Source organism: Amia ocellicauda, chromosome 6 (assembly GCF_036373705.1).
Source record: "Amia ocellicauda isolate fAmiCal2 chromosome 6, fAmiCal2.hap1, whole genome shotgun sequence".
Classification (NCBI taxonomy): domain Eukaryota; kingdom Metazoa; phylum Chordata; class Actinopteri; order Amiiformes; family Amiidae; genus Amia; species Amia ocellicauda.
The window spans coordinates 50,151,033-50,218,817 of record NC_089855.1 but is presented as its reverse complement, the minus strand read 5'-3'; the positions used below and the strand labels follow the sequence as shown (position 1 = coordinate 50,218,817).

At 40.3% G+C, this 67,785-nt stretch overlaps 1 non-coding gene across 1 annotated transcript; it reads left to right on the top strand.

The window, feature by feature from the left end:
• The first annotated feature begins 34,182 nt into the window (after positions 1 to 34,182).
• trnaq-cug (transfer RNA glutamine (anticodon CUG)) lies at positions 34,183 to 34,254 on the top strand. Its single transcript has one exon. It is a non-coding gene; the product is annotated as a tRNA-Gln (tRNA).
• Positions 34,255 to 67,785: the final 33,531 nt, after the last annotated feature.

The window sequence follows — 67,785 nt, the reverse complement described above, 5'->3', positions numbered from 1 at the left end:
TTTCCAAACATTCCCCTTACTTTTAAGATGTATTCTTGTACATACAAACTTCACATCATTCAATTACACCACATCTCATCCCACTGAATTACCTTAACAAAACAGACTATAGAACGAATACTTTCGGATGCATCTTTTAAGGACACAACAATAGCCTCAACACCTGTGAGTGCCAGTGCACTTGAGGATGTCAGAGGAACCAAAGGTTTGATTCACCTGACAACCTCAATAACCTATTTTTTTAAACCTAACCAGCCAGTGCCACCAGGTTAGGCTACATGATAAGTCAACAAAATTCAAGAAATGTACAAATGATTGATACAGAAGAATTATACAGTTTGTTTCCTTTTGCAGATTATATTAAGATCAGGAGGTCAATTACACCTTTAAAAAGGGAATTAAAAAAGACCAAAGCACTATGGGTACTTCATTTATTCAAAGGAGCAAATCCCATAGTGCATTATGAAGACCTAAAACTGCAGGATAATAACTGCAAATCACCAATATACTCACCTTCTATTACGGGAATTATATAGCACTTGAAAAAGCCTAACAATTGGCGAAACGTCGTGCAAATTCACCAAAAGATCAGGAGAAGAAGATCAACTTCAACCAACCCGGGTTGGAGAACAGTGGCTGGAGCGCTACGGCCACCAACACATTCATACTGTTATTTTCTGCAAACTCGGATACAGAACGGACAACACACCGGATACCAGGACTTGGAAGACTTTCAACGGAATTACAAGGGTAGGAATTGGACTTATTTACTCTTGCTTTTAAACCCAAAACCGGAAAAAAGTCATCCTACCTATGTACGATATATTGATGCATTTTGTATGACTTTTCTTTTATCTGTATTACTCCTGTATATTTTTGTTTTAAAAGACTGTTTTATGCTCTGTTTTTAGGATATTTTAAGCACATCATACTGAGGTTTCTTAAAGAACAACAATAGCAGAGCCTTTGTTTTTACTAGCTGGAGCAATTTGTTAATGCTAACTACAACATTATTATTTCCTTTTTTTTAAAACCATTAATAAATAAATTGTCATACTATATAGTATTGTATCCTATCTACAAACACTATGGACAGAACACAAATGGTTAAACATTTCTACAAAATTATACAGATTAGTCATCACCTAACAATAACAAATAGTGCTATTTATCAAGACAAATTACCAATAGCCTTCCAAAGACGAACTAAAATACTAGGACAGTACATCAAACCTGCTATCCCTACATTTGATACTTTAGAACTACTGACAGCTAACGCAATTAATTGGATGCACACAAATTTACAGATATTGCAAGTACATTATGAAAATGCATTAAACACATTACTAGAAGACATTCTACAATACAAAGGAACGAACTGGAAAGATAAACTGGACCAAGCTATGACATGGGCAAAACGAAATTATGGAAATAGATTAAAGCCAGAAATTCTACATAAAACCAAGCACCGAATTGAAATCCTCCTAACTAATCAAACACAAATCGCATCAACAAACGGATTAATAGACACACAGAATGTTAATTCACAACTAAGTAATCAGTTTGCTCCTTTAGCCACACTAGAACCCAACCTATCTACACAGAGACCCAAAACTGCTAGATTCTACAGTAATGTGGTAGTTTCGGATTCACAAGGCATTCACTCGTCCCCTATAGAAGAAACTCCTATCCCTACAAGACTATCATATTCAAGTCCCTTGCTCCCACACAATATACCCAAACCAAGACCAACCATAATATCAACCCCAATAGAAGAAAACCCCAGCCTCCCTAGACTACCATATACTAGCCCCTTACCTCCCCGAACCATAGCCAAACCTAGACAAACCACAATACCAGCCCAGATACACCACTCTACAACAAATATGATTCCACTGGACAGCCCCATAATAGACACAAGTAATATTGACGCAGATCAGGATAATACTGATGGAACAGATTCACAATTCGAAAACAATGATAGCCTCAATACAACACCACCTCATGAAAATACACGATATACGGTTCATAGACACCCAAACACAGAGAGAAAACTAACAGATTGGCATTTAATTACAACAAAACCGATAGTAATCATAGGGGATTCCAATTTGGATACCATAGGGCAACATAATAATTCACATATACAAATCGATAGCTACCCAGGAGCCAAATTTATACATGCTGCCAGTATTCTAGAACGCACAGCCCTCAATAAGGAAGTACAACATCTAATCCTTTCATTTGGAATCAATAACAGGGACCAAAAAGTAAAAGAAACCGCAATTAAGCAATTACAGAAAATGGTTCGAACAGCAGAAATAAAATTTCCTCGGGCACAGATACATATCCCTATGATCAACTTTTCAACTCATCTGGAGGAACATACACAAAACAACATTAGAGAAATAAACTCATACATAATGAACAATTACAATAATATCACGTCAATAGACCCAACAACATATAGAACTCTCTCCGATGACATCCACTGGACTACCCAAACAGCACAAACAATCCTATACCACTGGATAAGGCATTTAAACTTATAAATCCTGTGAGCACAAACATTTCAGTGAACAGGAACACTACAGAATTAATACAACAGGACACACCTAACATATTGAACTTATCCAGAATATTCAGATTAAATATGGAACAGAGGAATCTCTTAAACAAAGGGCTTTCCTTTGTCCCGACCCCCGACCTTATTTTTTCTACACAGCTTAAAGCAGACATACAAACATATCATCGTAGATTAAAATTAGCAGATTTCTTTAAGGATACACAACATTCACCTAGACCTTTTATTCCCAAATCAACTTGGGAACCAAAAAATAATCAAATACATCCACATATAAGACAACTAATAACAACAGACCAAAATTACAGCTACAATATACAATACAATCAAGATAACCGCTTGGATAACCTAACACAGGGGGAAAGGAGAGCTTTACAACAATTACAAAAAAATAAGAACATTATTATAAAACCAGCGGATAAAGGGGGCAGAATAGTAATTATGGACAAAACACAATATCTAACAGAAGCATATAGACAACTAGACAATACAGAACATTATCAACAATTAACAGAACCCATTTACTTACAAAATCAAATATACATACGGGACATATTACAGACCCTTAGACATACACAATACATCAATAACAAACAGGAACAATATTTAAGAGGGACCAATGCACCCAGACCAAGACAATTTTATCTACTTCCAAAAATTCACAAACACCCTTCCACATGGACCATTCCCTATCAAATCCCCACTGGTAGACCCATAGTATCAGATTGTAACAGCGAAACATACCACATTGCGGAATACATTGACCATTTCCTTAACCCCATCTCGCAAAAACACCCCAGTTATATAAAAGACACCTATGACTTCATCAACAAAATAAAATGCATAATAGTACCACATAATGCCTGGCTCTTCTCCATTGATGTCACAAATCTCTACACTAACATAGATACAATAACAGGTTTAAACACAGTCTCAAAATGGTTCAAACTTTATCCAGACATCAACAGACCAGACAACCAAATCCTACAATTATTACAAATTAGCCTAGAAAGAAATGACTTTGAATTCAATAACAAACACTTTTTACAAATAAAGGGCACAGCTATGGGAAAAAGGTTTGCACCAGCATATGCTAATATCTATATGGCTGACTGGGAACAGACGATACTAGAACAATGTACACTGCTACCTACCCACTACTACAGATTTTTAGATGACATTTGGGGAATCTGGCCCCATCCTTTAACAGAATTCAACACTTTTATACAGAAACTCAATCACCATCACCCTCACATTAAAGTAACGAGCACCATTCACAAGACCGAAATTAATTTTCTGGACACTTGCACTTATAAAGGTCCACAATTTTTGAGCACCAACACTTTAGACACAAAAGTTTTTTTTTAAAGAAACCGATACACATACACTACTACATAGACACAGTTTCCATCCAAAGCACACCTTTAAAGGTCTTATCAAATCACAGTTATTAAGATTTCACCGCATCTGCACAGAAGACACAGAATTCAAGAAGGCCACCAATACACTATTTACAGCACTCTACAAGAGAGGGTACAGTAGAACCTTCCTCAGGAACATTAAAAAAACATTTTTGCAACCTAAAATTAAAGACAATAAAACTATTATACCTCTAATCACTACTTATTCCCAATATACAGTTCAAATCAACAACTCCATTAAACTAAACTTTCAAAAACAACAATCCAGACACCAGATACTCCCAAATCACAAAATAATATCTGCATATCGGAAAAACAAAAGTCTACATAACCTACTAGTCCATAGTAAATGCCAAAACACCAACCGAAAACCCAAGTCTAAACCAACCTACTTCCGTCAGCTGGCCTATATCACCAATACAAGCAATAAAACTACATTCAAGTTACAGTCAGGCATCACACATAAAACAAAAAATGCAATATACCTCATTCAATGTAAAACTTGCAATTTAAAATACATCGGAGAGACTAAAAACCAGATTAGTACTAGAATAGGTCAACACATTTATAATATTAACAAACAAAAGGATAGACACACACATTTAGTGCAACACTTCATAGAACATCACACACAACAAATGACAGTTACAGGTCTAGAAACTAATCATAATTGGAATACAATGCAACGACAAATAAGAGAGAGACACTGGATTCACAAACTAAATACAATTTACCCATTAGGACTCAATTAGGACCCCTTAATGTAGTCCCAAAATTTAATCTAAAACTTAAAAACAGCCCCAAAACCCAACCCTAACCCTAACCCTAACCCTAACCCTAACCCAAAACCCAACCCTAACCTAACCTCAGACCCAACCCCAAAAACCCAACAAGGCCATCAAACTTAATCTCCAACCCAAATTTTAGACCCAATCCCTAAACTTTATCACCTAATTCAATCTCACAATTTAATTAGGCCCTCAAACTTAACCCCAAAATTTAACTCCTAAAACTCAACCCAAAAATACAATTAGACTAATTAAACTCAACACCTAACCTTAACTTAAGACTCAAACCCCAAACTTAACCCTTAAACTCAACCCTAAAATACAATTACCCCACAATTTAACTAGGCACTCAAACCTACCCCTAAACCCAATCCCTAAACCCAATCCCTAAACCCAATCCCTAAACCCAATCCCTAAACCTAACCCTTAAACTCAACCCCTAACCCCAACCCCAACCCTAACCCTAACCCCAACCCTAACCCCAACCCTAACCCCAAATTTAACCCCTAAATTTAACCTCAAATATGAATAACCCATAATTTAATTAGGCCTTCAAGCTTAAACCTACCCCTGAACCTAAACCCTAAACCTATCCCTTAAACTTAACCCTTAAACTCAACCCTAAAATAACCCCAACCCTAACCCTATCCCTTAAACTTAACCCTTAAACTCAACCCTAAAATAACCCCAACCCTAACCCTAAAATATAATTAGCCCACAATTTAACTAGGCACTCAAACCAACCTCTAAACCCAATCCCTAAACCTAACCATTATTCAAATGTAACCCTCAATCCTATCCCCAATACTCAATTTCACAACTTATCCTTAAATTTATTCCCCATAACTTATTCCCCCCAAAACAAAACCCAGACTCCCTTAAAAACTTAGGTAATAGACTTCCAGACTCCATAATTAAATTTTAATCCCAATTCCAAACATTCCCCTTACTTTTAAGACGTATTCTTGTACATACAAACTTCACATCATTCAATTACACCACAACTCATCCCACTGAATTACCTTAACAAAACAGACTATAGAACGAATACTTTCGGATGCATCTTTTAAGGACGCAACAATAGCCTCAACACCTGTGAGTGCCAGTGCACTTGAGGATGTCAGAGGAACCAAAGGTTTGATTCACCTGACAACCTCAATAACCTATTTTTTTAACCCTAATCCTAATCCTGACCCTGACCCTAACCCTAACCCTAACCCTAACCCTAACCCTGAACCGCTAACCGCTAACCCCTAACCCTAACCCTAACCCTAACCCTAACCCTAACCCTAACCCAACCCAACCCAAACCTAACCCTAACCCTAACCCTAAACCCTAACCCTAACCCTAAACCAATCCCTTAATCTTAACCCTTAAACTCAACCCTAAAATAACCCCAACCCTAACCCTATCCCTTAAACTTAACCCTTAAACTCAACCCTAAAATAACCCCAACCCTAACCCTAAAATATAATTAGCCCACAATTTAACTAGGCACTCAAACCAACCTCTAAACCCAATACCTAAACCTAACCATTATTCAAATGTAACCCTCAATCCTATCCCCAATAATCAATTTCACAACTTATCCTTAAATTTATTCCCCATAACTTATTCCCCCCCAAAACAAAACCCAGACTCCCTTAAAAACCTAGGTAATAGACTTCCAGACTCCATAATTAAATTTTAATCTCAATTCCAAACATTCCCCTTACTTTTAAGATGTATTCTTGTACATACAAACTTCACATCATTCAATTACACCACATCTCATCCCACTGAATTACCTTAACAAAACAGACTATAGAACGAATACTTTCGGATGCATCTTTTAAGGACACAACAATAGCCTCAACACCTGTGAGTGCCAGTGCACTTGAGGATGTCAGAGGAACCAAAGGTTTGATTCACCTGACAACCTCAATAACCTATTTTTTAAACCTAACCCTAACCCTAACCCTAACCCTAACCCTAACCCTAAACCCTAAACCCTAAACCCTAACCCTAACCCTAACCCTAACCCTAACCCTAACCCTAAACCCTAAACCCTAACCCTAACCCTAACCCTAACCCTAAACCCTAAACCCTAACCCTAACCCTAACCCTAACCCTAACCCTAACCCTAGCCCTAGCCCTAGCCCTAGCCCTAGCCCTAACCCTAACCCTAACCCTAACCCTAACCCTAACCCTAGCCCTAGCCCTAGCCCTAGCCCTAGCCCTAACCGTAACCCTAACCCTAACCCTAACCCTAACCCTAACCCTAAACCCTAACCCTAACCCATAATTTAATTAGGCCTTCAAGCTTAAACCTACCCCTGAACCTAAACCCTAAACCTATCCCTTAAACTTAACCCTTAAACTCAACCCTAAAATAACCCCAACCCTAACCCTAAAATATAATTAGCCCACAATTTAACTAGGCACTCAAACCAACCTCTAAACCCAATACCTAAACCTAACCATTATTCAAATGTAACCCTCAATCCTATCCCCAATAATCAATTTCACAACTTATCCTTAAATTTATTCCCCATAACTTATTCCCCCCCAAAACAAAACCCAGACTCCCTTAAAAACCTAGGTAATAGACTTCCAGACTCCATAATTAAATTTTAATCTCATTTCCAAACATTCCCCTTACTTTTAAGATGTATTCTTGTACATACAAACTTCACATCATTCAATTACACCACATCTCATCCCACTGAATTACCTTAACAAAACAGACTATAGAACGAATACTTTCGGATGCATCTTTTAAGGACACAACAATAGCCTCAACACCTGTGAGTGCCAGTGCACTTGAGGATGTCAGAGGAACCAAAGGTTTGATTCACCTGACAACCTCAATAACCTATTTTTTTAAACCTAACCAGCCAGTGCCACCAGGTTAGGCTACATGATAAGTCAACAAAATTCAAGAAATGTACAAATGATTGATACAGAAGAATTATACAGTTTGTTTCCTTTTGCAGATTATATTAAGATCAGGAGGTCAATTACACCTTTAAAAAGGGAATTAAAAAAGACCAAAGCACTATGGGTACTTCATTTATTCAAAGGAGCAAATCCCATAGTGCATTATGAAGACCTAAAACTGCAGGATAATAACTGCAAATCACCAATATACTCACCTTCTATTACGGGAATTATATAGCACTTGAAAAAGCCTAACAATTGGCGAAACGTCGTGCAAATTCACCAAAAGATCAGGAGAAGAAGATCAACTTCAACCAACCCGGGTTGGAGAACAGTGGCTGGAGCGCTACGGCCACCAACACATTCATACTGTTATTTTCTGCAAACTCGGATACAGAACGGACAACACACCGGATACCAGGACTTGGAAGACTTTCAACGGAATTACAAGGGTAGGAATTGGACTTATTTACTCTTGCTTTTAAACCCAAAACCGGAAAAAAGTCATCCTACCTATGTACGATATATTGATGCATTTTGTATGACTTTTCTTTTATCTGTATTACTCCTGTATATTTTTGTTTTAAAAGACTGTTTTATGCTCTGTTTTTAGGATATTTTAAGCACATCATACTGAGGTTTCTTAAAGAACAACAATAGCAGAGCCTTTGTTTTTACTAGCTGGAGCAATTTGTTAATGCTAACTACAACATTATTATTTCCTTTTTTTTAAAACCATTAATAAATAAATTGTCATACTATATAGTATTGTATCCTATCTACAAACACTATGGACAGAACACAAATGGTTAAACATTTCTACAAAATTATACAGATTAGTCATCACCTAACAATAACAAATAGTGCTATTTATCAAGACAAATTACCAATAGCCTTCCAAAGACGAACTAAAATACTAGGACAGTACATCAAACCTGCTATCCCTACATTTGATACTTTAGAACTACTGACAGCTAACGCAATTAATTGGATGCACACAAATTTACAGATATTGCAAGTACATTATGAAAATGCATTAAACACATTACTAGAAGACATTCTACAATACAAAGGAACGAACTGGAAAGATAAACTGGACCAAGCTATGACATGGGCAAAACGAAATTATGGAAATAGATTAAAGCCAGAAATTCTACATAAAACCAAGCACCGAATTGAAATCCTCCTAACTAATCAAACACAAATCGCATCAACAAACGGATTAATAGACACACAGAATGTTAATTCACAACTAAGTAATCAGTTTGCTCCTTTAGCCACACTAGAACCCAACCTATCTACACAGAGACCCAAAACTGCTAGATTCTACAGTAATGTGGTAGTTTCGGATTCACAAGGCATTCACTCGTCCCCTATAGAAGAAACTCCTATCCCTACAAGACTATCATATTCAAGTCCCTTGCTCCCACACAATATACCCAAACCAAGACCAACCATAATATCAACCCCAATAGAAGAAAACCCCAGCCTCCCTAGACTACCATATACTAGCCCCTTACCTCCCCGAACCATAGCCAAACCTAGACAAACCACAATACCAGCCCAGATACACCACTCTACAACAAATATGATTCCACTGGACAGCCCCATAATAGACACAAGTAATATTGACGCAGATCAGGATAATACTGATGGAACAGATTCACAATTCGAAAACAATGATAGCCTCAATACAACACCACCTCATGAAAATACACGATATACGGTTCATAGACACCCAAACACAGAGAGAAAACTAACAGATTGGCATTTAATTACAACAAAACCGATAGTAATCATAGGGGATTCCAATTTGGATACCATAGGGCAACATAATAATTCACATATACAAATCGATAGCTACCCAGGAGCCAAATTTATACATGCTGCCAGTATTCTAGAACGCACAGCCCTCAATAAGGAAGTACAACATCTAATCCTTTCATTTGGAATCAATAACAGGGACCAAAAAGTAAAAGAAACCGCAATTAAGCAATTACAGAAAATGGTTCGAACAGCAGAAATAAAATTTCCTCGGGCACAGATACATATCCCTATGATCAACTTTTCAACTCATCTGGAGGAACATACACAAAACAACATTAGAGAAATAAACTCATACATAATGAACAATTACAATAATATCACGTCAATAGACCCAACAACATATAGAACTCTCTCCGATGACATCCACTGGACTACCCAAACAGCACAAACAATCCTATACCACTGGATAAGGCATTTAAACTTATAAATCCTGTGAGCACAAACATTTCAGTGAACAGGAACACTACAGAATTAATACAACAGGACACACCTAACATATTGAACTTATCCAGAATATTCAGATTAAATATGGAACAGAGGAATCTCTTAAACAAAGGGCTTTCCTTTGTCCCGACCCCCGACCTTATTTTTTCTACACAGCTTAAAGCAGACATACAAACATATCATCGTAGATTAAAATTAGCAGATTTCTTTAAGGATACACAACATTCACCTAGACCTTTTATTCCCAAATCAACTTGGGAACCAAAAAATAATCAAATACATCCACATATAAGACAACTAATAACAACAGACCAAAATTACAGCTACAATATACAATACAATCAAGATAACCGCTTGGATAACCTAACACAGGGGGAAAGGAGAGCTTTACAACAATTACAAAAAAATAAGAACATTATTATAAAACCAGCGGATAAAGGGGGCAGAATAGTAATTATGGACAAAACACAATATCTAACAGAAGCATATAGACAACTAGACAATACAGAACATTATCAACAATTAACAGAACCCATTTACTTACAAAATCAAATATACATACGGGACATATTACAGACCCTTAGACATACACAATACATCAATAACAAACAGGAACAATATTTAAGAGGGACCAATGCACCCAGACCAAGACAATTTTATCTACTTCCAAAAATTCACAAACACCCTTCCACATGGACCATTCCCTATCAAATCCCCACTGGTAGACCCATAGTATCAGATTGTAACAGCGAAACATACCACATTGCGGAATACATTGACCATTTCCTTAACCCCATCTCGCAAAAACACCCCAGTTATATAAAAGACACCTATGACTTCATCAACAAAATAAAATGCATAATAGTACCACATAATGCCTGGCTCTTCTCCATTGATGTCACAAATCTCTACACTAACATAGATACAATAACAGGTTTAAACACAGTCTCAAAATGGTTCAAACTTTATCCAGACATCAACAGACCAGACAACCAAATCCTACAATTATTACAAATTAGCCTAGAAAGAAATGACTTTGAATTCAATAACAAACACTTTTTACAAATAAAGGGCACAGCTATGGGAAAAAGGTTTGCACCAGCATATGCTAATATCTATATGGCTGACTGGGAACAGACGATACTAGAACAATGTACACTGCTACCTACCCACTACTACAGATTTTTAGATGACATTTGGGGAATCTGGCCCCATCCTTTAACAGAATTCAACACTTTTATACAGAAACTCAATCACCATCACCCTCACATTAAAGTAACGAGCACCATTCACAAGACCGAAATTAATTTTCTGGACACTTGCACTTATAAAGGTCCACAATTTTTGAGCACCAACACTTTAGACACAAAAGTTTTTTTTTAAAGAAACCGATACACATACACTACTACATAGACACAGTTTCCATCCAAAGCACACCTTTAAAGGTCTTATCAAATCACAGTTATTAAGATTTCACCGCATCTGCACAGAAGACACAGAATTCAAGAAGGCCACCAATACACTATTTACAGCACTCTACAAGAGAGGGTACAGTAGAACCTTCCTCAGGAACATTAAAAAAACATTTTTGCAACCTAAAATTAAAGACAATAAAACTATTATACCTCTAATCACTACTTATTCCCAATATACAGTTCAAATCAACAACTCCATTAAACTAAACTTTCAAAAACAACAATCCAGACACCAGATACTCCCAAATCACAAAATAATATCTGCATATCGGAAAAACAAAAGTCTACATAACCTACTAGTCCATAGTAAATGCCAAAACACCAACCGAAAACCCAAGTCTAAACCAACCTACTTCCGTCAGCTGGCCTATATCACCAATACAAGCAATAAAACTACATTCAAGTTACAGTCAGGCATCACACATAAAACAAAAAATGCAATATACCTCATTCAATGTAAAACTTGCAATTTAAAATACATCGGAGAGACTAAAAACCAGATTAGTACTAGAATAGGTCAACACATTTATAATATTAACAAACAAAAGGATAGACACACACATTTAGTGCAACACTTCATAGAACATCACACACAACAAATGACAGTTACAGGTCTAGAAACTAATCATAATTGGAATACAATGCAACGACAAATAAGAGAGAGACACTGGATTCACAAACTAAATACAATTTACCCATTAGGACTCAATTAGGACCCCTTAATGTAGTCCCAAAATTTAATCTAAAACTTAAAAACAGCCCCAAAACCCAACCCTAACCCTAACCCTAACCCTAACCCTAACCCAAAACCCAACCCTAACCTAACCTCAGACCCAACCCCAAAAACCCAACAAGGCCATCAAACTTAATCTCCAACCCAAATTTTAGACCCAATCCCTAAACTTTATCACCTAATTCAATCTCACAATTTAATTAGGCCCTCAAACTTAACCCCAAAATTTAACTCCTAAAACTCAACCCAAAAATACAATTAGACTAATTAAACTCAACACCTAACCTTAACTTAAGACTCAAACCCCAAACTTAACCCTTAAACTCAACCCTAAAATACAATTACCCCACAATTTAACTAGGCACTCAAACCTACCCCTAAACCCAATCCCTAAACCCAATCCCTAAACCCAATCCCTAAACCCAATCCCTAAACCTAACCCTTAAACTCAACCCCTAACCCCAACCCCAACCCTAACCCTAACCCCAACCCTAACCCCAACCCTAACCCCAAATTTAACCCCTAAATTTAACCTCAAATATGAATAACCCATAATTTAATTAGGCCTTCAAGCTTAAACCTACCCCTGAACCTAAACCCTAAACCTATCCCTTAAACTTAACCCTTAAACTCAACCCTAAAATAACCCCAACCCTAACCCTATCCCTTAAACTTAACCCTTAAACTCAACCCTAAAATAACCCCAACCCTAACCCTAAAATATAATTAGCCCACAATTTAACTAGGCACTCAAACCAACCTCTAAACCCAATCCCTAAACCTAACCATTATTCAAATGTAACCCTCAATCCTATCCCCAATACTCAATTTCACAACTTATCCTTAAATTTATTCCCCATAACTTATTCCCCCCAAAACAAAACCCAGACTCCCTTAAAAACTTAGGTAATAGACTTCCAGACTCCATAATTAAATTTTAATCCCAATTCCAAACATTCCCCTTACTTTTAAGACGTATTCTTGTACATACAAACTTCACATCATTCAATTACACCACAACTCATCCCACTGAATTACCTTAACAAAACAGACTATAGAACGAATACTTTCGGATGCATCTTTTAAGGACGCAACAATAGCCTCAACACCTGTGAGTGCCAGTGCACTTGAGGATGTCAGAGGAACCAAAGGTTTGATTCACCTGACAACCTCAATAACCTATTTTTTTAACCCTAATCCTAATCCTGACCCTGACCCTAACCCTAACCCTAACCCTAACCCTAACCCTGAACCGCTAACCGCTAACCCCTAACCCTAACCCTAACCCTAACCCTAACCCTAACCCAACCCAACCCAAACCTAACCCTAACCCTAACCCTAAACCCTAACCCTAACCCTAAACCAATCCCTTAATCTTAACCCTTAAACTCAACCCTAAAATAACCCCAACCCTAACCCTATCCCTTAAACTTAACCCTTAAACTCAACCCTAAAATAACCCCAACCCTAACCCTAAAATATAATTAGCCCACAATTTAACTAGGCACTCAAACCAACCTCTAAACCCAATACCTAAACCTAACCATTATTCAAATGTAACCCTCAATCCTATCCCCAATAATCAATTTCACAACTTATCCTTAAATTTATTCCCCATAACTTATTCCCCCCCAAAACAAAACCCAGACTCCCTTAAAAACCTAGGTAATAGACTTCCAGACTCCATAATTAAATTTTAATCTCAATTCCAAACATTCCCCTTACTTTTAAGATGTATTCTTGTACATACAAACTTCACATCATTCAATTACACCACATCTCATCCCACTGAATTACCTTAACAAAACAGACTATAGAACGAATACTTTCGGATGCATCTTTTAAGGACACAACAATAGCCTCAACACCTGTGAGTGCCAGTGCACTTGAGGATGTCAGAGGAACCAAAGGTTTGATTCACCTGACAACCTCAATAACCTATTTTTTTAACCCTAATCCTAATCCTAATCCTAACCCTAGCCCTAACCCTAGCCCTAACCCTAACCCTAACCCCTAACCCTAACCCTAACCCTAACCCCGTAATAAGAGGCGGGCGGGTAGGACCCTCGATAATTTTGAGTGTCCTTGGTATTTAAAAAAAATGGCAGAACCAACCTTTCTTCTGAGCCTCAAAACCCAGAGCTTTAGGCAAAGCACTCAATTTCATGGGGAGGAAATTTAACGAGTCTATGTAACGTTGGTTGAAAGCTTCGTCAGTGAAACACATGATCTTGCTCCCCTAAGCTATTATTTTTGGGGTCACCCCATTTTCCACTAGATACTTCATCAAAATGTAAGAATCATAACCCTTAGCATTGTGTGCAATAAATGTGTAATTGAGGTATTTTGGACCGCGATACCGTGTAAAGAAATCCCTGACACAACTCTCACCGCTGGCTGACCACTCACAATCCAACATATCAATACAGTGGATATAATTATCAATGTGGACCCCGTTTTCTTGCCGACACTCAAAATCTAAAAAGACATACCAGTTGTGCGCCGACTACGTTTTAACCGGCTGAATAAAGCACAGGTGTTCGGACCCCGGGGTTAAATCAGCATTACAGATCCTGGATCTCAGCTCCAGACATTTGTGTGGTTTAACCTCATGAAAACGGTACTGGAGGCAACACTGCGGGCAATATTTAGTTTGATCACAATAACTCCATTTTTTAACCCCCTCAGCAGCTGCCCTCTGTACCTTATGCTCGGAAAAACAGAACGCCGAGAGACAAATCCTTAAGCAATCTTTACAGCGGATGGTGGGTGCCAAACCCTTACGACATTGCGGATTGAAACAGACGTTACAGTAACCATCACAGCGGTGCTTAAGCTTATCATTGAAGGCCTTATAACACCAAGGACAAATGTACGAACAACCCAAAAAAGCCGTCAAACTCTTTATTCCAAAGTAATGACTATTACTTAGGAAGAGAAACAGAGTCTGTGTATGGGTTTCAGGATGTGTCTGAAATTTCACAAATACTTCCTTTACCTCACAACGGTACCACACCACAATTTTTAAAGACAACAACTCCTCAAACTTGGTAATGTCTGAAAAGGCAACCATCTGTTGAGAGTTTAAGCCGGTACTCTGATGAAGCATTAAAGCCTCTTGCAGAGCTTGGGGTTCAGGCATGTCGGGGGTGAGTAGTTTTATTAAACTGTAAGCAAAACAGAGCGTATTGTCCCCACGGGAACTCACCACTAATTGCCTGAGCTTGGTCCTAATTATGTTGTTCTTCAAGCATTTCGACAGTCTTCTAAGCGCCACACCCTCAGGGTTACGAACCACATTCATTACCAGAGACAGACTTTCATCAGCTAAGATGGCCACGTTACTTTGCAACAACGCTTCGATTTTAGCCAGAAATTCATCAACATCTAAATTATCACCACTCAGCATTACAGACAGGTTGCTAAACAAATCATCCCCTCTGAGTTCTAACTGTACAACATCTCGAGGTCTGACCCTTTCAGCAACCTGTTCAAGCATGTATTGCAAGGCCTCGTGTATTTCGTAAATATTTCCACATAATTGTCACAATTTAAAAGTTCTGCAAAATTAAAACGCTGAATAATTTCAAAATTGTTATAGGCCGGTCTATCTATAATCACGGGATCACTGGAACTCTTGGACACATCATCATTTTGAACAAAACCGTCACCCCCCACATTCTCACAGAGCATGTCCTCCACAGCCTTATCAGTCTCAGAACCCTCCACATCCCGAACACCACCACCGCCGCCATCTACAAAACCCCCCTTTTGAGGAGTCTCATTTAAAGCCTGTAAAAACCCTTCAAAGATATCCAACCAGTTAATGTCAAGATCCTCCTCAATAGAGACGGTGGCTTCTGCCAACATCCTGTGTTCTAATTGACTCAAATCATTTATAACAGGGGCAGAATTTGGTCGGGGTAGCTCCTCCAAAGCCTCCACCATTTCAAACAAATTGGGGTGAACTAGGGGGAGATCCTCTATAGGCGCTACCGGTGGGAGGTGGTGATTTAGATCATTGACCATCTGTAACAGATCGGGGTTCACCGGTAAGTCTGTTAATTCACGTTGGCTCGGAGGGTTTAATTTTATCAGGGGTAGTTGGGGGTTATTTAAATAACTTATAATTTGTAATAGTTCCATGTTCATTGGAACATCAGAGGAGTTCACAACAGGGCCGGGGACATTCTCTTGGAAAGGTATTTTTGGGGCCCTAGCTTGTTCATAATCCTTTAGTTCGTGAGTTCTTTTACCAAGTCCGGACATTTTTAAATTTATTTTTAATTTTTCCAACAACCCACAATAGTAAGGCGTTTTGTGGCTATTAAAACATTAAATATGGTTCAATTCGTTAGTAAGGGTATTAATAAGTGTGTTTTGGCTCTCTATCACCAGGTTTTGCCCCACTAACACAAGTCATTGATTTTGTAACAAAGTATGTAGCAACTCATGCCGACCTACAGGAAGTAGCTCCGGGGGCTGGTGGCCTGGCTCGGCTTCAAAGGATGGTCGCTCCGGTAAATCTCGGTCGAAGAAGGCAGGGAGCGAGCAATCGGCCATTTCTAAACACGTTTCCCAGAAACAAGCTTAGACATGTCCGGATTTCTACAGGTCTTTCCCAGAACCCCCCACCCTACAGGAAACAGGCACACATCGCTTAAATATTAACCCTCAACGGGCAAACAAATCCCTTTTATAAACATTAAAGTTTGAAAGATCTTACTTACCTCCACAGAATAATCCTTTCTTATGTTTCTTGGATGGTTTAGCTCTAATAGCTTTTACAGTGATTGTTTTTTTTTTTTTTTTACTAGCTATGCTTTGTTTGGTATTAAACAAGTCACAAACTACTCAGAACAGCGTTTATCACCGCAAAATAGATAGATATATATTTTTTTTACAAAGCTTATAAATTATATAGGTTAAAAGTATTATGAATGTTTTGATATCACATGCCATACCTATTGTTGTCTGATCCCACCCCCCTACCCTGCGGTGTGAGTGATTTAGCCTTGAGTGATGTGAGCTATTTAGTATTGAGTGATCAGTTGTTTTTATTTTTTAAACGATTCCTTATCATTAGGTATTGAGACAGCTAAAATACCTTAAAAGCATATCATTATCTTAAGTCTAACTCTTACGAGCTTTAAGACCCTAGAATTTATTTAAGTAAAACGAATGAACACATTATGTGAGAGAGATAATATAAAATAAAATATAACCGCAGCTTTTTTTTTTTTCAAAAACAATTAACCTATACAGACACACACACACACGCTTTTTTAATTTTATTTTTTAATTAAATTTGTCTAATTCTTAAACAAACTGAACATCCTCAGATGTTTCCAGAGATTGGTGGGGAGAGACAGAGACAGAGACAGTGTGGATAACATAAGTACCCTATGCAAAACAGGCATTGTTAGGACCTGGGACCGTTACAGACAACAGAACTTGTTGATCTTATAATGGTTTAAATTTCCTAAACCATTACATGTATATTTAAAAAAGACCCCCAACCACTACAGGAGGATCTGACCCATTCACACTCTGCAGTTGACCAACAAGAACAACAAGAACAACAGGTTATGGGTGGCCTTGTTGTTCAGGGTTTTATGGGTGTAAACTTTCTGACGGATATGACGTAGGAATAATTAAGGAAATAACTCTACCTAAAATCACGCCCCCTAATTATGACATAGGAATATTAAAAAGGTTAGGTCATACGTCATAACAAAATAGACCACGCCCATAGGACCCTACTATCTATTCTGTTTTTTGTTGATCATTTTAGAAATAAAATCTGTCAACGCCGAGAAATATCTTTTCATTCCTGTTTAACTTTTTAGTCTGAAATTGACACTCGTTAATAGACATTAGATTATTGGTGGCCCTGCCTATCCTTAATCATTGAATAATAATCAGTTAAGGGAAATTGTGGTAACAAGTAATGATAGGATCTTTCTCGGCACCTAAACGTGAATGAGACTGATATATATGTAACGAGAAGTTACCTGACATAAATACTAACCTGCGTAGTTATTTAATGTCTGACTAATAATACTAACGAGAGACTCACCTTCGTCTTACTAACCGGTATTGTAGTCAATGTGTTTATAACCTTTTTTTGTTTAACGATTTGTGTGATATCATATGCAATCCCATGGTCTTTGATTTGGTCACGGAAGTGATTTGTCTTTGATTTGTTGATCTAGAGTTGAATATTAATTAGTTTTTCCCTTTTGTATAATTAGTGTAGTGCTACATTTAGTCTTTGTTTTGAATACATTTGACAATTTATATCTTTGGAATTGGTGTCTGCGTCCAATTATTACGGAAATTGAGTTCTACAAGATTCCAGGATTCGTGATAAGGTGATACTATAAATTCACTTGTCCCTTACGCTATATAATTGGTGCCCCGTGTGAGGAATCAGACTGAAAATAACTAATTTCTGTAATGGTTATTGGATAGCTTGTCCAGAAATCCAGATTCCAAAGTTTTGAAACAAGAAAACTTTTGTAGGCATGACATAGAGCTACGAACCCGGGCCAATCAGCATTTCCAAAAGATGGCATGGATTGACATCAGTCATAAAGTCTTTGCCGGCAACAGAAGAGTTAAACTGGGAGAAGGAGATTGAGCCGTACGAATAATTATTTTAAAGAACTTTATTAAATAAGGAACTTTACAGACTGCGCATGCCCACCTGTACCTACCTGATCAGTGGAGTTTTACAGCTGGACAATTGACAAGTCGACTGAATACGAAAGTGTCAGTCATTTAAATAGCTATTGAGTCTTAAGAAACTTGACCCTTGGAAACGAACAGGGCCCTGCTTTCCTCAAAGACTTTGTCTTCAAGTAACTATGGTGGAAACCCTGCTTACAAAGAAGATTTTTTGAACTCTGTATTTGAAGGTTCAAAAATGGTCTTTTGAAGATTTGGAAAATCAGAATTGTTTCTCACACTTGTATTAGAAGAGTCACTTATTTGCAAAAATGGTTTAAAACCATAAAAATTAAAACTTAAAGTCAGACACCCAGATAAGAACTTCATAGAATTTATACAGAATATCATTTAGAGATGTCACTGAATTATGTTACTCAGACACGGTAGAAGTGCCTGACTGCTGGATTTGTACAGGATTTCTGGTGATTTCTGGAAATGTACGGTATCGTGAGCAGTAGATTATGTTGATTATATTGTTTATTTCTCTTTCAATTTCTGGTCACCCATGTTTTACAACATCTCTTGGGGAGAAGACCGCTTCTAAAACAATCGAGATCTCTGGACATTTCTCATTATTACTAAGTAGTGCCGTGTGAAGAAATTACTTATTTAATACAGTTTCTCTTTTATTTCATTCTTTGTTTCTTTCTTTCTTTTTCATGCTTTATAGATGTTATTTCTTATTATTTTAACAAGATGTTCCTAATACAATCTGTTTGGGGAAAATTACTTGTGCCTTTCAAACTACCAACAGAAGTATTTACAAGTTGCCACAGAGAGAGACAGGAGAGTACAGGTGAGAGGTAGCCATCTTGTTTGACTAGTTTCAGAATAGTCTTAGCATTGTTCATTTTGTTTTAAGTTTGCCTTAAATTGACGTTAGCATTGTCTGTAGTTTGCCTAAATTGAAGTCAATTCAGTTCAGCTGCTGAGTTGGTGAAAGTAAACAGGTTGTAGAAGGGAGTTTCTGTCTAGGACTCGCAGGAATTCTGTTGCAGGAGGAGTCAGGTGGGGCCAGTTAGGTGTGAATTGGGGATATGTAGACAAAAGCTACTTAAAGCAGCTGTTGAGAAAGAGCTGTGCTGTTTCTCGCTGACAAAAGTTAAACAGTTGACTAGCAGCAGGAACCAAGAGAAGTATAAAGAGACAATAAAAAAAAGTAACATCTAGAAGCATGTGGCCACTACAGTGTCAGGTTTGCAGAATGATTGCCTTCCTGGATGAACTCATTCAAGAAGGCTTCATTTGTGAACGTTGTCGGCAGGTTGAAATCCTAGAGATCAAGGTTCGTGATCTTGAGGCTCAGCTTGTCGATCTGCGCTGTATTAGGGATATAGAAGAATTGGTCAATCAGCCCATGGGAGAGATGGTGTGCATGCCAAAACCTAGGAGAGTTGAGAACTTAGAGCAGGACAGCATAGAGAACTGCTTGGTTACAGTAGCTCGTAACCACAGAAAAGGGTGTGTACAACCTCTAGAGACACCCCAAGAGCTTGAATTGCCCAACAGGTTCCAACTGCTGGACACCGATTTGGACAGTGACAGCTCAGAGGGTGATGGGGGGGGCAGTTGAGCACCAGAGCACCATGGTGCCCACTCCCCCCCAGAAGAAGGAGGTAGTTATAGTAGGAGACTCAATTCTTAGAGGTGTAGATCACACAGTGTGTTCTAGTGACAAGGAGACCCGCATGATATCTTGCCTGCCTGGTGCTCAGGTTGCAGATCTCCCTAAACTAGTAGACGGGCTACTGGCCAAAGCCGGGGGGAATCCACTGGTCATGGTACACATTGGAACCAATGACATAGGAAAAGGTAGGACAGAGGTTCTGCAAGACAAATTTAAAGAGTTAGGAACAAAACTAAAGAGCAGAACCTCCATGGTAGTTTTCTCTGAAATACTTCCGGTACTACGTGCCAGGCCAGGGAGACAGGCAGAGATTAGAAAGTTTAACACGTGGTTGAAAGCTTGGTGTAGGGAAGAGGGGTTTAGGTTTATGGAGCATTGGTCTTTATTCTGGGATAGATGGGACCTGTACAAACTGGACGGTCTACATCTAAACAGAAGGGGGGCTAATGCATTGGGAGAGCGTATGTGCAGTGAAATTGAGAATCATTTAAACTAGGAACCAGGGGGGCAGGGAGCTCTGACAATGGGAGATGTTCCACCAAGGAAAGAAAACCAAGGGAAACTGCCAGTAGGAAAGTCCTGAAATGTTTGTACCTCAATGCCAGGAGTATAAGGAACAAGATGTTAGACTTGGAAGCCACAGTGTTGGCGTGTGACTATGATGTTGTAGGAGTGCCAGAAACATGGCTTACAGAAAATTATGGGGATGAATACAAGTTGGAAGGGTGCACACAGTTTAGGAGAGACAGGCAAAATCGAAGAGGGGGTGGGGTAGCATTATATGTGAAAAATGACATTGAGGCAGAAGAACTTGTATTAGATCCCAGTAGCAGAACAGAATCTTTGTGGGTGAAACTTTTGAACAAGAGATCTGGAGGATTAGCGGTAGGAGTGTGTTACAGGCCACCAAACTCAGATATTCAGAAAGATGCTGCATTGTACAGTGTAATCAGGACTGCATTTAGCAAGGATGTGGCTGTTATAATGGGGGATTTCAATTTCCCAAACTTAGACTGGGAAATCCCAGTGGGGACTACAGAAGCAGAAATAGAAATGGTTGAGATGGTAAATGACTGCTTTCTAACTCAATTTGTCAGGGAACCAACCAGAGAGAGCGCATGTATTGACTTGACCAAGATAGAGTCAGGGGGACAGTAGTTAGAGAACCAATGGCAAACTGTGATCACAATATGGTTAGCTTTGAGGCATTCTTTCAAAAAACAAGGTCCAAGTCTAAAACAATGGTCTACAATTTTAGAAAAGCAAACCTTGAAGGTATGAGACGGCACTTAGAAGAGGTAGACTGGAGCACACTGGATACAGAGTCAGTTGAAAATGGATGGGTATATTTTAAGAATATACTACTTGAGGCTCAGGAGCAATTTGTAACAAAACTTAGCAAATTGAGGAACAAAAAACACTGGCCAAAATGGTTTAATAGAGGTATGCAAAAAAATATAAATAGGAAGAAAATGTTGCATAGCGCATACAAAAGGGAAGGTGACAAAACAAAATACATAGAATATGTTGAGCTGCAAAGAGATCTTAAGAAAGGGATCAGGAAAGCAAAGAGGGAAATAGAAAGAAACATAGCTCTTGGAGCTAAAACCAATGCAAAGAGCTTTTTTCAATATTACAACAGCAAGCGGTTAATAAAGGAGGTGAAACAGATAAAGGGCAAAAATGGAGGTATCTTGGAAAACAAACAAGATGTGGCAAATATTCTAAATGAGTATTTCACAGAGGTTTTTACAAAAGAGAAACAGATGACATGCCACAGGTTGACAATCAGTCCAGTCAAACCCTAAGAGAGATCAGGATAAATGAGGAGGAGGTACTAAAGGGACTAGCAGAATTAAAAACAAACAAATCACCTGGGCCAGATGGGATATTTCCAACAGTACTTAAAGAAATTAGGGAAATTATTTATAAGCCGCTAACTCGATTATTCCAAATGACACATAGAACAGGGGATGTGCCCACTGCCTGGAAGACAGCAAATGTCATACCAATCCACAAGAAAGGGGACAAAACTGAGCCAGAAAATTACAGACCAATCAGTCTCACCTACATCACCTGTAAAATGTTGGAAAAAATGATTAGACAGAAAATAGAGGAGCATCTCAATGAAAACCTTATTCTTGGAGATAGTCAACATGGGTTTAGATGAGGCAGATCATGTCTTACTAACTTACTACATTTTTTTGAACATGCAACTGCAGCTGTAGATCACGTGAAAGCATATGATATGATATACTTAGATTTCCAAAAAGCTTTTGATAAGGTTCCACACCAAAGACTGATCCTCAAATTGGAAGCTGTAGGCATTCAGGGTAATGTAATTTACTACAGAATCAGTCTGGCTTAAATACAACTCTTTTGGAGGGTTTGAAAAACAGCTGAAGAACCCCACCCCCTGTACATTCCTTCGGGGCCCTGTCAGCTCCACCCACAAATATTATAATGTCAGTGCCCTGTCAACTCCGCCCACAAATTATTTAGTGACACGGGGCACGCCCCCTAGGAAGGGGCCCTCGAGTTCAACTCAAGTTCAAGGTCAAAAGGTCAAATCCCCCACAACCCACCTAAAAGAGTGCCCTAACATCACATCGCCTACTACTCCACAAAGCAACCTGACATTTTGTGCAGACTTTGCAAATTGGATTTATTAGTGGGAGGCCAAATAAAGCAGTTAGCGATATACCCTTTCTTAAATTCTCTTACCATTTCTGTTTTTGTATGATAAGTTTGTCTATGTGTGTATTTCCTGTTTCTCCTCTCAAAATTAAAGATGTTACCTCGTTGTTAAGAAAACCACAAGATCGTACCATTTGTATGCTGTAACAAGACCAGGCATCTGCCTCTATGATGACCTCCTCCCTTGGGAAGGGCAGCCTACAAACTTTCCAGTGCTTGCATCTTTTGCAGCTTCTGATTGGATGAATGGCCACAAGATTCTCCGTAATTTTTCTATAAAGCTTCACTCATGTTTGTAAACATTAAGTTCTCACTGAAGGAATTTCCTGACGTGGTGCTTCCAAGCCGGCTTGATTAAAGTTCTATTTACTTTATCTCAATGACTTTTCCAGTTATTTCCGAGACAGGTTCTACAGTTTTCATGTTTTGGTTTGTGTGTTATTCAAAGACATAATGGATATTGTCATGGTAATATTACATAGCAGTAAGATTAGAAGCCTGTTGTAATAACTGCAGGTGCAGAAAATTATGGGTAAATGGATGGGTCTCCTCAGATGTGAGGAGAGTGAGGGCCTGCAGACAGCTTGCTGCAGAAACTGTGAGAGATAAAGAAGACCCAATCATTTGTTTTTTTGGGATCCTGTTTCCTTTGTTTTGTTTTGTTTTTTGTGTGTTTGTTTCAAATAAACTGTTTGATTATTTACAAAAACTCAAGTTGATCGGGACATCCTTGTTTTGCCACATCCTGCTCACAAGGGACTGCTACAGGAAGCCATCTTGATTAAATAAGAAATTAATGAAGAAGTATACCGCCAAAGGTTCCGTGAACCAGACACTCGGCCAGGGTTGGCTGCCCGTGAACTTTACAGTCATCTCAAGGACTCAGAAATGGCTAAAACCAGCAGGAAAAACAGTGGAGCAGGTTGGAGAGGTTTTGATTTTAGAGTGCGCAGAAACTGCTCCATCTCCTGAAGTGAGAGTGTGGGTAAAAGAGCACAGCCCACAGACTAGCCAGCAAGCTGCTGAGCTGGTGGAGTCATTCCTCTCTGCTTGTCGGGGTCCAAAGAACTTCCTCTATGAAAGGATCTCCAAACCATCTCTGATGAGGGGGGGGTTTGTCTGTGGTGTTTGGTGGGGGAAGTGGTCCTGTAGGCGAGGAAGTAGAAAAGACATTTTGATTCTAGAATGTTTAGTGCCAGTTAAAGCAAGAGAGATCCCCACAAGTAGAACAGATCAAGGGCCACCTATATGTTACTTTTGTGGAAAGGTGGGCCACATTAAGCCAGAATGTTCTGTCCTTAAGGCCAAAGGCACCAGTTTATGTTGTGTTCCCAGGCCAGCCACCCATGAGGAGGAAACTAGGGAGATTCTGGATAGGATGCAGATTCTACCAGTCACGGTCAATGATATACTCACCACAGCCTTGCTAGACACCGGTAGTACTCAGACTTTAGTGAAGCCTTATTTGGTAGAGAGTCTGGGTCTGAGTCTGGCCAAAGAGGGGTTTGAAGTTTAAAGGTGTGGTGTGTTAATGGAGATGAGCATGAGTACCCCACAGCTGAGGTGTATTTAATGGTGGGACAGACCTACTTCCTTACAGTGGGGGTGGCCTAAGCCATCCCGTGGTGTTGGGGTAAGATGTGTTGGGGTAAGATGTGCTGGTCCTCCCAGAGCTGGTGATCCCAAGCTAGACAGCTGGTTAGGCAGGCTCCAAGTCTGTCACCCCAGCAGCAGTTCCTTCAGGCTATGCCCTTTAACCAGACTGAGATTCCCTTTGATCTTGAGTCTAGGGCTAGACCAAAGAAGAGCCGGAGTCAGAGGCAACGAGAGAGGCTACTCTGTACCGACATGGCTGGGAAAGAGTTAGATCTCTATGAGCCTGAGCCAGTGCAGTCAGATGGGGATGATTGGTGTAAGGTACCAGGAGATCTAGGCCAGCTACAGAAAGATGACCACACTTTACAAAATGCATTCAATACAGTCACTGAGATAGACGGTGGGAATACTGATGTAGCCCCCACTTTGTCTGGGTAGAGTTACGCAGTGCGGGAAGGGTTGTTATATCATCAGCTAGAGGGGGGTGCTTCAGAGCAGCTTGTAGTGCCCCATTATTGTATTTAAGCCATAGCATTCCCTGGGCAGGTCACGTAGACTGCATTGTTAAACACTTTTACTGGCCAGGGTTATACACTGATGTGCAGGAGTATCGTAAGACCTGCCCCGAGTGCCAGTTGACCAGTCAGAAAAGGGTTCGGCAGTTTCCTCTAAAGGTGTTGCAAAGTCTCTACAGGCAGGCTTGACTGTTCAGCCAAAAAGTGTTCTCTTCCTAAACAAGAGGCTAAATACTTGGGCTACCTATTAGGCCATGGAGTTATTCTGCCTCAAAAAGACCAAGTATAGGCCGTGAGGAATTGTCCTCGGCCCCGCACTAAGACTGACGTTAAATCCTTCATTGGACTAGTTGGATGGTACAGGAGATTTATCCCCAACTTCTCCATAAGAACAAGCCCACAATCTGCAAATGCCTGTTGCAGCTACTTGTTTAATACACTGAGACTTGCTAAGTCTTTGTCATATGCATTGTTTAGCACTAGAAGCACTGACATTTCGAACTACCTACAAGCGCCTAAGCTGGTCATTGTAACCAATAGCTCTTAAACAGCTGTGATATGATATTCAAAGACAAAACATCATGTACAACTCAGACGTTTTATTAATGAACATCAAATCCAACATTTACATAGCAAAAAAGGTAGTATTTAAATTGAAATATGATCATAAAACATTCATATTATTGCTATAAATAACAACACACTTTTTTTTCTAAACGTGAGCACTGCAGTCAAAATATAAATAACTATATAGCCTACAATAAGCAAAAAGCTAAAAAAAAAGGCATACAATAGGGGAATGAAACAAGTGTAAACATGAATATTAGTGTCATCCTCACTCCACCATCCCACTGTTTGTCACAAGAGAATGTCATCCCCCGAGTTCTAGCTTGTCCTTCCCATTCATCAGCTCCACTCATTCCATTACATTCCACACCACCATGTGCACATGCAGTGTTCAGCCTCCTCCCTCATTGGCACTGCACTTCACATCTCTGTTCCCTGCTTCACTCAGCTCCCTATTTAAACCCGTTTCCCTACAGTCAATGCTAAGTACTAGTACTTGTACTAGTTTAGTTATTTTTTGTTAATCTGTTTATCTAGAATTGAGCCAGATGTGTCCAGAGGATTCAGGAGCTCGGTCACTTAGAAGCAAGACCAGACATGTGTTGTTTATTCTTTTAAGTGATTTTAATATACGATCTTGCATGTCTTTCTGTTGTGTTTTGATCTGGGGATCTGTAAGTGGATATGCACATTTACTTATTTAATATTCAATCCGTTATTTAATTGGGCTTGGTTCTGTTGAACATGTATAAGACGTCAGCTTTTTAAATAACTGTATATTGGTTAATAAAAAAAAAATTGAAATACTCTCTCAAGCTTCCTGCATGCGTACCTCACAGGGAGAGAGAAAATGAAGCATTGACACAGTGTGACTGTAGTTCTGCTTTTCTGCAAAATATTTCTACAACAGCAAGACCGGGCTCTGAAAACACTGTGGGCTACAGAACGAGAAACACTGGATGCAGGATAAGAGCAAAGGATATGCGTGCCACTGGAATTGATGCTGACATGAATCAGTACAAAGATAAGATTACTGGATTGCTTCGGGAGTTAACGCAACGGTTTCAGGTCTTTGACGAACTTGAGACAGAATTCAGTTTTGTGCTCACCATTCACAGTCAAGGCTTCTGATCTGCCCGTGGACATCCACATTGTATCAGTATCTCTTACCAGGGTACCATAAATTGGCAGCCCTAGCTGCAAACGTTTTGTGCATGTTTGGGACTACTTACTGTACCTTTGTGAGCAAGCTTTTTCTGTAATGAGCATCAATAAAACAAAACTGAGTTCCAGGCTCACACACAAGCACTTAAATGAAATTCTGAAGTTGGCAACTGCTCAGGATTTGACACCTAATATTGATGTACTTGTGAAGGCTAAGAGATGCCAGGTTTCAGAAGCAAGTTAAACAGTTAGTAGACTACTTAATGTAGTATGCAGCTTCAGAGGCTTTTCCACCCTGAACAGAATACAGTTTTCTGAAAAATCAATGAATATTTATTTTGGTCATATTTAAAGATATTGAACATTGTGCAAAATATTGTCCAAATATTTTACAGTCACTGGTTTCCCAGTTATCTTGAGGTCAGATTTCTAGCCCCTGTAATGTTCATGGTAGTCTTCCTCGGGAGAGGTGTGGGATCCAAAGAGCAGATGTCTTCCTTTGATATAGTTGGAAAGGTCCAATCCCACAGATCTTATTTTAACAACTGTCAATCAATCATTAACAAAGACAGTTCAAATCCACAAACAGACTTCTAACAAACAGTTGTGGGTCCTCTCTCTCTCTCCTGTTTGATCCTTGTATTATTGACAGGAATGTCTAGAGGATATGCCCTGAACAACTTGCAAAGTGGTTGTTGCTAGCATAATACATTTACTTTGCTTGGTCTCCATATTATTATTAATAAATATATTAATAATGGCTCTACAATATATTATAATTTTAAATTTTATATATATATATATATATATATATATATATACTGAAGGTTATGTCATGTAAACATCTATGTTTTGTAAGCATTGTATTTTTAATATTGTGCATAATCCAGAATAAGACTGAGAACGGAAGTAACCAATACTTTCAGAATTATATTTAAAATTACAGTTATTGATGTTTTAACAACAGATTAATGAGAATCTAAACCTTTAACTATATAGAGTGCATAAGGCATTAGAAATAAGAAATAAATAATATATTCTATTATAAGAATAATGTAATACAAAATATACACTAAATAAATAGATTATTATTATTATTATTATTAATAATAATAATAATAATAATAATAATAATAATAATAACTTTTTGTTTGTTCAAAATCATGTTCTGGACAAATTCTGAAAATTCTGTAAAGTCAAATTAAATGCAGAATACACAATACATATTGGGACAATGTCATAATTTCACAATAGTCACTTATTAAGAAAAGGTAAAATACAATGTACCGCTTTTTACATACATTAAAAATTGTATTATTATTATTATTATTATTATTATTATTATTGTTATAATTAGGCTTAAAGATAATAAATAATAATTGGAAGAAAATAAAAAATGTGTAAGTAATTACAGTACTATATCTACTAGTACTTGTGAGCATGCATGATGAATTAAAATAGACATACATGAACAGCTTCTCTAATAACGACATACAAATCAGAGCAGTGTCTTGTATTATTATTAATATTATTATTATTATGATTATTATTATAGCAGACAGTTATCAGTTGCATTATCAATGTAGTAGACCAAGTAAAAAATAAGTTCAACACCATATATATAAAGAAAATAAATATATGATCAAATAGTAGTCTAATATTCATTGTGTTACTAATCTGAAACTGCAATCAAAAACAACAAAACTTTACATAAAGCATAACACATGTACATGTGGGAAGAACTGGCTGTCTTGTAATTCGGTTGTTTTTATTTTACTCCTGGAATTGCAAAGTCTTCTTGCAGTTCCTTAGGTGTGTTTTTTTCCACAAGACTGTTTTGTAACTAATTCTGTATCCTCCTACATGTTCAAGAACAGATTGCACAGAAGTAGAAAGGTCAACGTGTGGAAAAACAATGAATGAGTCTACAGTGTGCATGTAAATAAGACTACAAATAAAATGGGGATTTTACGAAAGGTTAACGGAAGTCACCATGTTATATGAAGCTTAAATTGCTAACGAAGAAAAATAAACTTCTTCTGTTATTTAAGCAATATATATATGAATAACTGATTTCAAGATGAAGCCATGAGGGTCCTTTTTTTGTAAGCAAGAACTTGTTACATGGGTAGGTAAAATAAGTCGAGTTAAGTAAGTTATTGAAGATTGTACCGTGGAAAAAGAGAAACACATATATAAGGGCAATTTGACATGTCTCAGGATGCACAACAAATCATAGATACCTGTATGTGTTTTTTTTGTGTGTGTGGCTTTTTAGTGAAGAGGAAGACTCAAAGAAAAAGTTATGAATATTTTATTTTAGTCTAATTTAGTTTTACTAAGATAGGCATATCAATCTATCAAGATTTTTTTTTTAACTAATTGGACTACATAAGATCTTATGTTAAAAGTGTACTATTTTCAGTACAATGATGACATTTTATTCCAGGTAGTGCTATCACTAGGAAGGAAATTACTGAGAAAATTGTAGGTGCAGAGTAAAATATATCTATTTTTTTGATAGATAAGATGGATGCAAAAAAAAATAGAAGAAATGCAGGCTTTGTCATAAATACACGAAGACATAAAGACACAGAGGACCGTGTTGTTTGTTACGAAACTTGATGATTTCATGTTTACTTGAAATGAAGGAGATAAACTGAAAAAAGAAAAGATTGTGGTTTTTTTTTAAGTTGTGGGGTAAACGGAGTAATAAAAAAAGAGTGCTACATGTCATATATACACTCACCTAAAGAATTATTAGGAACACCTGTTCAATTTCTCATTAATGCAATTATCTAACCAACCAATCACATGGCAGTTGCTTCAATGCATTTAGGGGTGTGGTCCTGGTCAAGACAATCTCCTGAACTCCAAACTGAATGTCTGAATGGGAAAGAAAGGTGATTTAAGCAATTTTGAGCGTGGCATGGTTGTTGGTGCCAGACGGGCCGGTCTGAGTATTTCACAATCTGCTCAGTTACTGGGATTTTCACGCACAACCATTTCTAGGGTTTACAAAGAATGGTGTGAAAAGGGAAAAACATCCAGTATGCGGCAGTCCTGTGGGCGAAAATGCCTTGTTGATGCTAGAGGTCAGAGGAGAATGGGCCGACTGATTCAAGCTGATAGAAGAGCAACTTTGACTGAAATAACCACTCGTTACAACCGAGGTATGCAGCAAAGCATTTGTGAAGCCACAACACGTACAACCTTGAGGCGGATGGGCTACAACAGCAGAAGACCCCACCGGGTACCACTCATCTCCACTACAAATAGGAAAAAGAGGCTACAATTTGCACAAGCTCACCAAAATTGGACAGTTGAAGCCTGGAAAAATGTTGCCTGGTCTGATGAGTCTCGATTTCTGTTGAGACATTCAGATGGTAGAGTCAGAATTTGGCGTAAACAGAATGAGAACATGGATCCATCATGCCTTGTTACCATTGTGCAGGCTGGTGGTGGTGGTGTAATGGTGTGGGGGATGTTTTCTTGGCACACTTTAGGCCCCTTAGTGCCAATTGGGCATCGTTTAAATGCCACGGCCTACCTGAGCATTGTTTCTGACCATGTCCATCCCTTTATGACCACCATGTACCCATCCTCTGATGGCTACTTCCAGCAGGATAATGCACCATGTCACAAAGGTCGAATCATTTCAAATTGGTTTCTTGAACATGACAATGAGTTCACTGTACTAAACTGGCCCCCACAGTCACCAGATCTCAACCCAATAGAGCATCTTTGGGATGTGGTGGAACGGGAGCTTCGTGCCCTGGATGTGCATCCCACAAATCTCCATCAACTGCAAGATGCTATCCTATCAATATGGGCCAACATTTCTAAAGAATGCTTTCAGCACCTTGTTGAATCAATGCCACGTAGAATTAAGGCAGTTCTGAAGGCGAAAGGGGGTCAAACACAGTATTAGTATGGTGTTCCTAATAATCCTTTAGGTGAGTGTATATATATATATATATATATATAATAATTTACAAATATGTTCAAAATTGTATTTCTAGAGAACTGGGAAATACACTCATGCTACACATCAGTTATGACAAGTGTTATCATAGCTATTGTTGTGAGATCCGGGGGAGTGGTGAGGTGGCTTTCTATGGTGTATGCCAGATGTCCGGTGAGAGGTTGTCTTTTACAACTGTCCCTCAGTCAATACCAAAAACAGTCCCTGCCAATCTGGGAAAGCTATTCAGTCCACAAACAGAGTTTTGACAAACATCCTGCGGGCTTTTTCTCCACCGTTTGATCCTTTTATCGTTGACAGGAATTTCTACAGGGTACGTCCCGAACAGGTGCCTCAATGGCTGTTTGCTAGCTCGATAAATCTAACTTGCTCGGTCTGCATACTATCTTTAATCTTAAACATCATACAGTCTCTTCGGTCTGACTTCGGATCGGAAGATTGAGGGTTGGAGTGCCTTTGCGGTCGTTCCTGGGGTTACGATGTCGAAGCGGCATCTCGGTCGTTTTTGGGGAACTTCGGAAGGGCCAGCCGGCGTGCTAATGCTGCAGCCGTCGCCGGCGCGTTGTGTCTGATAACCTTACGGCAAACAGGCAATGCCTTGCGCCTGTGTCTGCGGCAAGAAAAGTGAGCGACTCTCCCCCGAAACCGGGGCACGAGCGCCTGAGGCCTTGGAGAATGCGGGCATCGATCCCGCTGCCTCTCGCATGCTGTAGCGTAAGGTACACTTATACATTTCAATTAAAGAAGTGAATTTATAGTATCACCTTATCACGAATCCTGGAATCTTGTAGAACTCAATTTCTGTAATAATTGGACGCAGACACCAATTCCAAAGATATAAATTGTCAAATGTATTCAAAACAAAGACTAAATGTAGCACTACACTAATTATACAAAAGGGAAAAACTAATTACAATTCAACTCTAGATCAACAAATCGAAGACAAATCACTTCCGTGACCAAATCAAAGACCATGGGATCACATATGATAACACAAATCGTTAAACAAAAAAGGTTATAAACACATTGACTACAATACCGGTTAGTAAGACGAAGGTGAGTCTCTCGTTAGTATTATTAGTCAGACATTAAATAACTACGCAGGTTAGTATTTATGTCAGGTAACTTCTCGTTATATATATATATCAGTCTCATTCACGTTTAGGTGCCGAGAAAGATCCTATCATTACTTGTTACCACAATTTCCCTTAACTGATTATTATTCAATGATTAAGGATAGGCAGGGCCACCAATAATCTAATGTCTATTAACTTGTGTCAATTTCAGACTAAACAGTTAAACAGGAATGAGAAGATATTTCTCGGCGTTGACAGATTTTATTTCTAAAATTATCAACAAAACAGTTTAATGCAACACACATTTATATTTAAGAAAACTAAATGATATTACACATTCTAGAGTTATGAATCACAGATTAACATTTCTAATTGATTTCTCAAATGTCATGAATCATGAACTCCAAACTGTTAAACTTATCTGAACTTCGTCGCAGAGAGGCCTCTCTGGCTTCGGGCTCAGATAACAGCACACGGCACGAGGTCCGTGTGGTTTGGAACAAAGGCAGTCCGGTTCGGCTTTGTCCAAGAACTTCCACTCAGTCGATACACCTGGAAGTTGGGGTTTCGCGAAAGTAGAGTCGTTTCCAAACAGATTTTCCACTGGTTTGAAGGCTCCAAGGTTGTGCACAAAATCTTCTTGGCAAGCAGGGTCTCTCACCGTACTTATTTGAAGACAAAGTCTTTGAGGAAAGCAGGGCCGTGTTTGTTCCAAGGGTCAAGTTTCTTAAGACTCAAATAGCTATTTAAATGACTGACACTTTCGTATACAGTCGACTTAGTCAATTGTCCAGCTGTAAAACTCCACTGATCAGGTGGGCACAGGCGGGCAGCGCAGTCTGTAAAGTTCTTTATTTAATAAAGTCCTTTAAAAGAATTCTTTGTACGGCTCAATCTCCTTCTCCCAGTTTAACTCTTCTGTTGCCGGCAAAGACTTAGTTGGTTTCTGGTTCCGGTTCTGGCAACAGAGCTACAGGTTGAGCTGTGGCAGCGAGTTACTGGTTCAGGTGAGAGAGAGCGAGAAAGACTGTCCGCTGTTCCTTATAGTCTGTCAGATCAAGAGGTGATTGGTTCTTGAGTTTTTGAGATTGGATTTCGGTTTCAGCCCCCAGTGTCCTATTGGAGGGGGGCTTGATTTATGACTGATGTCAATCCATGCCATCTTTTGGAAATGCCGGTTGGCCTGGGTTCGTAGCTCTATGTCGGGATTTCGGCTCTCGTCCACTTCAAAGAGTTTTTATCACCTACAGGCCCCTTTCCCCAGACATCTCATAGCAGAATTCCAAACTATTTGGCCTCTTCTTGGTGCCATCCTCCCCAAAACTGTCACTTTGATGCAAACCAGTTCCAAGCTGATGAGCTAAGGGAATCTGATAACTTTGGGGGGGAGAGGTTTTCTTTAGATCAGTGCTTCAGCTCAGAGCCCAAATGCTCTTATCCAAATACACCCAACATAACGCTACAATGCTAAGCGAGTGCTCTACCACGTGAGCTAATCCTCAGGGCTCTCGGTGAGGCCGACCCCCACTTCTTCAGTCTTTAAGTGGCACGTCGCGAGTAAGTCCTTTCCTGCGCTTCAGGCAAGCTTGCAGCCAACTGCGGACGACTTTCCTTCCTTGGTGGCAGCCATCGTGCCGCAATAGAAAAGGATTGTCATGAGTAAAACTTTCAAAGTGACCGAAAAAATCACAGCCCGTTGTGTGGTGTGATTTACATGAGCTCCAGAAACGTTCATGGACATACGTATATAAGTAAGGATTTAATCACAGATAGAGAGAGAGAAAATGCACCACACACGTCCTAGGGGAAGAGCAACGGATCCACTTTCCCTGAACGGAAATCGAACCTGGGCCACGGCGGTGAGAGCGCCAAATCCTAACCACTAGACCACCAGGGACGGCTCCGGAAGTGACCCGCCACACGCAGCACTCTGGGCGCAACTTGGCTCACTCGGGACCTGGCCGTGCGACAGAGCGAGACGTGTGCGTAGAGCAGAAACCTTCGTCACGGGCAAGAGGTGGGCAGCGAGCTTGGTTCCATGGTGTAATGGTTAGCACTCTGGACTCTGAATTCAGCGATCCGAGTTCAAGTCTTGGTGGGACCTGGGGCCCTCGGCAGGGACAGCGGCGGTGAAGCGGTGGTCTCCCTGCGTGAGGGCCTGTGTCTGCGAATAAGGCCTGTTTATGTTCCCTCTTGGGAGGCTTGGAGACGAATTGGCGAAACCTCCGGGTTGGCGTGGTGCGTTCACCTTCCTGAAACACCAAGGTCTGGGGCCCCCCGGTGGCGACCGCGTGGCTTAATGGAGAAGAAGGTGCCTGTGTTGACAGATTACAGTCCCAAGGTGGGGACTGTAAGATATTATTTGTTAGAATGTATTTTTCTATGGGAAGTTCTATACCATCTGTTTTGGTAGAGGAAACAGACCTCCTCCATTTTATCTAAGTTCCCTGGTATCCCTGGTAACCCTATCTTTTTGACCAGAGACCAAAAGGGACCTGTCCTCTGATTGGCTCCTAGCCAAATTCAAATTGACCCCCACTTCTAAATTACTTTAGCATAAGGCACCCAAGTCATGGTGGTGGCAAAACGCTATTGGTTGGAAGGAAACCTTATGAAAGGGAAAACAAAGCGAATTTGAGTTCTCTTAACTTCTTCATCCTGCAACGAGACACAAGACAGAGCTGGAGGGGTGAAACAGAGAGAGACACACCGCTTCCTGCCTGACCAGACTGGCCTATAAGCTGTACTGTGAGGAGAAAGAAGAAAATGGGTATTATATGTTTCTTACCGTAATCCAGCAGAAGCTTAATATTACTTATTTTCAGTAATATAATTGAATGATATTAGTTTCCTATTTTTGTCAAAATAAATTATTATTGCACATCTGTGACTTGACCACATCTTCCCTCTAAAAAGAATCTTAAAAGAGAAACCAATTGACCTATGAGTTTTCAGTTCAACTATTTATTTAGATTGACTGAAAGACCAAGCATTCCAAATTCTCTTACAATGTCATGGCATTAAGATAAGAGAGTGTCTGTGAATGTACGGGGGGCACATTCCTCGCAGCTTTTCAGGCTGCTCTCCACAGAGGCCAGACCTTTTTTTTTTTTTTTTTACCCTGATTTCTCAGACTGAGAGTGTACATGTCACGTCCACAAGGACCAAAGGAAGGGATCCAAGTGCAGGCTAGAAGTTGAAGCAGATAATCCGATAAGGGCAAAATGAGAGAGAGTAAACAGAGACAGTCAAAGATCAATCGATCAGGCGAACAGGCTAGTGGGGAGATCCAGAAGGGGTAAATGAGTGAAGTTAGCAAGAGGTCAAAAAACACGGAGAAGCAAACACGAAACAAGGCTCAGAATTGATTCTAGAAAGAAAGCAAGACTTCACGATGAATCTATGAAACAGAGGGGTTTAAGTACTGTGAAGGAGAGAGGGACCAGAATTGGCCTCAGCTGGACCAGAGCAGTGAAGATGGCGGCGAGGACGGCCACGAGGCCGAGGAGCAGGAGCAGTGGGATGAGCCCTGTGAAAGTCCGGAATGAGAGACGGATCTAGGATATCCGAGACCTGAACCCAAGAACGTTCCTCTGGACCATACCCCTCCCAGTCGACCAAGTACTGCAGGCGTCCTCTGTGGCGACGAGACCGTAACAGGGTTCTGACAGCATATGCCGGACCGTCATCTAGATCCAAGGGAGGAGGAGGCGGAGGAGAAGAAGAAGAAGAAGAGTCCTGAGGAGAATCAGAAGGAGAGGAGGGATCGGGGCATACAGGTTTTAACAAAGAAACATGAAATGATGAAGCTATCTTGTAGTGAGGAGGTAACTGGAGACGATAGGTAACTGGATTGATTTGGCAGAGGACAGGAAAGGGACGGATAAAGCGAGGGCTCAATTTCTTGGATGGGAGTTTAAGTTTAATATCTTTAGTAGATAGCCAAACCAACTGTCCTGGGTGGAATTACGGAGCAGGTTGTCGATTTCGGTCAGTCAAGGTCGGATGAGCTTTTGATGGCAGATAGCTCTTTGGAGACAGACGTGTGTAGCATTCCAGACATCTGCACTGCGACGGAACCAATCGACTGCTGGGATGTCGGTAGACTCCTCATTCCAAGGAAACAGAGGCGGTTGGTATCCTAAGACACACTGAAAGGGGGTGAGGATGTCCAGAAGTGGGATTAGAATAAATCCATTGAAGAAGTGTTGGTACATGTATGGATGTAGGTACATACATTTTATTGGAAGGGGCAGGATTAGTGGAAAGTTCCCTTTGAAGTTGATCCAAGAAATTCCATTTCATTGGGGCGACAATACAGGTAGAGGGTAGAATTGGATCATCAGATAGGGGTTCATGAACCGAGTCAAACTGATGAGAGAGAGTGTCTGCTTTGATGTTTTTGGATCCTGGGCGATAAGTCATAATGAATTGGAAACGGGTGAAAAATAATGCCCAGTGCGCTTGACGGGGGTTGAGACGTTTTGCTGCTCGAATGTATTCCAGATTTCGATGATCCGTGAGTACTAGAAATGGATGTTTGGATCCTTCCAGCCAATGCCTCCACTCCTCAAAGCCAACTTTACTGCCAAGAGTTCCCTGTTACCAATGTCATAATTCCTCTCTGCAGGTGATAATTTCTTAGAGAATAACGCACAGGGATGGAGCTTTGGTGGTTGACCGTGTCTTTGAGAAAGCACTGCCCCGACGCCGTTTTCAGCATCTACTTCCACCATGAAAGGGAGGTGCTTGAGGGCTGGAGCAGTGATGAACAGGGACTTGAGTTTCTCGAAGGCGACCTCAGCAGAATCCGTCCATAATAAACAACGAGCAGAGCCTTTTAATAAAGAGGTTAAAGGAGATGCGACTGAACTGAAGTTACAGATGAAGCGACGATAAAAGTTAGCAAAATCCAAGAAGCATTGCAACTCCTTAATTGTTTGAGGCTGAGGCCACTCAGTTACTGATCTCACCTTCTCAGGATCCATGTGAACTCCACTGGCATCGATGATGTATCCCAGAAAGGCCACTCGCTGTCGATGAAATTCACATTTCTCAGCTTTGACATAGAGTCCATTTTGCAACAGACATTGCAGCACCAGTCGAACCTGGGAGATGTGTTCTGAGAGAGTAGAGGAGTAAACCAGAATGTCATCAATGTAGGCTATCACAAAGCGATGAAAATAAGGACATAACACCTCATTCACGAAAGCTTGAAAGACTGAAGGTGCGTAGACCAGACCAAAGGGCATGACTAAATATTCATAGTGTCCAGAGTTAGTAATACATGCTTTCATTCGTCTCCTTTTTGAATTTGGATTAGGTTGTAAGCACTACGCAGATCAAGTTTAGTAAAGTATCGAGCTCCTCTTACCTGTGTCAAGGCAGCAGGAACTAAAGGTAAAGGATATCTATATTTGACCGTAATTGCATTAAGTCCCCTATAATCAATACAGGGTCTTAAACCTCCATCCTTCTTTGCCACGAAGAAGAAGCTTGCCGCAACAGGTGAAGTGGATGGCTGAATTATGCCTTGTGCTAAAGCCTCCTTGATGTACTCCTCCATGGCCTGTGTAGCGTTATGTTGGGTGTATTTTGATAAGAGCATTTTAGCTCTGAGCTGAAGCACTGATCTAAAGAAGATCTCTCCCCCCCAAAGTTATCAGATTTCCTTAAAGCATGGGAATGGTTTACATCAAAGCGACAGTCTTGGGAGGATGCCACCGAGAATAGGCCAAATAGCTTGGAATCCCTGGTATGAGATGTCTGGGGAAGGGGGGCCTGTAGGTAATAAAAACTCTTTGAAGTGGACGAGAGCCGAAATCCCGACACAGAGCTACGAACCCGGGCCAAGCGGCATTTCCAAAAGATGGCATGGATTGACATCAGTCACAAATCAAGCCCCCCTCCAATAGGATACTGGGGGCTGAAACCGAAATCCAACTCACAAACTCAAGAACCAATTATCTATTGATCTGACAGGTGTATAAAGGGTAGCGCACGGCATCTCTCTCTCTCTCTCTCCCTCTCTCTCACCTGAACCAGTAACTTGCTGCCACAGCTCAACCTGTAGCTGTGTTGCCAGAACCGGAACCAGAAACCAACTAAGTCTTTACCTGCAACAGAAGAGTTAAACTGGGAGAAGGAGATTGAGCCGTACGAATAATTATTTTAAAGGACTTTATTAAATAAGGAACTTTACAGACTGTGCATGCCCACCTGTACCCACCTGATCAGTGGAGTTTTACAGCTGGACAATTGACAAGTCAACTGAATGCGAAAGTGTCAGTCATTTAAATAGCTATTGAGTCTTAAGAAACTTGATCCTTGGAAACGAACAGGGCCCTGCTTTCCTAAAAGACTTTGTCTTCAAGTAACTACGGTGGAAACCCTGCTTACAAAGAAGATTTTGTGCACAACCTTGGAGCCTTCAAACCAGTGTAAAATCTGTTTGGAAAAGACCCCCAACTTCCAGGTGCATCGACTGAGTGGAAGTTCTTGGACAAAGCCGAACCGGACTGCCTTTGTTCCAAACCACACGGACCTCGTGCCATGTGCTGTTATCTGTGCACGAAGCCAGAGAGGCCTCTCTGTGACGAAGTTCAGATAACTTTAACAGTTTGGAGTTCGTCTTTCATGACATTTCAGAAATCAATTAGAAATGTTAATCTGTGTTTCATTACTCTAGAATGTGTAATATCATTTAGTTTTGCTTAAATATAAATGTGTGTTGCATTAAACTGTTTAGTAGATAGTAGGGTCCTATGGGCGCGGCCTATTTTGTTATGACGTATGACCTAACCTTATTAATATTCCTACGTCATAATTCAGAGGACTGAACAAACCGTGGCTGAAACCTGCGCTAATCAAGGCACTGTCTTACTCCCACATACATGTCACCCCGGGGCAAGTCCAGAAAATCATAGATGAGATTTTGCTGGAGCTGAAAAAGGAGCCGTTTATAATAGAGAAACTTGGTCAGCTGCTCAATGACCTGGATGAGCCGAGTAGAAAAACCGCTGGCAAGCCAAAAGCTTATTTCTTCCGTAAAGAAGTTAAAGCTGGCGACGGCGACGGAGAATTCGACATCTACGCCACTGATTCAGACTCTGACCTGAACTAAGGGACTTTGAATATGGGGAAGGTTCTGGACTGCTTCTGCAACTGGTTCTGTCATCAACACTCTGCAGCTAACCTGAGAGCGCTATTACACCATGTGTTTGACAAAAAAAACGCAAGCCTTTTCTCTACAGATTTAACCATCGATGAGGATCAACTTTCAAACATGGAAAAGTTAATGGCTGCTGTAACAAAGACCGGGGGGTACGAACACTGGGATGAAGCGCTCAAGGGGGCCAAGAATGATATTAGGCCATTTCATCAACATCTGTATGACCTTTTACTGAGCATGTTTAATACACCTCTGTTTACTTTTAAAATAGGCCATATTGTTGTTTTATTTACATATGTAACTGAGGTGTGTGCCTACAAGATAAAGAAACAGGTATTTGTTGATATAGATCAAGTAACCAATCATCTGATTTATTTTTGTCTGGACCGTAGAGAAAATTGTTGTGTATGTTATACTTTTCTCAAATGTCTAAAAAGGGGTATCTGCTCTCCTGAAGTTGAATAAAAAACCTTGTATAAAAACTTTGCGCATAGTGTGGGTCTGTGTTGTTATTTGACAGAATGACTCAGCAAGCTCCCCAAATGCAAGAACTATACTACAACCCATCCAAGATTGGGGGTTTGGCGGGTAAGAAGGGTTTTCAAAGAGGACTCGCGGAGGCCGGAGTGAAGGCTAATGATGTGGTTGTTTCAGAATGGTTACGGGAACAAGACGCCTATACCTTACATAAACCTCTCAGGATTAACTTTAACAGAAACCGCATATATGCAACTGACATAGACTCACAATGGCAAATGGATCTAGTTGATATGTCAAATTTATCAAAACATAACAATGGTCACAAATGTATGTTGATGTGTATCGACGTGTTATCGAAATATGCCTGGGCTCGCATTCTACATCATAAAACAGGTCGGGCGGTGACAAGGGCCTTTGAGGATATATTGGGCCAGGGTCGATGTCCTAAAAAACTGCAGACTGATAAAGGAAAAGAGTTTCTCAACAGAGAATTTCAGAATCTACTGAAGAGACACAAAATACATCATTTCACCACCGGTAATGAGCTTAAGGCATCGGTGGTGGAGAGGTTTAACTGCACCATAAAGACCAAAATGTGGAGATATTTTACAGCAGTCAACACGTTCAAGTATTTTGATAAAGTTCAGGATTTTATCGATGCTTACAACCAAGGGTATCACACCAGTATTAAAATGAAGCCTATAGATGTTGATCAAAGTAATTATTTTAAGGTCTATAAAAATTTATACGGACCATTTATTAAGAAGGGAAAAACTACTTATAAGTTCAACATCGGTGATGTGGTTCGCGTTTCAAAGCTACGGAGTACTTTTGCCAAAGGTTATGAACAAACATTATCTGACGAATATTTTACAGTTACCGAACAGTTGGCTAGAGACCCCGCCGTGTACCGGTTAAAAGACTATGACGGGGAGGATATAGAAGAAATGTTTTACGAAGCCGAGTTACAAAACATTATTGTGGGTAAAGACTGTGTGTACAGAGTTGAAAAGATATTTGCTGAAAAAACCCAGAACCGGAAAAAATATGTGTTGGTGAAATGGCGAGGATGGCCTGAAAAGTTCAATAGTTGGGTCCCGGAACAACAGGTTTGCGATATTCAATCCTTATAACAACATGACTGCGGGTGTGGTGGGGGCATTACTTTTGATACTCAAGATGGAATCAGGAGGCTTCTACATGACTCTACCCAGTAACGCCTCTCTCGATATATATCCTAAAAATGAAATATCCAGTTACACGGTACAATTTGGAAAATCTATAGATCTAAGGGGGTCGTGGGAAGTGGGGTTGGCGGAAATACAGTATCCTTACACTTGGTCTGTTTAACAAGATAAGGATGCCACCTTCGACATTTTTGATGATGTTAAAAAGAGTCAATGGACATTCACGATACAAGGAGGTTATTTTGACTACGTGGATAAAATATTAGATGAGATGAATAAACAGCTCAGGCAACCCCAACCTCAAGCTATATTACAACCCTATTAAAAACAGAGTGTGCAAGGTGTCAAAACCGGGTATTAGCATTCAAACCAGCGGCCAACTGGGCCGTATATTAGGGTTCTATTCTGACACAGAGAGCATGTTCTCAGAAGTGGTGGCCCCCTTCCCGGCTGACATCAGGGGCGGCTTTTACACTCTTTATGTGTATACGGATATCATAACCCACCAGAGGGTTGGGGATAGTTATGTCCCCCTTTTGAGAAATGTACTTATTAAAGGTAAAAGCAATGACATGGTCACAATTACTTATGACAAGCCGCACTACGTACCAGTCTCAAAGACCCACTTTTACAACATCACGATCGAAGTAAAATCGGATCAGAATATCAACGTATCCTTCCGCTTCGGTAAAGTTACTGTCAAACTACATTTTCGACCCCTGAAACAGTGTGTACATTATTAAAATGGATACCTCGAGGGGTTATGTCGATCCTAGCGCCTATGTGGATTATTACAAGACGCAAGCCGGGAATGGCTTGCCTGGTTTTGTAGGAGTCCCACAATGTATGGAGCCGGTCTAGGAGGGCTCTTTCGTGGTCTCTTTAGAATGGCCGTACCCCTGCTTAAGAGAGGCTTTCAGACCCCACTTGAAATCAGCGGCTAAAAACATTGTTAGTGACGTGTTCACCAATGTTATGAACCTGGCAGCTAGCCATGAGCATCAGGAGGGTTTGGGTCTCATGGTAATGGCGAGGAGTGGGGGTAAAAGAAGAAACAGCAGGTGTCCACCAGGGCGACGAAGATCCGTGGCTAACAAAAAACGAAGAATCGCTCATTCTCCAACATATCGTGGAAACACTCGGAGAAGGAAGCAGCACAAGAAAAAACCTGCAAAAAGAAAGTCTCAAAGAAAGACAAATAGAGCCTCAGGATACATCTTTTAAACATGTCTTTTGTCCACAGTCTATCGGAAGAATGCGTCAAATCAGAACTGGATCTGTTTACGGTTCCATACACTCAAACGAGTATAGATAAGAGCATATATGTAGAGATTCCCCCTCTTTCAGCAATTTCAGACACGGCCCCTCTGGAGTTTTTCATAGCAGGCAATGGCGAGGATTATATTGATTTGAATAACACATTTATTTTAATGAACTGTAAAGTGGCTGATGAGGATGGCGATGCAATCGAGAAGACGACCAACGTTGGGGTCATCAATTACCCGGTGGCCACCATGTTTTCACAGGTGGATGTGACCCTGGGAGATCGGCTCATTAGTCAAAGCAGAAATACTTACCCCTATAGAGCCATGATGGAGTGTATCCTTAATTATAGTGAGGAGATCCTAAGCAAACAGTTCAGCCCCGGCCTTTTCTTCAAAGACACCCCGGGAGCTATGGACGACAAGGATCCAGAGGGACTCAATAAGGGTTTGCAAAAAAGAACGGCCTTTTCAACAGAAGGGCGGACCTTTGAGCTAATGGGGCATATTCATACAGACATATTTTTCCAAGAAAAACTCATGCTCAATGGGGTAGACATTAAAATTAAAATGATCCGTAGTAAAAATGCTTTTTGTCTGATGACCCCTGATACTGAAAAATATAAACTGACCATATTATCGGCCTCGCTGTTTGTGAAAAAAGTGTCCGTCTCCCCGGCGGTTAAACTAGGACATGCGCAGGCGTTAATGACGGCAAACGCCAAGTACCCGATCGAAAGAGTCTATATGAAAGTCCACAGTATCCCCGCAGGGACGCGGGTGATGAACCAGGAAAATCTGTTTCTAGGACAGCTCCCAAAACAGGTTATTATAGGGCTCGTGGATAGTGATGCATTTACTGGGGTTTACAACAAGAATCCCTTTAACTTTAAACATTATAACGCAGAATTTATAGCGTTGTACGTCGATGGGGTGCAGGTTCCATCCAGACCTTTTCAACCTGAAAACAGCAATGCTGTTCGTGAATATTACAGTCTAGTATTGGCTACGGGTTGCCATCTCAAGGATCAACCTCTGCTGATCGATCGCCGGGAATACTGCAGCGGTTACACCCTGTACGGCTTCAACCTGACCCCTGACGAAGAGTGTGGACAACATTTTTCACTGATGAAGACAGGCAATATTACGTTTGGAGATGCGTTTCAAGCAGCCTCTACCACGCACTGTAAATATGGTCGTGTACGCTGTGTTTGACAACATTATTGAGGTGAACCAGAGGAGAAACGTTCTGTATGATTATTATTAAAATGAACACCAGAGAGCTCAACCACATCATGAATGCCATGGCCTGCTCACAGAAACTGTTTCAAGGAGTCTACGCCTGCGACCAGCTGCCTAAATTTAAATTCAAGAATTTACCCGCAATGTACATAATCAACACACACCCTAAAAATATGCCCAGAGAACATTGGCTGGCTATTTATCTAAGGGAGGACCACCGTCGTGAATTTTTTGATTCCTATGGAAACCCCCCGGATTTCAGACCTTTCCCTCGGAAGATTAATAACTTTCTTCTCAACAACTGTCAAGAAACCATTTACAGCGGTTGTCAAGTAAAAAGTCTACAGACCTTCACTTGTGGTCAACACTGTGTGTTTTTCTTATATCATAGATCTTAAAGAAGGCCATACCCCGATATTATGGCCTTGTACAGTGAGGATTTAGGCCAAAATGATAAAAAAGTGGCAGAGTTTGTCAGGACACTGTGGACCCCCCCTTATAACATATTGACTTACGGCCCTAGCCAACCATGTATACAGATGGGGTGTTCTTGCGAGGATTTTAAAAGATGTCATGCGTGTTAAGGTGAAAAAATAATGAAAACAGCCTTTGAATCATTAGTTTTGTTTTTATTTAACACAATTCTTATACAAAGCAGGGGTTATGTTATAAGTAAATGTACAACATTTGAAAAAATAAAATAAAAAAAATAAATTTAAAAAAATTGTTTGTCGGGTCATAATTTACAGGGGGGAAAACACAAGATTAATAAGCTTCCCAACGGTGGATAGATCCTGAGGATAGTCGCTCAGCACGGTCAGAGTAATGAGATGTCGGGGTCACATCAGTCACCCCCTCTTTATACAGACAGATTTTTTGTTGCATTTCCTGGTTAGGAACTGTTGATTGGGGCATGTTCAGACAGGCCATCGCATGTAGGAAAGCATTCCAGCCTACAGGTCGGCGACTATCGGGTACCTTATTAGTGCTAGTGACACTCTTCAACAAATCAAACATGTGTGAACCTTTGATCAGTTGTCCTTTAAAAACAAATTCACCCTGTTCATTCCAAGCCGTTACCCACGGTTTCTGAACCATTTTGTGCAGGATATATTCTGCATGTCTTTTGCTTCTGGCAGGCATGTTTCTCAAAACATCAGTTACAACATCTCCCTCTGAACTCTCAACAGGTTCGGTCACCGCAACATCTTTATCAACCGTAGCCCCCGCATCAGCCCCAGAACCATTTTCTTGAGAGGCCATGGTTAAAGTTAAAGTGTTTTGATCTTTTTCACCCTGTCTAACCAGACGGAGGTAGCGCTGTAACGTGTTGCTATACAACTGGGCTTTGGAATACTGATTTAAATCGGCCCTGGCCAGTATAGCTTTCATTTCAGAGTCCAGGTTGTTTTCGGCCGTTTGTCTAATGGGCTCTGGCCCGACAACATTTTTTCTCAGTTTCTCAAGCTGCTCCTGAGTTATCAAAAACATTTTCTGAGCATATTCCATTATTAACCCACTCTGGAAGCTAGAAGACTGGTTAGGAAAGGCACAGCTATGCTCAACAGCGGGCCAATAAAACCCCCAGTTTGATTAATCTTCTTTCTTTTTCTTTTAATAGAATACTTCTTATTAGCGATGATCTTGATAACAGCTTTTTGTTTTTTGAGTTTAGAATGTTGAGAAGGGGTTAGGGGTATATTACCGCGTAAGATGTTTAAAGCTATTTCACACAGGGTCTCGATCAAATCCGAGGGGGCCGCTGCCAGCACAGCTTTCCTATGGCACGGGCTCCCCTCAAATAACATTTGCAAAAGCGGCAGATTTCTTTTAATCCGAACAGACATTCTTATTTATTTCCTTTTCTTTAGCACATACACTGCCGGCCAATCGGGCGGGCACAAACCTGTTCTGAGGCGAAAGTCTTCTGGGGTTTGTGCTTTTAAGTCCGCAAACAAGTACCCGTAGGGTTTTTTGGTGGCATCCTCAAATGCCTCCAAAAAGAACTTGGTCTGGTTAGGGTACATTTGACGAGCCAAGACGGTGACCTGTAGTTTATCTCTGGGGTTTTTAAAAAGAATTATATAATTGGCGTTTAAATTAATAGTGCGGCTTTTTTTACCTTAATAAATTTTGAACTAAATAAATAATACTTAAATTCCTATGATGAGTGTACTTTGCGAAAGCTTTTTCCACTTCACTGTTGTCACTGGCCTGCTCCATCAGGTCATCAAGGATCACTAGATTAGTTTGACCGGGTGGGAACAAGTCATCGTCACACAACGAGGCAGGGAGACCTTGCACAAATTTCAGATTATTTTTTTTCGAAGCCAAATCATCGTAGAGAGGTTGCCAGCAAGAGTAACACCACACTATGTTGTCGAGAGCTTGGGACACGGTTGCTTCCACATCTTCTATGATGTTCTTTATAAGATAGCTCTTACCCGAATTGGAGGGACTGGCTATAATACAGGAGAAAGGGTATTGAAGTCTGTTATCAAAACCGCCGCTAATATCCATAAGGCAGAGTGTTATAATCTGTGTCTTCAACACTCTTTTATTGTACACCACCCTGAACCATTTGTTTAGTGATCTATTTTCCAACGTGTACCCCTTTTTATTGCCATAGATCTGATTTCCGGCAGTAATAACCTCACGAGGAGGTGCGTCTTTCTCGGTTTCAAAACTTTGTACCAGGGTCGTCAGAAACTTGATGTTAATGAGCTTGTTGTTACAATGGTTCAGAGTGAAACCCTTAATGTTGCCCTGTTTGGTGGGGAAATCTTTAGGGGCCCTCCACAGGACATGTGCCACGTGGTCATTTAAGAATTGTGATACAGCATGTTGTTTGGAAAACATAAATTCTATAAACTGTTCAGGGGTTTTAATCAAGGTTGTGTTTAGACGGTTATTTCTTTCCCCAAACTTACCCCACAGACTGTTTAAAATCAGTTTGGACATTTGTCTCTTGGCGGGGTTTACAGTTATGTTCCCCGGTTCTAGACGGATCACTTCCTTTTCAAAATATTGCTGAACGTATCGCTCTTTGGCCACGGCGTCAACACACCATGAGGGATAGCCTGATGCCTCCTGTTTCCCTTTCAGATGGGTCATAATGTAATCAGCAAAAAGAGTATCAGATTTTTCAGAAAAATGCCAAACCTCATACACCTTACCGACTCTGTAACCTTTCTCCACCGCCTTGTCAAGCTCAATGCTACACCAGACACCCGTCAGCGCTCTCTCTTCATCACTGTGCAGACAAGAGGTAGTCTGAACAGATCGCGAGGAGGGTACATGGTGACCTTGATCAAACCAAAGTAATGACCGAGTTCGAGAAAGTCACGATAAATGATGGTTAGATGCCCCACCGGGTACATTTTGGTCTTGTTCACTAAAGGGTACAGACTGGTGAAATCATAGTAATCTACTCTCTCCCCCTCCTTTACCTCGTAATGTATACAGATAACACAAATAACAAATAACACATCCCGGGGCTCTAGACGTTCAGGAAAGTCCAAGGTTTCCATAAACCGTTGTACTCCCGCATCCTGGTGCTTCAGGGCCGTCCACTCGTGTTCCCAAATCACCAGTACGTTCAAACCATAGGTGTTTTTTAAAGTTTCAATTCATTCCTGGAAATCATAGTACATCACCGCAGAGTTTTTGTGTTACTGGGTTAAAGGTGTTTGGGTCGAAGCACTGCGGACAGCCATGGTAAATACAACCAGCAAACTCATAAGCGGTACGCTTCCCGGACACGTCGCTAAAACCGTCTAAGTCGTAAGGTCCCATTTTGACTTCCCCTTGATTTAAAGCATGTCTGATGAATATGTTATCCCTGACACTCAGGTATACCAGCCACTGTATGGAGACAGTCAAAAAGTTCTTTTGTCTAGCATGATAGTTGTCAGAATTGGTGACCGCTATAGTGTTTTTCTGCAAGAAATTGGCCCGATACATTTTCATGCAGAGAGACGCTATGGTCACACTTTGCAAAGGGTCGAGACCTGAGGTGTTGATAACCTCAGCGTGGAAACACACACAGGCTTCTTTAAGGATCACCACATCATTTTTACAATAAGCGGCCAACTCTTCTCTGAAATCAAAAACACCTCCCTTAATCGTATTGTACCATTTAAAGAATTCCACCCTCTTATGAGACATCATAGTATCAACCCCGTAATAAGAGGCGGGCGGGTAGGACCCTCGATAATTTTGAGTGTCCTTGGTATTTAAAAAAAATGGCAGAACCAACCTTTCTTCTGAGCCTCAAAACCCAGAGCTTTAGGCAAAGCACTCAATTTCATGGGGAGGAAATTTAACGAGTCTATGTAACGTTGGTTGAAAGCTTCGTCAGTGAAACACATGATCTTGCTCCCCTAAGCTATTATTTTTGGGGTCACCCCATTTTCCACTAGATACTTCATCAAAATGTAAGAATCATAACCCTTAGCATTGTGTGCAATAAATGTGTAATTGAGGTATTTTGGACCGCGATACCGTGTAAAGAAATCCCTGACACAACTCTCACCGCTGGCTGACCACTCACAATCCAACATATCAATACAGTGGATATAATTATCAATGTGGACCCCGTTTTCTTGCCGACATTCAAAATCTAAAAAGACATACCAGTTGTGCGCCGACTACGTTTTAACCGGCTGAATAAAGCACAGGTGTTCGGACCCCGGGGTTAAATCAGCATTACAGATCCTGCATCTCAGCTCTAGACATTTGTGTGGTTTAACCTCATGAAAACGGTACTGGAGGCAACACTGCGGGCAATATTTAGTTTGATCACAATAACTCAATTTTTGAACCCCCTCAGCAGCTGCCCTCTGTACCTTATGCTCGGAAAAACAGAACGCCGAGAGACAAATCCTTAAGCAATCTTTACAGCGGATGGTGGGTGCCAAACCCTTACGACATTGCGGATTGAAACAGACGTTACAGTAACCATCACAGCGGTGCTTAAGCTCATCATTGAAGGCCTTATAACACCAAGGACAAACGTACGAACAACCCAAAAAAGCCGTCAAACTCTTTATTCCAAAGTAATGACTATCACTTAGGAAGAGAAACAGAGTCTGTGTATGGGTTTCAGGATGTGTCTGAAATTTCACAAATACTTCCTTTACCTCACAACGGTACCACACCACAATTTTTAAAGACAACAACTCCTCAAACTTGGTAATGTCTGAAAAGGCAAACATCTGTTGAGAGTTTAAGCCGGCACTCTGATGAAGCATTAAAGCCTCTTGCAGAGCTTGGGGTTCAGGCATGTCGGGGGTGAGTAGTTTTATTAAACTGTAAGCAAAACAGAGCTTATTGTCCCCACTGGAACTCACCACTAATTGCCTGAGCTTGGTCCTAATTATGTCGTTCTTCAAGCATTTCGACAGTCTTCTAAGCGCCCCACCCTCAGGGTTACGAACCACATTCATTACCAGATACAGACTTTCATCAGCTAAGATGGCCGCGTTACTTTGCAACAACGCTTCGATTTTAGCCAGAAATTCATCAACATCTAAATTATCACCACTCAGCATTACAGACAGGTTGCTAAACAAATCATCCCCTCTGAGTTCTAACTGTACAACATCTCGAGGTCTGACCCTTTCAGCAACCTGTTCAAGCATGTTTTGCAAGGCCTCATGTATTTCGTAAATATTTCCACATAATTGTCACAATTTAAAAGTTCTGCAAAATTAAAACGCTGAATAATTTCAAAATTGTTATAGGCCGGTCTATCTATAATCACGGGATCACTGGAACTCTTGGACACATCATCATTTTGAACAAAACTGTCACCCCCCACATTCTCACAGAGCATGTCCTCCACAGCCTTATCAGTCTCAGAACCCTCCACATCCCGAACACCACCACCGCCACCATTTACAAAACCCCCCTTTTGAGGAGTCTCATTTAAAGCCTGTAAAAGCCCTTCAAAGATATCCAACCAGTTAATGTCAAGATCCTCCTCAATAGAGACGGCGGCTTCTGCCAACATCCTGTGTTCTAATTGACTCAAATCATTTATAACAGGGGCAGAATTTGGTCGGGGTAGCTCCTCCAAAGCCTCCACCATTTCAAACAAATTGGGGTGAACTAGGGGGAGAACCTCTATAGGCGCTACCGGTGGGAGGTGGTGATTTAGATCATTGACCATCTGTAACAGATCGGGGTTCACCGGTAAGTCTGTTAATTCACGTTGGCTCGGAGGGTTTAATTCTATCGGGGGTAGTTAGGGGTTATTTAAATAACTTATAATTTGTAATTCCTAAACAAGAGGCTAAATACTTGGGCTACCTATTAGGCCATGGAGTTATTCTGCCTCAAAAAGACCAAGTATAGGCCGTGAGGAATTGTCCTCGGCCCCGCACTAAGACTGACGTTAAATCCTTCATTGGACTAGTTGGATGGTACAGGAGATTTATCCCCAACTTCTCCATAAGAACAAGCCCACAATCTGCAAATGCCTGTTGCAGCTACTTGCTTTAATACACTGAGACTTGCTAAGTCTTTGTCATATGCATTGTTTAGCACTAGAAGCACTGACATTTCGAACTACCTACAAGCGCCTAAGCTGGTCATTGTAACCAATAGCTCTTAAACAGCTGTGATATGATATTCAAAGACAAAACATCATGTACAACTCAGACGTTTTATTAATGAACATCAAATCCAACATTTACATAGCAAAAAAGGTAGTATTTAAATTGAAATATGATCATAAAACATTCATATTATTGCTATAAATAACAACACACTTATTTTTCTAAACGTGAGCACTGCAGTCAAAATATAAATAACTATATAGCCTACAATAAGCAAAAAGCTAAAAAAAAGGCATACAATAGGGGAATGAAACAAGTGTAAACATGAATATTAGTGTCATCCTCACTCCACCATCCCACTGTTTGTCACAAGAGAATGTCATCCCCCGAGTTCTAGCTTGTCCTTCCCATTCATCAGCTCCACTCATTCCATTACATTCCACACCACCATGTGCACATGCAGTGTTCAGCCTCCTCCCTCATTGGCACTGCACTTCACATCTCTGTTCCCTGCTTCACTCAGCTCCCTATTTAAACCCGTTTCCCTACAGTCAATGCTAAGTACTAGTACTTGTACTAGTTTAGTTATTTTTTGTTAATCTGTTTATCTAGAATTGAGCCAGATGTGTCCAGAGGATTCAGGAGCTCGGTCATTGAGAAGCAAGACCAGACATGTGTTGTTTATTCTTTTAAGTGATTTTAATATACGATCTTACATGTCTTTCTGTTGTGTTTTGATCTGGGGATCTGTAAGTGGCTACTGCACATTTACTTATTTAATATTCAATCCGTTATTTAATTGGGCTTGGTTCTGTTGAACATGTATAAGACGTCAGCTTTTTAAATAACTGTATATTGGTTAATAATTTTTTTTTTAAATACCCTCTCAAGCTTCCTGCATGCGTACCTCACAGGGAGAGAGAAAATGAAGCATTGACACAGTGTGACTGTAGTTCTGCTTTTCTGCAAAATATTTCTACAACAGCAAGACCGGGCTCTGAAAACACTGTGGGCTACAGAACGAGAAACACTGGATGCAGGATATGAGCAAAGGATATGCGTGCCACTGGAATTGATACTGACATGAATCAGTACAAAGACAAGATTACTGGATTGCTTCGGGAGTTAACGCAACGGTTTCAGGTCTTTGACGAACTTGAGACAGAATTCAGTAATGTGCTCACCATTCACAGTCAAGGCTTCTGATCTGCCCATGGACATCCACATTGTATCAGTATCTCTTACCAGGGTACCATAAATTGGCAGCCCTAGCTGCAAAAGTTTTGTGCATGTTTGGGACTACTTACTGTACCTTTGTGAGCAAGCTTTTTCTGTAATGAGCATCAATAAAACAAAACTGAGTTCCAGGCTCACACACAAGCACTTAAATGAAATTCTGAAGTTGGCAACTGTTCAGGATTTGACACCTAATATTGATGTACTTGTGAAGGCTAAGAGATGCCAGGTTTCAGAAGCAAGTTAAACAGTTAGTAGACTACTTAATGTAGTATGCAGCTTCAGAGGCTTTTCCACCCTGTACAGAATACAGTTTTCTGAAAAATCAATGAATATTTATTTTGGTCATATTTAAAGATATTGAACATTGTGCAAAATATTGTCCAAATATTTTACAGTCACTGGTTTCCCAGTTATCTTGAGGTCAGATTTCTAGCCCCTGTAATGTTCATGGTAGTCTTCCTCGGGAGAGGTGTGGGATCCAAAGAACAGATGTCTTCCTTTGATATAGTTGGAAAGGTCCGATCCCACAGATCTTATTTTAACAACTGTCAATCAATCATTAACAAAGACAGTTCAAATCCACAAACAGACTTCTAACAAACAGTTGTGGGTCCTCTCTCTCTCTCCTGTTTGATCCTTGTATTATTGACAGGAATGTCTAGAGGATATGCCCTGAACAACTTGCAAAGTGGTTGTTGCTAGCATAATACATTTACTTTGCTTGGTCTCCATATTATTATTAATAAATATATTAATAATGGCTCTACAATATATTACAATTTTAAATTTTATATATATATATATATATACTGAAGGTTATGTCATGTAAACATCTATGTTTTGTAAGCATTGTATTTTTAATATTGTGCATAATCCAGAATAAGACTGAGAACGGAAGTAACCAATACTTTCAGAATTATATTTAAAATTACAGTTATTGATGTTTTAACAACAGATTAATGAGAATCTAAACCTTTAACTATATAGAGTGCATAAGGCATTAGAAATAAGAAATAAATAATATATTCTATTATAAGAATAATGTAATACAAAATATACACTAAATAAATAGATTATTATTATTATTATTATTATTATTATTATTATTATTATAATTATTATTATTAATAATAATAATAATAATAATAATAATAACTTTTTGTTTGTTCAAAATCATGTTATGGACAAATTCTGAAAATTCTGTAAAGTCAAATTAAATGCAGAATACACACTACATATTGGGACAATGTCATAATTTCACAATAGTCACTTATTAAGAAAAGGTAAAATACAATGTACCGCTTTTTACATACATTAAAAATTGTATTATTATTATTATTATTATTATTATTGTTATAATTAGGCTTAAAGATAATAAATAATAATTGGAAGAAAATAAAAAATGTGTAAGTAATTACAGTACTATATCTACTAGTACTTGTGAGCATGCATGATGAATTAAAATAGACATACATGAACAGCTTCTCTAATAACGACATACAAATCAGAGCAGTGTCTTGTATTATTATTAATATTATTATTATTATGATTATTATTATAGCAGACAGTTATCAGTTGCATTATCAATGTAGTAGACCAAGTAAAAAATAAGTTCAACACCATATATATAAAGAAAATAAATATATGATCAAATAGTAGTCTAATATTCATTGTGTTACTAATCTGAAACTGCAATCAAAAACAACAAAACTTTACATAAAGCATAACACATGTACATGTGGGAAGAACTGACTGTCTTGTAATTTGGTTGTTTTTATTTTACTCCTGGAATTGCAGTCTTCTTGCAGTTCCTTAGGTGTGTTTTTTTCCACAAGACTGTTTTGTAACTAATTCTGTATCCTCCTACATGTTCAAGAACAGATTGCACAGAAGTAGAAAGGTCAACGTGTGGAAAAACAATGAATGAGTCTACAGTGTGCATGTAAATAAGACTACAAATAAAATGGGGATTTTACGAAAGGTTAACGGAAGTCACCATGTTATATGAAGCTTAAATTGCTAACGAAGAAAAATAAACTTCTTCTGTTATTTAAGCAATATATATATGAATAACTGATTTCAAGATGAAGCCATGAGGGTCCTTTTTTTGTAGGCAAGAACTTGTTACATGGGTAGGTAAAATAAGTCGAGTTAAGTAAGTTATTGAAGATTGTACCGTGGAAAAAGAGAAACACATATATAAGGGCAATTTGACATGTCTCAGGATGCACAACAAATCATAGATACCTGTATGTGTTTTTTTTTGTGTGGCTTTTTAGTAAAGAGGAAGACTCAAAGAAAAAGTTATGAATATTTTATTTTAGTCTAATTTAGTTTTACTAAGATAGGCATATCAATCTATCAAGATTTTTTAACTAATTGGACTACATAAGATCTTATGTTAAAAGTGTAATATTTTCAGTACAATGATGACATTTTATTCCAGGTAGTGCTATCACTAGGAAGGAAATGACTGAGAAAATTGTAGGTGCAGAGTAAAATATATCTATTTTTTTGATAGATAAGATGGATGCAAAAAAAAATAGAAGAAATGCAGGCTTTGTCATAAATACACGAAGACATAAAGACACAAAGGACCGTGTTGTTTGTTACGAAACTTGATGATTTCATGTTTACTTGAAATGAAGGAGATAAACTGAAAAAAGAAAAGATTGTGTTTTTTTTTTTAAGTTGTGGGGTAAACGGAGTAATAAAAAAACAGTGCTACATGTCATATATATATATATATATAATCATTTACAAATATGTTCAAGATTGTATTTCTAGAGAACTGGGAAATACACTCATGCTACACATCAGTTATGACAAGTGTTATCATAGCTATTGTTGTGAGATCCGGGGGAGAGGTGAGGTGGCTTTCTTTGGTGTATGCCAGAGGTCCGGTGAGAGGTTGTCTTTTACAACTGTCCCTCAGTCAATACCAAAAACAGTCCCTGCCAATCTGGGAAAGCCATTCAGTCCACAAACAGAGTTTTGACAAACATCCTGCGGGCTTTTTCTCCACCGTTTGATCCTTTTATCGTTGACAGGAATTTCTACAGGGTACGTCCCGAACAGGTGCCTCAATGGCTGTTTGCTAGCTCGATAAATCTAACTTGCTCGGTCTGCATACTATCTTTAATCTAAAACATCATACAGTCTCTTCGGTCTGACTTCGGATCGGAAGATTGAGAGTTGGAGTGCCTTTGCGGTCGTTCCTGGGGTTACGACGTCGAAGCGGCATCTCGGTCGTTTTTGGGGAACTTCGGAAGGGCCAGCCGGCGTGCTAATGCTGCAGCCGTCGCCGGCGCGTTGTGTCTGATAACCTTACGGCAAACAGGCAATGCCTTGCGCCTGTGTCTGCGGCAAGAAAAGTGAGCGACTCTCCCCCGAAACCGGGGCACGAGCGCCTGAGGCCTTGGAGAATGCGGGCATCGATCCCGCTGCCTCTCGCATGCTGTAGCGTAAGGTACACTTATACATTTCAATTAAAGAAGTGAATTTATAGTATCACCTGATCACGAATCCTGGAATCTTGTAGAACTCAATTTCTGTAATAATTGGACGCAGACACCAATTCCAAAGATATAAATTGTCAAATGTATTCAAAACAAAGACTAAATGTAGCACTACACTAATTATACAAAAGGGAAAAACTAATTACAATTCAACTCTAGATCAACAAATCGAAGACAAATCACTTCCGTGACCAAAACAAAGACCATGGGATCTCATATGATAACACAAATCGTTAAACAAAAAAGGTTATAAACACATTGACTACAATACCGGTTAGTAAGACGAAGGTGAGTCTCTCGTTAGTATTATTAGTCAGACATTAAATAACTACGCAGGTTAGTATTTATGTCAGGTAACTTCTCGTTACATATATATCAGTCTCATTCACGTTTAGGTGCCGAGAAAGATCCTATCATTACTTGTTACCACAATTTCCCTTAACTGATTATTATTCAATGATTAAGGATAGGCAGGGCCACCAATAATCTAATGTCTATTAACTTGTGTCAATTTCAGACTAAACAGTTAAACAGGAATGAGAAGATATTTCTCGGCGTTGACAGATTTTATTTCTAAAATTATCAGCAAAACAGTTTAATGCAACACACATTTATATTTAAGAAAACTAAATGATATTACACATTCTAGAGTTATGAATCACAGATTAACATTTCTAATTGATTTCTCAAATGTCATGAATCATGAACTCCAAACTGTTAAACTTATCTGAACTTCGTCGCAGAGAGGCCTCTCTGGCTTCGGGCTCAGATAACAGCACACGGCACGAGGTCCGTGTGGTTTGGAACAAAGGCAGTCCGGTTCGGCTTTGTCCAAGAACTTCCACTCAGTCGATACACCTGGAAGTTGGGGTTTCGCGAAAGTAGAGTCGTTTCCAAACAGATTTTCCACTGGTTTGAAGGCTCCAAGGTTGTGCACAAAATCTTCTTGGCAAGCAGGGTCTCTCACCGTACTTATTTGAAGACAAAGTCTTTGAGGAAAGCAGGGCCGTGTTTGTTCCAAGGGTCAAGTTTCTTAAGACTCAAATAGCTATTTAAATGACTGACACTTTCGTATACAGTCGACTTAGTCAATTGTCCAGCTGTAAAACTCCACTGATCAGGTGGGCACAGGCGGGCAGCGCAGTCTGTAAAGTTCTTTATTTAATAAAGTCCTTTAAAAGAATTCTTCGTACGGCTCAATCTCCTTCTCCCAGTTTAACTCTTCTGTTGCCGGCAAAGACTTAGTTGGTTTCTGGTTCCGGTTCTGGCAACAGAGCTACAGGTTGAGCTGTGGCAGCGAGTTACTGGTTCAGGTGAGAGAGAGCGAGAAAGACTGTCCGCTGTTCCTTATAGTCTGTCAGATCAAGAGGTGATTGGTTCTTGAGTTTTTGAGATTGGATTTCGGTTTCAGCCCCCAGTGTCCTATTGGAGGGGGGCTTGATTTATGACTGATGTCAATCCATGCCATCTTTTGGAAATGCCGGTTGGCCTGGGTTCGTAGCTCTATGTCGGGATTTCGGCTCTCGTCCACTTCAAAGAGTTTTTATCACCTACAGGCCCCTTTCTCCAGACATCTCATAGCAGAATTCCAAACTATTTGGCCTCTTCTTGGTGCCATCCTCCCCAAAACTGCCACTTTGATGCAAACCAGTTCCAAGCTGATGAGCTAAGGGAATCTGATAACTTTGGGGGGGAGAGGTTTTCTTTAGATCAGTGCTTCAGCTCAGAGCCCAAATGCTCTTATCCAAATACACCCAACATAACGCTACAATGCTAAGCGAGCGCTCTACCACGTGAGCTAATCCTCAGGGCTCTCGGTGAGGCCGACCCCCACTTCTTCAGTCTTTAAGTGGCACGTCGCGAGTAAGTCCTTTCCTGCGCTTCAGGCAAGCTTGCAGCCAACTGCGGACGACTTTCCTTCCTCGGTGGCAGCCATTGTGCCGCAATAGAAAAGGATTGTCATGAGCAAAACTTTCAAAGTGACCGAAAAGATCACGGCCCGTCGTGTGATGTGATTTACATGAGCTCCAGAAACGTTCATGGACATATGTATATAAGTAAGGATTTAATCACAGATAGAGAGAGAGAAAATGCACCACACAGGAGTAGATAGTAGGGTTTTTTGGGCGCGGCCTATTTTGTTATGACGTATGCCCTAAGCTTATTAATATTCCTACGTCATAATTGGGGGGCGTGATTTTAGAGTTATTTCCTTAATTATTCCTACGTCATATCCGTCAGAAAGTGTACACCCCTAAAACCCTGAACAACAAGGCCACCCATAACCGGTTGTTCTTGTTGTTCTTGTTGGTCAACTGTAGAGTGTGAATGGGTCGGCTCTTCCTGTAGTGGTTGGGGGTCTTTTTTAAATATACATGTAAGGGGCCCAGGTCTTAACAATGCCATTTTGAATAGTGCGTTTATCATATTCACACTGTCTCTGTCTCTGTCTCTGTCTGTCTCTCTCTCTCTGTCTCTCTCGCCCAAGCATTTTATAAGATCAACAAGTTCTGTTGTCTGTAATGGTCCCAGGTCTTAACAATGCCATTTTGAATAGTGCGTTTATCATATTCACACTGTCTCTGTCTCTGTCTCTGTCTGTCTCTCTCTCTCTGTCTCTCTCGCCCAATCATTTTATAAGATCAACAAGTTCTGTTGTCTGTAATGGTCACAGGTCCTAACAATTCCTGTTTTGCATAGGGTACTTATGTTAACCCCAATGTATATGGCTCTGTCTCTCCCCTCAAATTTAATTAAAAATAAAATTTAAAAAAAGAGGGTGTGTGTGTGTGTGGGTGTTTGTGGGTATAGGTTAATTGTTTTTGTAAAAAAAAAAAAAAAAAAAAAAAAAGCTGTGGTTATATTTTATCTCACACATAATGTGTTCATTCGTTTTACTTAAATACATTCTAGGGTCTTAAAGCTCATAAGAGTTAGACTTAAGATAAGGATATGTTTTTAAGGTATTTTAGCAGGCTCAATCCCTGATGATAAGGAATCATTTAAAAAATAAAAACAACTGATCACTCAATGCTAAATAGATCACAACACTCAAGGCTAAATCACTCACACCACGGGGGACGGGGGTGGGCTCAGACAAACGTAGGCATGGCGTGTGGTCTCAAAACATTCAGAATACTTTTAAACTATATAATTTATAAGCTTTGTAAAATAAACCCAGATATCTCTTTTGTGGGGATAAACGCTGTTCTGAGTAGTTTGTGACTTGTTTAATACCAAACAAAGCATCGCTATTTAAAAAAAAAAAAAATCACTGTAAAAGCGCTACTTATTTTAGATCTTTATAGTTATTTTCTTGGCTCAGGTTGTTTTTTAGCGTGTATAAAGGCCTGAAATATTCTTAGTGTTTATTGACTATAGGTCTTGATGCTTAAAAATGTTTTTTTGAGAGACCAAAAGGTTCTAATAAAAGTTTAGAGTAGAGAGGAGAGAGATCGTCGCCATCTTGGTTTCTATTTGAAATTGATGCAGGGTCATTTTATTGGTTGGTTTTGATATGTTAATTGGTAACAGGACGGCACAAAGGCCAGCCCAGAACAATGCCTTACAAGCAGATCCGGCATCCGGCCATCAGTATAAGTATGAAGGTCTGGTCTTCAGCTCGACAGACTCATACTGACCTTTCGATTTAAGCCTAAAGATCAACAATGTCCGGAAACAACATCAACGACTTTGATTTAAACGAGTTTTTAGGTAAGTCTTCAGATTATTTTCATTGACTCAGAGCGGGTTGTGGGCATGTATTGTAAATAAGGTTATAACATCTGTTTTAAGTTCTGTAAAATTATTTTTCAGCCAGTCAACAGGAGTTAATTCCCAACGCTGAGGAGATCATCTGGAACAACGACGGTAAGATTTTTGTGTTTGCGCTCAAGGGTTCTTATGTATGGGTGTGTGGTTGTGTTTTGAAGCGGCTCATTAGAGTTATGAAAACGTTTTAATATATATTAATGGCGGTCTCTTTAATTACACAGAAACTATCGAAAGGCCTGTGATTAATGTCTCCGAGGATCAACCAAGAGAAGTGGTTGTCCCTAGACAGGCTGTCTGCCGACCGGGTAAGAACTAAACCCCTGTTTGTTTGTATAACGTTTCTGTAAGATGTTTGAGGCCCGTTTTGTTAATTTTAAAAAATATCCTTTCTAACAGTATTAAGAAACGTGGTTCGAGACAACGAAAGGCCTTCCACATCGAGGGCTTGTTTAGTTTTACCTTCGAGAACCGTAACCTTTCAAGAATCTGAAAGGCCGTCAGCCCCTGTATCTGATAGCGGTGAGTATATATCTGCCGCTTGTAAGAGGTTAAAGCTTTTTATAAAGCGGGGTGGTTAAAGGTTAAACATGTCTCTTACCTTCACAGAAGTGCAAAAAGCTAAACCAGCTGAAAAACATAAGAAACGATTATTCTTTGGAGGTAAGTAAGATCTTTCAAACTTTAATGTTTTTAAAAGGGTTTTGTTTGCCCGTTGAGGGCTAATATTTAAGCGAGGGGTGCCCATTTCCTGTAGGTCTTGGGGGTTCTGGGAAAGATCTTTAGAAGTCCGGACAGGTCTAGGCTTGTTTCTGGGGCATGTGTTTAGAAATGACCGATTGCCCGACCGTCTGGTTAGGAAGTAAAGCTGTCCGAAAGGTTTTAGTAAGTTGTTTGGCTTATCTCCCGCAATTATACTTCTGTTTTAAAGTGGCTGTAGGAAAAGGCTTGAAGGTGTTCATTGTATTTAATATTTAAACAGATCGTGAAAACGTTTGTGAAACAGGAAGTCCCGGGATCAGGAAGCGTTTACACTTGGAAGGTTCGTTTAAAAATGAAATGTGGTGTGTGTGTGTATAAAAAGTGTTTTATTAACAATATTACATTTAAGAAACAGTTTATTTACAGAGGCTTCTCTGTTTTACATTTATTATCAAGTCCTAATAAATATATTGTCTGTAAATAATAAGGCATTGTAGTGAATGTCTAAGCCTATTTTCAAAGGTCTAAAAAAGCTAAAGGTTTTGAAGGTCCTGGACATGTTGTTTTAAGTTTGATTTCTGTCGCCGTTTAAAGATGTAAATGTAATGTATATTTTTATTCTTCCCAAGACTCTTGGGATAGTCATTCTGTGGATGAGCTATTGAGGACAATTACCCCGTCTAAGTGGGATCAAACATCTTCCCCGGAGAGATCACCGAGAGGATCCCCCACGGTGGTCTTGGAGACCCCCCAACATCTACTCAGGCCACAGCCTTCTGGGGGTAATTCAACAATCCAGATTCAGCCCGCCGCATTGTCGGGCGGAACAAATACAGGCAACCAACAACCTCAGGGGTCGCCGTCAGTCAGGGTTGACACACCACCCAACGACGGACTGGTTTCAACATCGTCCCCCCAGCCCCGTTTCTTGGCTACAGAAACGCTGAACAGTACACCGCGATTGGCCAGGGTGTCACCGCAAAGGCCTTCTTGGTCTCCGTCCGTGAGTATACGCTCGCTCCCTGCCTCCTTCGACCGAGATTTACCGGAGCGACCATCCTTTGCAGCTGAGCCAGGACACCATCCCCCGGAGCTACTTCCTGAAGGTCGGCATGAGTTGCTACATACCTTGTTACTAAATCAAAGACTTGTGTTAGTGGGGCAAAACCTTGTGATAGAGAGCCAAAACACCCTTATTAATACCCTTACTAACGAATTGTACCGTATTTAATGTTTTAATAGATACAAAACGCCTTACTATTGTGGGTTGTTGGAAAAATAAAAAATAAAAAAAATGTCCGGACTTGGTAAAAGAACTCACAAACTAAAGGATTATGAACAAGTTAGGGCCCCAAAAAGACCTTCCCGAGAGAACACCCTCGGCCCTGTTGTGAACTCCTCTGATGTCCCAATGAACCAGGAACTATTACAAATGATAAATGATTTAAATAACCCCCAATCACCACCGATAGAATGTGAATTACCAGACTTACCGTGAACCCCGACCTGTTACAGATGGTCAATGATCTAAATAACCACCTCCCAACGGTAGCGCTTATAGAGGTTCAACCCCTAGTTCACCCCGATTTGTTTGAAATGGTGGAGGCTTTGGAGACGCTACCCCGACCAAATTCTGCCCCTATTATAAATGATTTGAGACAATTAGAACACAGTACGGCGGCAGAAGCAGCCGTCACTATAGAGGAGGGTCTTGACATTAACCGGGTGGATATCTTTGAAGGACTTTTACAGGCTTTAAATGAGCCTCCTCAAAAAGGGGGTTTTGTAGATGTCAGCGGTGGGGGTGTTCGGAATGTGGAGGGTTCTGAGACTGATAAGGCTGTGGATGACATGCTCTGTGAGAATGTAGGGGTTGAAGGCTTTGTTCAAAATGATGATGTGTCCAAAAGTACCAGTGATCCCGTGATTATAGATAGACCGGCCTATAACAATTTTGAAATGATTCAGCGTTTTAATTTTGCAGAACTTTTAAATTGTGACAATTATGCAGAAATATTTGTCAACATACACGAGGCCTTGCAAAACATGCTTGAACAGGTTGCTGAAAGGGTCAGACCTCGAGATGTTGTACAGTTAGAACTCAGAGGGGATGATTTGTTTAGCAACCTATCTGTAATGCTGAGTGGAGATAATTTAGATGTTGATGAATTTCTGGCTAAAATCGAAGCGTTATTGCAAAGTAACGCATCCATCTTAGCTGATGAAAGTCTGTCTCTGGTAATGAATGTGGTTCCTAACCCTGAGGGTGGGGCGCTTAGAAGACTGTCGAAATGCTTGAAGAACGACATAATTAGGAACAAGCTCAGGCAATTAGTGGTGAGTTCCAATGGGGACAATAAGCTCTGTTTTGCTTACAGTTTAATAAAACTACTCACCCCCGACATGCCTGAACCCCAAGCTATGCAAGAGGCTTTAATGCTTCATCAGAGGGCCGGCTTAAACTCTCAACAGATGGTTGCCTTTTCAGACATTGCCATGTTTGAGGAGTTGTTGTCTTTAAAAATTGTTGTGTGGTACCGTTGTGAGGTAAAGGAAGTATTTGTGAAATTTCAGACACATCCTGAAACCCATACACAGACACTGTTTCTCTTCCTAAGTGATAGTCATTACTTTGGAATAAAGAGTTTGACGGCTTTTTTGGGTTGTTCGTATGTTTGTCATTGGTGTTATAAGGCCTTCAATGATAAGCTTAAGCACCGCTGTGACGGTTACTGTAACGTCTGTTTCAATCCGCAATGTCGTAAGGGTTTGGCCCCTACCATCCGATGTAAAGATTGCTTAAGGATTTGTCTCTCCGCGTTCTGTTTTTCCGAACATAAGGTGCAGAGGGCCGCTGCTGAGGGGGTTAAAAAAACGGAGTTATTGTGATCAAACTAAATATTGCCCGCAGTGTTGCCTCCAGTACCGTTTTCATGAGGTTAAACCACACAAATGTCTGGAACCGAGATGTAGGATCTGTAATGCGGATTTAACCCTGGGGTCTGAACACCAGTGCTTTATTCAGCCGGTTAAAAAGGAGCCGCCGCACAACCGGTATGTCTTTTTTGATTTTGAATGCCGGCAAGAAAACGGGGTCCATGTTGCTAATTATATACACTGTATTGACATGTTGGATTGTGAGTGGTCAGCTAGCGGTGAGAGTTGTGTCAGGGATTTCTTTACGCGGTATCGCGGTCCAAAATACCTCAATTACACATTTATTGCCCACAATGCTAAGGGTTATGATTCTTACATATTGATGAAGTATCTGGTGGAAAATGGGGTGACCCCAAAAATAATAGCTCAGGGTAGCAAGATCATGTGTTTCACCGACGAGGCTTTCAACCAACGTTACATAGACTCGTTAAATTTCCTCCCCATGAAATTGAGCGCTTTGCCTAAAGCTCTGGGTTTTGAGGCTCAGAAGAAAGGTTGGTTCTGCCATTTTTTTAATACTAAGGACACTCAAAATTATCGAGGGTCCTACCCGCCCGCCTCTTATTATGGGGTTGATACTATGATGTCTCATGAGAGGGAGGAATTCTTTAAATGGTACAATACGGTTAAGGGGGGTGTTTTTGATTTCCGAGAAGAGATGGCCGCTTATTGTAAAAATGATGTGGTGATCCTTAAAGAAGCCTGTTTGCGTTTCCGCACCGAGGTTATCAACACGTCGGGTCTCGACCCTTTGCAAAGTGTGACCATAGCGTCTCTCTGCATGAAAATGTATCGATCCAATTTCTTGCAGAAAAACACTACAGCGGTCACCACTTCTGACAACTATCGTGCTAGACAAAAGAACTTTTCGACTGTCTCCATACAGTGGCTGGAATATCTGAGTGCCCGGGATAACATCTTCATCAGACATGCTTTAAATCAAGGGGAAGTCAAAATGGGTCCTTACTACTTAGACGGTTTTAGCGACGTGTCCGGGCGGCGTACCGCTTATGAGTTTTCTGGTTGTATTTACCATGGCTGTCCTCAGTGCTTCGACCCAAACACCTTTAACCCCGTAACACAAAAACTCTGCGGTGATATGTACTATGATTTCCAGGAACGAATTGAAACTTTAAAAAACACCTATGGTTTGAATGTACTGGTGATTTGGGAACACGCGTGGACGACCCTGAAGCAACAGGATGTGGGGGTACAACGGTTTATGGAAACCTTGGACTTTCCTGAACGTCTAGAGCCCAGGGATGCGTTATTTGGGGGTCGTACCAACGCCCTCTGTTTACATTATGAGGTAAAGGAGGGTGAGAGAGTAGATTACTATGATTTCACCAGTCTGTACCCTTATGTCAACAAGACCAAAATGTACCCGGTGGGGCATCCAACCATTGTTTATCGTGACTTTCTCGAAATCGGACAGTACTTTGGTTTGATCAAAGTCACCATGTACCCTCCTCGTGAGCTGTTCCTACCCGTGTTGCCTTACAGGTGTTCGGGAAAATTGATGTTCCCTCTGTGTAGAACGTGTGTGGAAACTGAAAATCAAAATACCTCTTGTCTGCACAGTGATGACGAGAGAGCGCTGACGGGTGTCTGGTGTAGCATTGAGCTTGACAAGGCGGTGGAGAAAGGTTACAGAGTCGGTAAGGTGTATGAGGTTTGGCATTTTTCTGAAAAATCTGATACTCTTTTTGCTGAGTACATTATGACCCATCTGAAAGGGAAACAGGAGGCATCGGGCTATCCCTCATGGTGTGTTGACTCCGCTGCCAAAGAGCGGTACGTTCAGCAATATTTTGAAAAGGAAGGGATCCGTCTAGAGCCGGGGAACATAACTGTAAACCCCGCCAAGAGACAAATGTCCAAACTGATTTTAAACAGTCTGTGGGGTAAGTTTGGGGAAAGAAATAACCGTCTAAACACAACCTTGATTAAAACCCCTGAACAGTTTATAGAATTTATCTTTTTCAAACAACATGCAGTATCACACTTTCAATTCTTAAATGACCACGTGGCACAGGTCCAGTGGAGGGCCCCTAAAGATTTCCCCACCAAACAGGGAAACGTTAATGTTTTCATAGCGGTTTTTACCACGGCTTACGCCCGGCTTGAACTGTACAACTTAATGGATCAGCTGCAGGAACGCACGCTCTATCATGATACTGACTCTGTAATCTTTGTCACCAGGCCAGGGGATTGGGTCCCTCCCCTCGGGGACTACCTTGGGGAGTTAACGAGCGAGCTAGATCCTCAGGACCACATAGTGGAGTTTGTTTCAGGGGGTCCTAAGACTTACGCATACAGAACGGCTGCGGGTAAGACCTGTATGAAAGTTAAGGGTTTCACTCTGAACCATTGTAACAACAAGCTCATTAACATCAAGTCTCTGACGACCCTGGTACAAAGTTTTGTAACCGAGAAAGACGCGCCTCCTCGCGAGATTATTACAGCCGGAAATCAGATCTATCGCAATAAAAAGGGGTACACATTGGAAAATAGATCACTAAACAAACGGTTCAGGGTGGTGTACAATAAAAGAGTGTTGAAGACTGATTATACCACTCTGCCTTATGGATATTAGCAGTGGTTTTGATAACAGACTTCAACACCCTTTCTCCTGTATTATAGCCGGTCCCTCCAATTCGGGTAAGAGCTATCTTATAAAGAACATCATAGAAGATGTGGACGCAACCGTGTCCCAAGCTCTTGACAACATAGTGTGGTGTTACTCTTGCTGGCAACCTCTCTACGATGATTTGGCATAAAAAAAAAATAATCTGAAATTTGTGCAAGGTCTCCCCGCCTCGTTGTGTGACGATGACCTGTTCCCGCCCGGACAAACTAATCTAGTGATCCTTGATGACCTGATGGAGCAGGCCGGTGACAACAGTGAAGTGGAAAAAGCTTTCACAAAGTACACTCATCATAGGAATTTAAGTATTATTTATTTAGTTCAAAATCTATTTTTTCAAGGTAAAAAAAGCCGCACTATTAATTTAAATGCCAATTATATAATTCTTTTTAAAAACCCCAGAGATAAACTACAGGTCACCGTCTTGGCTCGTCAAATGTACCCTAACCAGACCAAATTCTTTTTGGAGGCATTTGAGGATGCCACCAAAAAACCCTACGGGTACTTGATTGTGGACTTAAAAGCACAAACCCCAGAAGACTTTCGCCTCAGAACAGGTTTGTGCCCGCCCGATTGGCCGGCAGTGTATGTGCTAAAGAAAAGGAAATAAATAAGAATGTCTGTTCGGATTAAAAGAAATCTGCCGCTTTTGCAAATGTTATTTGAGGGGAGCCCGCGCCATAGGAAAGCTGTGCTGGCAGGGGCCCCCTCGGATTTGATCGAGACCCTGTGTGAAATAGCTTTTAACATCTTACGCGGTAATATACCCCTAACCCCTTCTCAACATTCTAAACTCAAAAAACAAAAAGCGGTTATCAAGATCATCGCTAATAAGAAGTATTCTATTAAAAGAAAAAGAAAGAAGATTAATCAAACCGGAGGTTTTATAGGACCGCTGTTGAGCATAGCCGTGCCTTTCCTAACCAGTCTTCTAGCTTCCAGAGTGGGTTAATAATGGAATATGCTCAGAAAATGTTTTTGATCCCTCAGGAGCAGCTTGAGAAACTGAGAAAAAATGTTGTCGGGCCAGAGCCCATTAGACAAACGGCCGAAAACAACCTGGACTCTGAAATGAAAGCTATACTGGCCAGGGCCGATTTAAATCAGTATTCCAAAGCCCAGATGTATAGCAACACGTTACAGCGCTACCTCCGTCTGGTTAGACAGGGTGAAAAAGATCAAAACATTTTAACTTTAACCATGGCCTCTCAAGAAAATGGTTCTGGGACTGATGCGGGGGGTACGGTTGATAAAGATGTTGCGGTGCCCGAACCTGTTGAGAGTTCAGAGGGAGATGTTGTAACGGATGTTTTGAGAAACATGCCGGCCAGAAGCAAAAGACATGCAGAATATATTCTGCACAAAATGGTTCAGAAACCGCGGGTAACGACTTGGAATGAACAGGGTGAATTTGTTTTTAAAGGACAACTGATCAAAGGTTCACACATGTTTGATTTGTTGAAGAGTGTCACTAGCACTAATAAGGTACCCGATAGTCGCCGACCTGTAGGCTGGAATGCTTTCCTACAGGCGATGGCCTGTCTGAACATGCCCCAATCAACAGTCCCTAACCAGGAAACGCGACAAAAAATCCGTCTGTGTAAAGAGGTGGTGACTGATCTGACGCCGATATCTCATTACTCTGACCGTGTTGAGCAACCCTCCTCAGGATCTATCCATCGTTGGGAAGCTTATTAATCTCATGTTTTTATTTGTCTCCCCTGTAAATAAGGAACCGACAAACAATTTTTTTATTTTTTATTTTTATTTTCAAATGTTGTACATTTATTTATAACATAACCCTGCTTTGTATAAGATTTGTGTTGAATAAAAACAAAACTAATGATTCAAAGGCTGTTTTCATTATTTTTTCACTTTAACACGCATGACATCTTTTAAAATCCTCACAAGAACACCCCATCTGTATACATGGCTGGCTAGGGTCGTAAGTAATTGTGTTATAAGGGGGGGTCCACAGTGTCCTGACAAACTCTGCCACTTTTGTATCATTTTGGCCTAAATCCTCACTGTACAAGGACATAATATCGGGGTATGACCTTCCTTTAGATCTATGATATAAGAAAAACACACAGTGTTGACCACAAGTGAAGGTCTGAAGACTTTGTACTTGACGACCGCTGTAAATGGTTTCTTGACAGTTGTTGAGCAGAAAGTTATTGATCTTCCGAGGGAAAGGTCTGAAATCCGGGGGGTTTCCATAGGAATCAAAAAATTCCCCACGGCGGTCCTCCCTTAGATAAATAGCCAGCCAATGTTCTCCGGGCATATTTTTAGGGTGTGTGTTGATTATGTACATTGCAGGTAAATTCTTGATCTTAAATTTAGGCAGCTGGTCGCAGGCGTAGACTCCTTGAAACACTTTCCGTGAGCCGTCCAGGGCATTCATGATGTGGTTGAGCTCTCTGGTGTTCATTTTAATAATAATCATACAGAACGTTTCTCCTCTGATTCACCTCAATAATGTTGTCAAACACAGCATACACGACCATATTTACAGTGCGTGGTAGAGGCTGCTTGAAACGCATCTCCAAACGCATATTGCCCGTCTTCATCAGTGAAAAATGTTGTCCACACTCTTCGTCAGGGGTCAGGTTGAAACCGTACAGGGTGTAACCGCTGCAGTATTCCCGGCGATCGATCAGCAGAGGTTGATCCTTGAGATGGCGACCCGTAGCCAGTACTAGACTGTAATATTCACGAACCGCGTTGCCGTTTTCAAAGTCAGGTTGAAAAGGTCTGGATGGAACCTGCACACCATCGACGTACAGTGCTATAAATTCCGCGTTATAATGTTTAAAGTTAAAGGGGTTCTTGTTGTAAACCCCGGTAAATGCATCATTATCCACGAGACCTATAATAACCTGTTTTGGGAGCTGGCCTAGAAACAGATTTTCCTGG